This window comes from Trichosurus vulpecula, chromosome 4, assembly GCF_011100635.1.
Source record: "Trichosurus vulpecula isolate mTriVul1 chromosome 4, mTriVul1.pri, whole genome shotgun sequence".
Lineage (NCBI taxonomy): Eukaryota > Metazoa > Chordata > Mammalia > Diprotodontia > Phalangeridae > Trichosurus > Trichosurus vulpecula.
The window spans coordinates 234,123,800-234,195,888 of record NC_050576.1 but is presented as its reverse complement, the minus strand read 5'-3'; positions in this window follow the sequence as shown (position 1 = coordinate 234,195,888).

The following is a 72,089-nucleotide window of genomic DNA, read 5'->3' as shown; positions in this document are numbered from 1 at the left end:
TTCCTGACTACAAATCTCACACTCTATCTACCTTTGAGAAACCAGAGTCACCTCCCTCCCGGGAAGACACATATGAGGAGAATTTCTATGGAGGATGATCATATTAACATATTAATACGAAAATCACCTGGGACTTCAATGCTACTTTGATTTTATTTATTTCAGGAAAAGGAAAGCTTTTCCTTCTACTTTTAATGCTGTTTACGAACCAAGAAAATGAGAAGTCATTGGTTAACCAATGCCTGTTTCCATTGCTGGAACTCCTCACTGCCAGAGAAATGCAAGGCCTGAGGAACAAAGATGACTCAATTGACCAATCCTTTCCCTAGAGAAGACAATGCCAAGAACATGTGAATAACCGAAATGCATTCCCAGACAAATAAAGCCCACCTAGGGGTCCTGAGTCCATAGATTAATACAACTTTGGCTAGAGAGTATTGCTCAGTTAAGGAAAAAACCATTTGTTTCTTATTCTTTTTATTATAATATGATGGGATTATGTTACCAGAGACACTAGCTCCAATTCTCTTTAGTGCATTTAAAATTGAGATAACAACATTGTACCGATAAATGTTTCCCATTTACCTTGTTGGTTCTTCCTCAAAGAAAAAATGAAAAAAAATGAAATAAAATCATTTTTGAATAATTACAGTGATATAATAAGATGTAAAATTAGTAAAACAGAACTGTTTCTGTTCATGTAAAATGCCTCCAGGTACCTTCCAGCATTGCTAAAATCATATAGAGGAATAAGATTTGGGAAGAGAGAAGATGCCTTCCCCCAGTTTTTTGCAAAAATACAGGGTTGCTGGTCGTAGGACCGGGAAGCTCTTTGCAGATTTTTTTCATGTATTGAATGGCTTTTTTTTCTCTTTTCTTCTATTTTAAAAATTATATGGGATGGCTCTCTCAGAGAAGGGAAAGGGAAGGTTACAGAAATGTATTTTTTTGAAGGAGTAAGGGCTTTAAAAAAAACCTCCCACTTCTGCCATGAACAAACATGAGAACCAGTGAGTTAAATGCTTAGGGATTCCTAATGTTCCATGCTTGACTGCAACGGGATCATCGTTAGAGAAGGAAGGGGTAGTCAACATTTAAACAGAATTTTTAAAAGATACCTAGTTGAAAAAACTAGCTACCTTAAACATTTTATCATGACATGCGTAAGAGACAGCTCAATACATCCTTCTTGAATTGACTTGAATAACCACCATGCTCTTTGGGTTTGTTTTTCTTTCCCTTTTTAATAGTATCTCCCCCAATTACATGTCAAGACAATTTTTAATTCATTTTTACAAGATTTTGAGTTGCAAATTTTTCTCCTTCCCTCCCCTCCCCTCTTCTGAAAATGCTAGGCAATTTGATATAGGCTATATACATGTGCTATCATGTAAAACATATTTCCATATTGGTCACAGTTGTGAAAGAAGAAAGAGATCAAAATGAAAAAAACACAAAAAAAGAATAAAGTGAAAAAAGTATACTTCAATCTGCATTCAGAGTCCATCAGTTCTATTGGGATGTCCATAACATTTCCTTTTGTGAGTCCTTTGTACTTGAATTGGATCATTGTGTTGCTGAGAAGAGCTGAGTCATTCATAGTTGATAATCACGCAATGTCATTAATACTGCGTACAATGTTTTCCTGGTTCTACTGATTTCACTTTGCATCAGTTTGTACAAGTCTTTGCAGGTTTTTTTTTCTGAAACTGCCTGTTCATCATTTCTTATTGCACAATAGTATTCTATTACATTCATAAAGCACAGTTTGTTCAGCCACTCCCCAATTGATGGGCATCCCCTCAATTTCCAATATTTTGCCACCATGAAAAGGGCTGCTATAAATATTTTGCACATGTAGGTCTTTTTCCTTTTTTATGATCTCTTCAGCATGCAGACTTAGTAGTGGTATTGCTGGATCAAAGGGTATGCACAGTTTGGATGCCCTTTGGGCATAGTTCCAAATTGCTCTCCAGAATGGTTGGATATGTTAGTGTCCCAATTTTCCCAAATCCTCTCCAACATTTATAGATAGTTTTTCTTTTTTGTCAAAATAGCCAATCTGATAGGTGTGTTTTTTTTAATTTGCATTTCTCTAATCAAAAGTGATTTAGAGCATTTCTTCATGTTCCTATAGATAGCTCTCATTTCTTAATCTGAAAACTGCCTGTTCATATCCTTTGATCATTTATCATTTGGGGAATGGTTTGTATTCTTATAAATTTGACTCAAGTTTTCTATAAATTTGAGAAATTAGGCCTTTATCAAAGAGACATTTGCTGTAAAAATTGTTTCCCATCTTTCTGCTTTCCTTCTATTCTTGGTTACATTGGTTTTGTTTGTGCAAAAATTTTTAAATTTAATATAATCAAAATAATCTTTTTGACATTTTGCAATAAACTATCTCTTCTTTGGTCATGAACCTGTAACTCACTTAACTTCTTTAGGAATTTGGATGTTATACTAGATGGTGCATATATATATTTAGTATTGCTATTCAATGTCTATGGTACTTTTCAGTAAGATGTCATTTCCTTCCTTATCTCTTTTAATTAGATATGTTTTTGCTTTTGCTTTGTCTGCAATTGGGATTGCTACCATTCCTTTTTTTTTACTTCACCTGAAGCATAATAGATTCTTCTCCAGCTCCTTACCTTTGCTCTGTGTGTCTCTCTGCTTCAAGTGTGTTTCTTGTAAACAACAAATTGTAGAATTTTGGTTTTTGAGCCACTCTGCTATCCACTTCTGTTTTATGGGAGAGTTCATCCTATTCACATTCACAGTTATAATCACTAACTGTGTATTTCCCTCCTTCCTATTTTTCCTCCTGTTTGTCCTCTCTTTCCTTTCACTTGTTCCCTCCTCAATAATGTTTTGTCTACCACCTCCCTTTTGTCTACCACCTACCACTTTCCATCTACCACCTCCCCAATCTGTCCTCTCTTCTGTCAGGTCCCGCCTTTACTTAATCTCCTTCCCTCCCACTTTCCTGTCAAGTAAGATAGATTTCTACATTCAACTGATTGTGCATATTATTCCATCTTTGAGCCAATACTGATGAGAATAAGATTCAAGCAATACCCATCACCCACCTTCCCATCTTTCCCTGCACTGCAATAGGCTTTTCATGCCTCTTCATGTGGAATAATTTATCCTATACTACCCCTCCCTTCCTTCTGCACCCAGTGTACTCCTCTTTCCCATCCCTTAATTATTTTTATGTCATTCCCTCAAATTCACCTTGTACCTATACTCTCTGTCTGTGTATATTCTTTCTAGCTATAGTATTAGTAATACATACAATTTTTTAAGAATTACAAGTATCATTTTTCCATGTAGGGATGTCTTGATATCAGAGATCAAATTTTTGTTCAGTTCTGATCTTCTCCTTAGGAAAGCTTGAAATCTTTCTATTTCATTGAATGACCATTTTTTCCCTTGAAGTATTATGCTTAACTTCACCAGGTAAGTGATTCTTGGTTATAGTCCTAATTCTTTCTGCCTTCCAGAATATCATATTCCATGACCTCTGATTTTTTTATGTTGCAGCTGCTGAGTCCTGTGTAATCCTGATTGTGGCTCCTCAGCATCTGTATTGTTTCTTTCTGGACACTTGCAGTATTTTTTCCTTAACCTGATAGTTTTGTAATTTGGCTATAATATTTCTTTGGGGTTTTATTTTGGGATCTCTTTCCCTTGGTGATTGGTGGATTCTTTCAATGCTTATTTTGCCCTCTGGTTCCAGGATATCGGGGCAGTTTTCTTTAATAATTTCTTGAAAGATGCTGTCCAGGTCCTCCTTTTGATTATGGCTTTTGGGTAGTCCAGTGATGTTGGCATTGTCTCTCCTGGATCTATTTTCCAGGTCAGTTGTTTTTCCAATGAAGTAATTTACATTTTCTTCTATTTTTCATTCTTTTGAGTTTGTTTGATTGATTCTTGATGTCTCATAGAGTCGTCAGCTTCCACTTGCTCAATTCTAACTTTTAAGGTATTGTTTTCCTCAGTTGTCTTTTGTACTTTCTTTTGGCCAATTGTACTTTTTGAGGCATTTTCTTCAATGGATTTTTGTATCTCCTTTTCCATTTGGTCAATGCTACTTTTCAAGCAGTTGTTTTCTTTTTTCCAAGCTGTTGATTCTTTTTTCATAATTCTCTTGAATCATTCTCATTTCTTCTCCAAATTTTCTTCTACCTCTCTTATGTGATTTTTAAGTTCCTTTTTGATGTCTTCCATGAGTTCTTTCTGGTCTTGATACCATTCCCCATTTTCCTGTGGGGCTTTGCCCATGGGTGTTTTGATATTGTTGTCTTCTTCTGAGCTTGTGTCTTGATCTTCCATGTCACCATAATAACTTTCTATGGTCAGATTCTTTTTTTTGTTGTTTTTTGCTCATCTTTTTTGGCCTTTTTCCTTTTAAATTTGAGCTCTGCTCCCAGGGTGGAAGGGGCACTGTCTCAGGCTTCTTGTGCCAGCAGCTGCAAACTCTGGCTGCTTACCTGGTGCCACACTGATCTTGCCCTGAGGCCCATGAGAAACCCTCATGTCTGGTGCTACACTGAAGAAGTGGGGTGGGGGTACCTGGTGCTGCTGGAGGCCGGAGGGGTCTGGCAGCCTACCTCATGCTAAGCTGGGGTCCTAGTGCTGGTGTTTGGTGTGTGTGTGTTGAGGCCAATGAGGGGCTTTCTGCATTTCCCCAGGACTACACTGAAGTATGTGATAGTCTGGCAGCTAAAGGTTACCTATTTGCCTGGGGCTACACTGAAGCATTTGGCAGTCTATCCAGGGCAGCTGTCTATTTACCCAAAACTATGCTAAAACACGTTGTGCTTCTCAGAGCTGTAGTCTGCCCATTCCCCTGTCTATGCTGAAGCATGTGAGAGGTCCTGGGGTTGGCATTTGTCTGCTCCACTGCACCGGGGCTCAGGATTTCCTGCTGGTTTGCTGAGGCAGAGCTTGCTGATGTCTTGCTTGGATGCTCCCTGTCTTGGACTGCCTTTCCCTTTTACCCAAATGAGACAGACCTTTCTTGCCAATCTTCCAAGTTTCTTGGGCTAAAAGATTGTTTCACTCCATCTTTTTGTTGGTTCTGCTGTTCCAGGATTTGTCTGAGGGAGTGCAATTTTATGGTCAGTTGGAGGTGAATGTGGGAGAGTTACAGCATATTCCACCATCTTGGCTCCCACCAGGCTCTTTAAATCTATATTTAAATCTAAATATCTATTGAAAGAACTTGTTCATTAAACAATAAATGCAATAAGTACAACAATATAAATAGGGAGGCAATAAAATAAACCTAAAGTCTAGAGTCAGCTAGGTGGTGCATGAGAGAGAGTGCTGGGCCTGGAGTCAGGAAGACGTGAGTTCAAATCCAACCTCAGACACTTCCTAGGTACTATGCCCTGAAGAAGTCACTTAGCCTCCATCTACTTGAGTTTTCTCAACTATAAAAAATGGCATAATAATAGCAGCTACCCCAGGACTGTTGCAGGGATTAAATGAGATAATATTTGTAAAGTGCTTTGCACAGAGCCTTAATATGCTTAATATTCAGCATAATAAATGCTTAACAAATAGTTCCTTCCTTCCTAATTATAAATAACCAATTTTGACCTTAGAGAAAAAGTGAGGAAATACAATTTCCTCCTTTTACTAAAGATTTGGGGGACAATGATTGTGGGATATCTCATATGTTATCAGATTTATTTGATGGGCCCAGGTCAGTAGATTATCCCTGCTCGTTTTTTTTTTCATCTTTGTTATAATAGAAGGCTCACTGGTTAGGGTTAGAAGAGGGATATATTCAGAAAGGATTGTGATGTCAAAACAAAAACCATACTTTAAAAAAAAAACCATAATTCCCAAAGAATGATCTATGCATCTCCACAGGAAAAAAATGTTTTAAGTATTTCAGATTCATGTGGGAATGTTGCAAACAGCAACAAGCCACCCTTGGCTAATGCAAGGCAGTCTGTGGCACAGGGCGGATAAAGCCAGATGAGGGGCCTTCTTACCTAGTCCTCTATCAGATGACTCCTATTTTGACTAATTAGTCTTATAAAATAGATTCTAAATACTGTTGTTTCTATGTTGTTAAAGGGTTGTAAGTGCTAACATTATCCTCTGCAATCATTGCTTTCTAAATTCACCCCCTGGGATGAAGCCCCATTTGCCTCATCATGTTTACAATCCCAATTACATGAGCTTTCGCTTGAAGACTCAGTTTCCTCATGTCGCAATCAGTAGGTACAAAAGGAATCTTCTTCAATAGTTACAGAGCCCATTTCAAACCTAAGCACTAAAAGGCATTTGACTAAACAAATGAATAGTGAAGTCTGTTGGTAGTGCCCATGTACCTCAAACTACCCCTGCTTGCCAACCCGGTTGGAGTGTGTAACAACACAATCTTTCTCCTGTCAAGTCAAAGAAACCCTAGGTATGTCATTGGATCATAGGTTTGGAGCTGCAAATGATCTCAAAGGTCATTGAATCCAACCTTCTTATTTTACAGAGAGGGAAACTGATACTTAGGAATGTTCAAACACTTAGGGCAACACAGCAACTGAGTGTCTGAGGCAGGATTTGAAATCAGGTCTTCCTCCCTCCAAATCCAGCACTCCAGCCACTGTCCAATGCTCTCCCAAAGTACCAAGCATATTCAGGAAGGAATTGTGACCTTCTGTAACACCCAATAAAGGGCATCATTTGCTCATGAAATAACACAAATTCAGTTTCTTTGATTTTATTATTTAGTTTTCTCTTTGGGAGGTAGGGTATTGGTATTTGGTTCAGTCTATGTACATGTGTATATGTGTATGTATGTATGCATATGTTAGTATATAGGCATATAATACAAGGTATTGCAAAAGTCTTTATGTAACTTTAAAGCTATTGAAATGTAAAACTATCAGAGCTTAAAACTGTGCTAAGACTTTTGGAACACTCGATGTTACATGTATATATGGCAATGAGTTCCTTGTGAGAAGTAGGGTGGCATACTAGATAGAGAGCTGGTCTTGGAGTCAGCTAGACCTGGGTTCAAATCCTATTTCTCCCATATATTGACTCCCTGGGCTAACACTGTTTCCCCTAGCTAACTCCCTAAGACTGTAAGTTGCAGAGAGGGGGCAACCTGCATTAGCAAGAGGAGTTTCTCACTGAGTCATCAATGAAAAGATAGGTTGGATAAATAAATAAATACATGAATGAATGAATGAGTGAGTGAATAAATGAATGAGTGAATGAATGAATGAATAAATGAGTGAATGAATGAATGAGTGAATGAATTGTTTTGCTTATTGCCAATCTGATATATGAAAATAAGGATTTAGAGCTCAAAAGATATATAGATTATCCAGTCCAGTCTCTTTATTTTTCAGGTAAGGAAAGCAAAGCCTACAGACGTTAAATGATTGTCTCAAGGTCATGCAGATGGAAGATCGGTGAGCTGAGATTTGAATAAGTTCTTCTGACTCCAAATTCAATGTTCTTTCAACTGACAGTATTTACATGCATTTTCTCCCAGTGAGCAATGGCTAAGTTACTCAAGGATGCCCACTTTCAACCACCTATTTTTTTTTTACTTTTCCTTTTTATATTATACAAAAATTGAATCTGCTTGTCTCTCTGGCCATTTTTAAATGGTCTTCTTTTCAAGGTGCTATCTGGATGGGAGTCATGGAATACCAGTCTCAGAAGAACTAAGGTAGAGGGTCACCCAATGAGAAATGGAAAGGATCATGGTGGGCATGGGCAAGTGGTAAGAGAACAATGAACCACATGGAAGAGGTGGCATAAGCAAGATCATCTGCAAAGTATGAGTCCAGAAAGGAAAAAAAAAGATGCACGAGTCATTTAGAGAAAGTGAAATAAAATTGACTGAGAGCCCATATGCTCCCTTTATATCCATGTGATGGCCCTTGGCACAGTGAATAGGTTTCATGGAGGATTTATTGGAGGTTATGGCCAAGAGTCCTACAGGAGAAGCAGACATGGAGGTATTTAGCTTATTATTTCTCACCCGGCTGCACCACCTTGGGACTTCACCAACTGATTTCTCCCTGAGGCCACAGGAAACTCATTATTGGGATAACTTCATCATCCTGGATCCTTCATTGTCAGCCTCAGTACTCTACCTCATCACTACTCTCTGCTTATCTGATTGGAGAATGGGCCCATGAACTCTAAACCTCCATTTAATGAAGTAGTCCTGCTCAGACACCTCCTCATCTCTCATTTGGCTGCACCACCACGGGACTTCTCTGATTGCCTTCACCATGCCCCTCTTTTCAGCTTCTTTTTTGGGTTTTGTCTTCTCTTATTAGACTGTAAGCTCCTTGAGGGTACTATTTTTTTTCTAATTTGTGTCCCCAGTGCTTGGCACATAGCATGTGCTTAATAAATGTTTCCCAACTATTATTGACTATTAGATGCACTGTTGGAGGGAGTTCCCAATCAATAAGACTACAAGTCAATCAGTTAACCAGTCAACAAACATTTATTAGGGGTAGGCAAGGGAATTAATATTTATATGATGCCTACTATGTGACAGGCAGTGTGCTAAGCACTTCTCACCTGTATTATCTCTTTTGATCCTCATAACAGCTCTGTGAGGTAGGTGCTATTATTATCCCTATTTTCAATTGAGGAAACTGAAGCAAACAGAAGTTAGGTGACTTATTCAAAGTCACATGGCTGGTAAATGCCTGAGTCCAGATTTGAACTCTATTCTTCCTGACTCCAGGCCCAGTACCCTATCCATTGCACCACCAGCTGCTTATTATGTCATAAAATACCTATCATGTTCCAGGAATAATGTTAAGCATTGTGGAGACAAAAAGGGCAAGAAGATGGTCCCTACCCTCATAAAACTCACATTCTGAATGGGGAGGTAGCATGCAAACAAGTGCGTACGTAGAAGATATAAATAGGGTTAATTTGAGGAAATCTTAGAGGGAAAGTGCTAGCATTAGGCAGGGAAGGGCCTCTTGCGGAAGGTGGGATTTGAGCTGAGGCTAGGAGCAAGCTAAGGAATCCAGGAGGCAGAGAAGAGTGAGAACATTCCAGAAAACGAATACAGTAAGAAGAGTAGATGTGTTATGCTTTAAGGTTTACAAAATACTTTACAGATATTATTTTATGCTCATAAAAACCCTAAGAGAGAGGTACTATTATTATCTCTATTTTATATATGGGAAAACTGAAGCAGGCAGGCAGCCTAGGGTCACACCGCAAGTAAGTGTTTAAGGCTGGATTTGATCTCAGGTCTTCCTGGCTCTAGATCCAGCAGTCTATTTTCTGTGCCATCTAGCTGGCTCCAACCTTGTGGTGGGGACAGATTTGAGACATGGAGACCAACCAAAAGACTTGGGAAAGTACATGCATTAGATGATGAGGCCTGTACCATGAGAGTGACTATGTCAGAACAGAGAAGGGGAAATACATAAAAGATATCGTCCAAGTAGAATCAGCAGGTCTTGACAACAGATTGGATAAGTGGAGGGATTGTAAAGGAGAATGACACCAAGATGGTGAGCCTGGCGCCCTCAACAGAAATAGGAAAGTTTTGAAGAGGAAATAATTTGAGGAGAAAGATAATGAGTTCAGTTTGGGACATGTTTAACTTAAGATGTCTCTTGGACATAAAGTTTGCAACATCCAACTGGAGATGAACAGAGATTATAGTCGAATCCGTAGAAGCTGATAAGCCCACCAAGCAAAAATAGAGGGAGAAAAGTGCCCAGCACAGAGCCTTGGGTCTGGACATGGCCAGGATGAAGATCTAACAAGGCAAGCTCGGAAAGAGTGTTCAGAAACATAAATGGAGAAGCAGGAGGGAGTCATGTCACAGAAACAGAGAGAAGAGAATATCCAAGAGGGTGATCAACGTGGTCAGAGGTTGTAGAAAGGTCACAGAGGATAAGGAATGAGAAAAGGCCATTATATTTGGCAATTAAGAGATCATCAGTGACTTCAGAGAGTACAACTGGTGCCAAAATTTAAGTACGCACCAAAAGGATAGCTAATATGTTGACATTTAATATTAAGAGAACATGAAAAAACCACTCATCTTATGCTGGATCTCCAAAACCTAATTTTCTTTTACCTCTCCAGTCCTATCTCTTATAACGTCCCCAACTCCTCCCTACTATCTAACACATGGGCCATGCATGTTCCTGTCTTTATGCCTTTTCTTATACTACTCCTGTCCCTTGAAATACCCTCCCCATTTTTCCCAACTACCCAAACCCTATCCATTCTTCAAATCCCATTTTTAGCCTCGTATTCTCTATGAAGTCTTCCCCAGATTTCTAGCCGATGTTGATTACTCTCTTTCCTAAATGTGCTTTGTCACAAATCATCCTTACCAAATGTATTGGAGCTTGATTATACCTAGGTTAGAAGTTTATTACATACTATCCTGTCCTCTAATTGGAAAATAGCTCAATTTCATGGAGGAGCCAAAACAGAATATCATAGTTCATGATTGATGGTCAACAAACATTGTTGAGTAAGTGACACATGGACCATGGTCACGGTCACCCACAATGAAATTTCCAATTTAGTTTCCAACATCAAAACAAAGCATAGGAAAAATTGCTCAATATTCAGTCGATGCCAAGCATCTACTTACTACTTACACGACTCTGAGCAAGCCATTACAATTATCTGGGACTTGGTTTTCTTATCTGTAAAATAAGAAATTTGGACTAGATAAGCTCTAAGATCTTCTCTAGCCCTAAAACAAGGATGATCTATAAATCTAATGACTTCAACAGAATCTCAAGAGTTATGAGGCTTCCAAGGCCATCAAAAGCCGTAATAACATTATCTACTTGCTGAGTGATTAGTGGGGCCATTCTTGCATTATCATTCTCAGAAAATGTAAGAGAGAAGGCACAAAGTTTACATTTGTGTTTGGGAGAGAAGTAGAGAGAGAATGTTTGAAGTAAGGACCTAAGGATGACTTTTAGTCTTTAGGAAGCTAGCTTCCCATGGGGTTACAGAATTACTAAGCAGACTACACTGTACCATTTCATTTCAGAGACTAAGATTAATCACTAACAGCAAGAGTTAAGCCAATTCCCAGCATTTTCCTCAAGATGATTGGTGCTACCATACCCACTGATGAAATAAATCCCCCAGCAAACAGTGTGCACTCTGAGACCATTTTCCACCCTGGTGTGACAGCCAGCATCTTTGAACATCCTCATTAAAATCAATGGGTGCTCCGGCAGAATAAAAAGTGTGGAACCCACTGCGAAGGCTTTGAAACGGCAAATCCTCATTTAATCCAGCAGCTATTTTGCCAGCAAAGATTTATCCCTGTTGACAGAGCAATCCCAGAAATCTCTCCAGACCATTCAGCACCATACTTCAGACCAAGTCCTCAGCTTACGATGACTAAAAGCTATCGCTGTGGCCCTGATGAAGTCTCCGTACACTTTTCTGATGCTTCTTTTCTTGAAAATATCCCTCATCCTAACAATGTCATCCCCTGTTGGGGGATAAGCTGACAATTCTAAGTAGTAAGTACCTATGTTAGGGGAGATCCCCCAAAGCACAGAGCTATAGTGAGCAGTATAAACAAATGAGACCATGCTCAGACTCCTGAATTATTAAACTCCATGGAACCACGGAACATAAAATGTGGAGAAGAGACCATCTAGGCAAATCTTCTCAAAAAGTGGTTGTAGAGCTTCTGCTTAAAGAACCCAAGTAGGAGAGAATCCTCCACTTCCCAAAGTAGCTAAATCCACTAAGATATCTATGAAATAATAATAATAATAGCATTTATGCAGCAACTACTGTGTGCCAGACATTATGCTAAGCATTTTATAACTATTATCTCATTGGACCTTCACAACAACCCTGGGAGGAAGGTACTATAATTATCATCATTTTACAGGTGAGAAAATTGAGGTAAACCAAGGTTAAGTGACTTTCCCAGGTTCACACAGATAGTGAATGCCTGAGGTCACATTTGAATTCAGGTCTTCCTGACTCCAGGTCTACACCTTTATCTACCTCACCACCTTGCTGCAACAATCAACAAACATCCACATCCAGAGAAAGAACTGATGGAGTCTGAATGCACACCAAAGCATGCTATTTTCACTTTCTTTATTTTTGTCATTTTTTTCTTTTGCTCTGTTTTTTCTTTTACAACATGTTTATGGAAATACATTTTTACATGATTTCACATACATAACCTATATCAAATTGCTTACCATTTTAGGAAGGAGGGCAAGGAAAGATGGAGGGAGAAAAATTCAGAACTCAAATTTTTTTAAATGAATGTTAGAAAATGTCTTCATATGTAATTGGAAAAAATATTATTTTTAAAAATATCAACGAGCATTTATCATGTGTCTAACACATGCCTTAATGATATGTTGAATGCATACCAGGCACTGTGCCAGAGACACGAGTACAAAAGTAAGACAGCTCCCAATGTAAAGGGGCTTGGACTCTACTGGGGGAAGGCATGTTGTAAGTTTGTCCTTGTGTTGAACCTGAATCTACCCTCTAGCATCTTATCATAGGCTCATAGACTTTGAGCTGAAAAAGACTTTTGAAGGTCATCTCTTCTAAACCTCTCATTTTTGCAGATGAGGAAACTAAGTCCCAAGAGAGGTAGAATGGCTTGCCCAAAGTCCCAGAAGTAACAACCTGGCAGAGGCAGTATTTGAACTCGAGTCCCCTGACTACAATTCTAATTTCTTGCTTCTCCCATTATTGCTTTCTCTAGGATCAAGCAGAATGAAGTCTTCAAATACCTGCTGGAAGCTCTTCCGGGCCCCCTAATTCTTCTCTTCTCTAGGTTAATCCTGTCCATTTCCTCTAACCAAGCCTCTTGTGGAATCTTGTCTAGTCCTCTCACCATCCTGGTTGTCTTCTACTGGATGTGATATGACTTCTCCGGCTTGTTCTGAAAATGCAGCACATGGAAATGAACACAACACACAAAGGCAGAGACTAGCAGGAATATCACCTCCCAGATGGCAGAGGTGACAGTTTTACCCTAGGCCTGAGTGTCTGAGGTAGCCACAAGGGCTACAGTCAACTCGAATTGGGTTATTGAGAGGAAAAATCTTGTAAACCTTAAACTGCCCCATCGATGTGGATTATGATTATTGTGCAATGACTCCTCCTCCAATAAAATGTTGTGAGGGCTCAGCGTCCAGGGTAACTGTGGCCATAATCTTTTCACTTGATCACAGATCTGGAACTGGAAAGGACTTCAGAAGCCCTTTAGACTAGCCCTTTCATTTTATTTTCATTCTGAACTTTAATATTTAAAAAATTCCCACATACACAAAAGAACACAGAAAGTTATATATGAAACTATGAATCACTATTTCATATCCTTTTTAAAGTATATAATAGCTTTCACACTTCACTTTCAAAACTGTCCTATTTGTCTGTGCTTCTTTTGGAATTTCCATCTGTTGTCTCCTGTATTTTCTGTTATGCATTTTTTTGTGCATTCTGTTTTGTTCTATATTTTTAAAAATGCCCCAATGGTCTTTTGTTGTTGTATCACTACAGTTAGGCCCTGACTAGTACAAATAATGAATCTTGCATTTGTCTAAATTCATGAAATTCGAAATTTTAATGATGTAAAATGTGGTTATTGATTCTGCCCCAATGGAAACGTGCAGTTCAAATTTGAATGATGTGACCACTCCAGGGAATTTGTCATTCACACTAAGCAGGACCTACCTGTATTGCTAACCACTCTCATGCTTATCCTCAACCTACCCATCCCCATTAAAAATAATACAGTATGGGGAAACCTCGTAACACAAAAGCCTACTCAAGCAAAACAAATCAGCAATGCCCATGCCCATCCATGCCGATGTCATCTCTTCTCTGTCAAGAGGTGCATAACATACTTCAAAGTCCTTTGGAGACATGGCTGATCCCTGCATTGATCAGAGTTTTTAAATCATTCACAGTTCTTTTCTTGACAGTATCACTGTCCCTGTGTAAATTATTCTCCTTTTCATGTTCATTTCCCTCTATATCAGTTAATAATACCAGTGTGACTTGGGGCTGGTGAGCAGGCATCAGCATGCTTGACTGACATGATGTCCATCTTTGGATGCATCTGCTTTGGGAGAGCCATGATGTATAATGGAAGTTTCTTGGAGAGAGGTGAAGCATGTGTAGATTGGCTCCATTCTGTTAGCCGCATGATGAAGCCTTTTGATTGGCTACAGAATCAGAATTGGGGATTCATTCAAAAGGCCCCACTCATCCCAGCCAGTCCTTTTTTTTCTGGTCTGACTCCTTTCCTGCTGACTCTGTTTTGATGAGAAAAGAAAAAGAATGCAGGAATGTTATATCCCAGCTCCTTAGTGCTTAATCCTTTTCTTGGGTGTAAAAAAGCTCATTTGGAGCTTATTTGTTCTAACTAAGTCTGCTTGTCCTATTACTGGGTGAGTTTAGAATTCCAGAAGGCGTGTCCTTTCATGGGCAAGCATTTCCATTAGGGGAAATTCTGGGTGTCCTTTATTTACATCCCTGGTGATTAGCAGTGTGACTGGCACAAAGTAGGCACTCAGCAAATGCTTGTTGACTTGATGACCTATGGAAGAGACCCAGAGAAAATTTGCCTGAACCAAAAGGATTGTCTATAATATAAGAACCCCTAGATAAATTTGGGTATGTTCAATGTAGAAAAATTCATTTACAAAAATTTTCCCAGATCCCAATTATATGACCTCATGCACTGAGAAAATCATGTAATTATTTTTACCCAATAATTTGTTTCTCACCTGAGGGTGAAGGGGTAACTTCAGCTGACACCAACTGCCTAACTCTGTGGGGAGTCCCACATGCTTTTGGATTGCTGTCACAACTCAACTTTCCTTCTATTTTCCTTTCTTTTTTTAGTTATTCAGTAATTAAACTCACTCCATGGGTATGGGTCCAGATCAGAGGTGGAGTCCTTTAAAGAAAAAGAGAGAGGACAAAGCACCCTAGTCTCCCTAAGAACCCAGAGCTGGTATGAAAGCACTAAGCCAAGTTGGTTTGGTGGCTTCTCTGAGGGCGAGAGAGTAAGTGCCAGCCCACTGCAGGCCCTAAGTTCCTCTGGGGAAAGATCCACATGGTTGGGGAAATTCTGTAAAGACTTTTCCTTCTAAGAGAGAAAACTGATTTTCTTTGTATTTCTCTTTCTTTATTTCCTTTGGTTTGAGCACCAAGCCTGGCCCTAATTGAATACTAAGCAAGCAACATTCTTCAGTAAACCATAATCTCTTTCAACATTCGGCCCAATAATATTCCTTTAGATACACATACTACAATTTGTTCAGCCACTTCTCAGAGTCAGGTTCTTTGATTTTCTTTTTCTTTTTACTTTTAATCCACATTTCAGGATCAAGTAATTTGTTTTGCTTGTGAATATCCTCTCTCTAGTACCACCTATTCTCCCTCTTAACACCACTCCCTCTCCAGTTATTGAGTTTGATGTCTTTCTCTGCCAGATTCTGTGTGTGTATTTCAATCTTTCATCGTCTGTTTCAGACAAGTGAGGTTCATATGATGCCCACCCTCACCTTTCTTACATGTTTTTATCCTTGTCTTCTCTCTCACTATAATTATGAGAAATTTTCAGTTTCACCACCTTCTCCATCCTTGTTACACTGAGGCATTCCTTTTTAACCACTCTTTTCTTTCCCCTCTTAAAACTCTCAGGGAAAAAAACCCACTTTCAGGTCCCTCTTTAAAAAAATTAACTCCCTCAGCATTTTTTGAAGATCTCAAGGTTCTAAAACAAGACATCTTGCTTCTTCTCCATCTAATAGAATGTCAGCGCTGCGGTATACAGCACATCCTATGTTCTGCCTCTAATTGCTCAGATAAATTCATGTTTTCTCAGTTTTCTCTTGGCTTTTGCATTTACATTTCAAAGTTCCTACTCAGTTCTGATTCTTTAGTCAGAAATGCTCACAAGTCCTCAATTCTATTAAAACTCTAATTTTTGTTGTTTCCCTGTAAGAGTATACTAAGCTCTTCAGGTGGTGAGCCAAGAACATTTTGCCTTCTGGGGCCCCGTTTTCCAAGATTTCTAATTTTTTTAGAAGCTGCCAGATCTTATATGATCCTGACTGTGAATCCTCAATACTTAAACAGCTTCTCTATGGATACTTGGAAGTACTTTTGTCCTTTGATATCTAAACTTTTGGCTAGGACATTCTTTGGAATTTTCCTTTGGGGGTTTCTTTCAGGAGGAGATTGGTGGATTCTTTCTATTTTTATTTTCCTCTCTGGTTCAAATAGTTCTGAGTAGTTTTCATTTATGATTTCTTAAAATATGGTGTCTAGGCTTTTTCTTAGTCATGGTGTTCAGGGATTTCAATGATTGTTAGATTATTTCTCCTTGCTTTCTTTTCCAGAATAGTTATTTTTTATAGCCAATATCTTACATTTTCTTCTTTTTCAATCTTTTGCTGCCTATTGAAGTCATAGTTTTTGTCTGATCTGTTCTAGGTTTCAGGGAACCCATTATTTGGGTAGAGTTCACTGCTTTCTCTACTGAACTATTTATTTTCCTTCTAATCTTTCCTCCAGAGGTATGATTTCATTTCTTTTATCCTGTATCCTTTTTCTTTTAGATATTCACGTAGTTCTTGTGGAAACTGTAGTTTTTTTTCTTTGAGTGTCTCCTTAGAGTTTTTACAGAGTTAATCTCTCCTTCTTTGGGGGGATCTCTTGATCTACAATAATTTTTAAATGAGTAGATCCCTTCTTTGGTCTGTTCATCTCACCAGATTTAGTTTCCAAACTGGGGCTTTATGCCAGGGCCAAGCTATGGCACCTGCTGTGTTTTTGGGTTGGGTGGTGAAGCCTGCTTAGCCTCACCTTGGGTCACTAGGTTCCTGCATTGATCTCTACCTCCCAAAGTGAAGTTTGCTTAGATATTTGGGATTCAGAGCAATGGGTCTTCAGAGCCCTTTGTGGCATTTTAGGATGTATAGCTATAGGGATTTCAGAAGACCTAGGCCTCTTTTCTGTTATCCCAATCTGAGCACTACTGTAACTTCATGACCTTTACCCCCTGGGGCATCCAAGGTCCACTGGGGGTTTACATAGAGTCTTTCCGCTCTTGAGAAACTACAGGTGTTTCTCACTGGTCTCTGATCATACTGATAGGATGCCAGCTTTATTTTCCAGGGCTGGGAATGGCTTCGCTTTGGGCTCCTTTCATGGGATTCTGGCTGATTTTTTTTACCGATATGATTTCTCATTGAATTTCTTTATCATTATTTGGTCTGGTGAGAATTTTAGGTTTTTCCAGGAGTAGGTATGTGGGAACAAGCCTCTCTCCATTCAGGAGATCTCTTGGCTGGAAATCTCCAACGCTCCTTTTATTTTAAAGATGAGGAAAGTGAGAGGAGGTTAAGTGATTTACCCATGGTCAAAAAAGTGTAAACATTTGAAGCTGGATTTTAACTCAGGTCTCCAACTCCAAAACCAGTAATCTTTTCATGACACCATGATGCCTAACATTGTTACCAAGAGCATTTATCTCCCAGAAAAAAATACAAAAATTCCTTCATTTTAATATTCTATAATGAAAGGTACAAATTTTGTGTAAAATACCTATCGCTGACATCACCTAGCAATGATAGAGCACTGGACTTGGAGTCAAGAAGACCCAAGTTTGAATGCAGCCTCGGGCACTTATGAGTTATGTGACTGTGGGTGAGTCACTTAACCTCTGTCCTCAGTTTTAAAATTATAGTAATAATAGCAATTGCCTCGCAGAGTTGTTGTAAAGATCAAATTGGGAAACACAGGTCAAGTACTTTGCCAGCTTTGTCACTATCTAATTGTTAGCAACTATTCTTAACATTTTTACTTATGTGGTTTGTAATCTAGGGACCAGCCAATGCAAATCTAAAACTAGGCAAAGTTGTCTTCATTGCCTTCCTACCTCCCTTCCCAGAGACCTTTTCCATCTTTCTATCCAATACTCTTCTCAACTAGTTGTCTAATCCTATGGTGTCAACTGATATAAACACAGGGACCCTTGAATATGACGTAAAAAAATCAAAATGCTTTGAACAACAAAGTGATACCTAATCGTGTCATTTCAGATGCCTTAGCAGGCTTTAAGGGAAATATTGTCGATGAAATGAGTATATTATCCATTTAATAGCTAAAAATTATCCTTCAGAAAGTGCTTTAAGGTTTGCACAGCACTTTACATATGTTATTTAATCCTCACAACAACTTGTAAGGCAGGCTCTATTGTCATTCTAATTTTACAAATGAGGAAACTGAGGCATAGAAAAAGTAAAGTGATGTATCCAGGATCACACAGCTAATGAATATCTGAGAGAAAATTTGAACTCAGGTCTTTGTTTTCAAGTCTATCATTATATCCAACTGTTATGAGAGACAAATGAAGTAATGAACAGAAATTTTTCATAAATTTGAAAGCAACCATATGAATATAAGCTTCTGTTCAAAGAGTTGTGATAAGGAAGGCTCCTTGGCACCCCAGAATGACATTGCACAGATGCTTATTCATAAAATCTGTCCCAATACAACCACATTTATTCAAGTCCTCAGCCAACTGTACTAAGGAAGTCACCATTCTTAATTTAATTGATCTCCATGGAGATGGTCTAACCCCAAGGACAACGTAAGGTCCTTGTCAGTAGGGTCTCACATACATATGCTTGGTATCACTAGAGCTTATAACAATGCTTTGAACTAAGAAGGAACCTCATAAATATTTGTTTACTCGAATTTCTCTGTCTTGAATTAATTATCATTTGGTCTCTATGTCCTTTTATTTCTAAAGATCCTTTGAATACAGCATTCAGTATTAAATTCAAGCTTTAATCATTTCTCACCTAGACTATTACAATAGTTTCCTAGTTTGCCTCTCTGCTTCCAGCCTCTCCATTTTCTAATCCATTTCCTACATGGCTGCCAAAACAATCTTCCTAAGACTTTCTCTCTTTAAAATCATCAATGATTCCATATTGCCTCTGAGAGCTTTTAAATTCCTTAGTTTGGCATTCAAAACCCTCAACAGTCTTACTCCTCACTTATTTTCTCAACATTATTTTATATTACTCCTTTCCGGGAACTTCACATTCCAGCCAGGTTGAATTATTCGTTGTTTCCCAAACCTGACATTATTTCTCAGCCTCAATGAATCTCCTATGCCTAGAATGCAAACTGTGCTCATCTCTCCTTGCTAGAATCATTGGTCCCTTTAAGGTTCAGCTCAGGTACCATGCCCTTTACAAGGCCTTTCCTGATTCCCTGCCCTAGTTGTTTATACCAACTTCCATTCCAGTTTTTAATCTATTCATCCATCTAACAGTTGCTCTTCTCACAGTGAAAAGTAAGTTCCTTGAGGTCAGGAACCATTTTATTTTTTGCCATTGTACTCCCAGAACCTAGCCCCAGGAATAGTCTTTGTAATCCCCAGTACTTTGTATATTCAATTAAATTCAACTCACAACTTGAATTCCAACTATGTCTAAGACCCCAATGCCAGCCAATTGGAATTCAGTGACAAAGGTGGTATGGTCCTTACCCTCAGTGAGCTCATACTCCATTAAGGCTATACAACATGTACACAAATAAATATAAATCCTGCAAAATAACCTCAGAGGCATGAGGAGCATCAGAAGTGTCAAGTAGGAATTATGGTTCTCAGTGTTTTTTGTTTCTCTAACCCTTTTCCAAAAATAACAATATATGTATGTTGTGAACTCCCAGGGTAATTTATCACTAAGTGCTTACAATAACCCTTTCCCAAAAAAAGCTCCAAATTAAAATTTATATTACACAGTTATAAAATATGAAATTTAATTCTACCTGTGATTATGGACATTTTAAATATAAAATTGTATACTTTATGAAATTAAGCCCATGATGTTTCAAACATGCATATGCTTGTTGTTTCAGAGAAAAAATATATTTGCAACATAATTGTTGTAACATAATTATCTATGGTTTAAGAAGCCAGTAAAGAATTTTTAGCACAAAACTCCTTGGCCCATCATAGTGAACTCCTTAGACATTTGAGAACTATTTATTTGGAACCACTGATGTAAGAAATGGCACATAAACTGAGGCTAGAAAGAAAGTGATGGTTTCCAAGAAATGAAAGTGAGGGTTGAGAACATTCCAGGCTTGGAGAAAAGCCTATGTGGAGGTAGGAATTTGGGAGATGATGATGATGATGTTGATAATGGTGGTAGAGGTAGCAGTGGTGGTGGTAGTGGTGCTGGTGGTGGTAGTGATGGTGGTGGTAGTGGTGGTGCTAGTGGTGCTGATGGTGCTGGTGGTGGTGGTGGTGCTGGTGCTGGTGGTAGTGCTGGTGTTGGTGGTGGTGGTGGTAGTGGTGGTGGTAATAGCACAGTGTGGGCCTATTTCACTAAATGCAAAGTGCTACTGAAGGTAAATGTAAGCACAGTAAATGTTTGTGAATTTGGTTGAACCAAAGTAAATTTGTCATCAAAGTTCAATATCCTATTTGTAATCCAAAGTGATGTTTTCTCCACATTAGACTCTCAAAGTCACATTATTTATATCACCAGTGTTTAATGTTTGAAAGTAAGAAAATTATATCTCTGATAATGGCATAAACTTCCAAACTCATCCTGCCCCATTTTAATGAAGGAAAACCAACCGATGCCACAAAAAACAAAAAAAGACTATCCCCCCCCCAGATCAACACTTCCTTACAATCTAATTCTAATTCTAAGGAAGCTAATAAGGATTTGTATCTAATTAGAATTAGGAAACATGAAGAAGGAAAGGAAAAATACTTCATGACATTACCAGAGTGATGAAGCTGTGACTCCACATGATTTTGTCTCTATTTCCTCTCTAAAGGCCATTGCCATTCTACAACATACACACTCTGCCATGTCATAATCTTCCTCTGTTTCTACACAGCAGTTTTACAAGAGAAGGAATCCACAAATTCTGACAAGAGAAAATATATTTCTACCACTAGGTAATTCAGTGTTAACTACAAAGAACCTTTCTCTAAAGTGTATGTACCCCCTGATAAATTTGTATTCTCAGGAACATTAATGATCTCATTAGCTTCTCATGAATGCTTCATATTACTTCACATACTAATTTAGAGCAGATGCACAAATACATTTTTTTCCATGACACTGGTATAAACCAAACCACATATCTCTCTAACATTTAGTCTTTGGCCCCAGGATATATCCAGGGAGGCTCATGCAATTTCTAAAAGCCTGGCTCTTGCCAGTCTTGACCCTTCCCTTTTGGACCTAGGCTCAGCAAAGAAATCCTCTGCAGAAGTATCTGAGTGCAGCAGTAATCAATCAGAGCTTTACTAGTGCTTAGAGTTGATATATCTGGTGGCCACAGAGAGGAAAGCCAGGAAAAGGCATTCTTAGCTAAGCCCTGGAAATGGAGACTTCATACTTTTCTATTTACCTGCGCAGAATGTTTCTTATGATTTCATTTACGAGAAATCTCGGACCACAACAAAAAAAATCCTTTCATATTCCACATCATCAGAAAAACAGAAACAGGTCCATTCTTGGGTATGCATAACTTCCATCTAGAGGGAGAAATATCAGTTATTGCCTTTTTATCTCTAAATCTCAAATTATCTTAAGCTTAATAAATTATGCAAGTTCCTATTCTTGCAAACTCGATTCCTACATTAAAATATAATTTTAAAAACTCTTTCATGGTATCAATCAACCATACTAAGGTTCTCTGAGACTTGCCCTATGTCCTCCTTCTATACCTTCCAAAGCCCTGGGCACTATCATCTACTCTTATTGAACTTCCCAGCTACCTTGTATCTCGACTCATATTCACATGTGAACTCTTTGAGAGCAGAGACTGCCTCACTTTATTTGTATGGCCAGCAATTAACAGAGTGCTTGTCACATTGTAGGTATCTAATAAATGCTTATTGGTTGATAGGCCAGTTCCCTTTCTAGACTACCTCAAAGAAGAAGTGAGCCCAGAGCAGAGTTTGCACCACCCTAAGCATACCAGCTAGAGGGGCCTCAGGGACCAGGAGTCTGGGAAGGGGAGAGGAAAACCCTAAGAGTATCATTTAGGCTGGGAGCTTTTTCATCTTTTCTTGGGGCAGCTAGGTGGCACAATAGATAGAGCACTGGACCTGGAACCAGGACGACCTGAGTCCCATGAGTTAACATTTACACTTTTGAGAGGTTCAAATGTGTAGAAAATATTTTTCTAGGAAAATGAAATGTAGCTGTACTTTTAAGTCTGGGAAAGAGTGGGGACAAAAATGCCTGTACTTAACTTGGTACTTTGATGCTCCCTCTCCTGATGGAGGCTATAACCTTTCCCCACTCCATCATGTGCAGTTTCTTCCCATAAATCCTCTATGCACGAGCCACCCAGTAAACCCAAAACCTACTCTACCTCTGGGTCTCTTAGTATCTTTGAGGCAACCATGGAACAATACCCAGGTTGCCCATCTGTTAGCCCTCACTCCCCACAACAACTTCCTTGTATAATCTTACACATCCTTGATAATGACATTGACATCACTTCTAGCAGAGTCATCATTGGGAATAACCTGCCTCAGCAGAGGAAATTTTCTCTTCAGGAAGAAGAATTTCTTCTACCATAAAAATCACAAATTTAGTGCCTATGCCTATGCCATATTTTGTATATACTGTATATATTTTATAGATGTTGTCTTCTCCAATGGAACAAAAGGTCCTTCAGGGAAGAAACTATTTCTTTTTGTCACTGTACCACTGGCACCTAGCATAGAGTCTGGCATATACATATTCATATATGGATACACATGCATGTTCATTTATACATATTTACAGATACAGATATGGATAAAAGAAAGCAAATGAGTGAGCTCTTGGTTTCATATTGTGTATGTGATATACTTACATATGCCCATATAAGATATGTGTGTATATACATATACATATATACATAAAAAGGATACACACATAAGCCTTCTCTGAGCTTTCAGTCATTAACAACCTTACCCCCAAAAGATACATACATATCACTTTGTTTTTGCAACTAACTGTTCACTGACCTTATTATATAATATTATATATTATAATTTTCTATGTTTGGGTCTTAACTCTTTTACAAAAATGTAAACACTATGAGGATAAGGCCTCTGTCTTACTTAAACTTTTCTGTCTTCCCCAACATTTAGCTATCCTGAAAAAATAGGTATTTAATGAATAATAATATAGTATGATATAATAAATAATATATAATAATAAATGATAGGTTTGCTTACTTATTTGGATGGATTACTGATTGATTGATAAAGTGAGAGGCCTGACCAGAATTGGAATTAGAAAGACAAAGGTCCCCATCCCCCCTTTAACATTGACTAACTGCCTGATCATGGAGGGAGTCATGGAACATCTCTAAACTTCAATTTTCTCATTTGAAAATGGAGATGACGGTATCTATAGTGCCCGCTTCACAGGATGCTTGGAAGACTCAGATGAGATAATGTTTGTAACATGTTTAGTAAATGTTAAAGTATGACATAAATGTCTGCTTTTGTTATTGATGGGAAGTCAGCATTTTTTATTGCTATTGGTTTCTAATATGGAAAAACATATTTAGTTAGCTCACTATTTCACTGAGAATGCTTTTCCTGTAATTAACTTGTAAAATGTTAACAAAGACTAACAGAAGAATCTTATCAATAGGGAAGCTATCATAACACTATCAAACATGTTACCTTGTTTCAGGCTCCCCAGATTTCAACACTGAGTAGATTGTCAAGTAAATATCTCTGTTTCCACATCTGTGAAAGCATGCCCATTCACAGATGTACACAGAAGAAAGAGCTTTGGTTTTAGAGAGCCTGGGTCTGAATCTCTGCTGCATACTATGCAAGTTTGAGTAGGGTAACGTTTCTGTGGATCAGTTTTAAATGATTTAAATTTGAAATCTGTAAAATGAGGGCACTAGATTTGGCCTCTGGAGTACATTCCAGCTCTCAATCTATGACTCCTTATGTTTTCAGACTCTAATATATGCATGGAACATCTTCATAAAGAAATAGAGATTGAACCTGAAATGTCATTGGCTATGGGAAATATTTCTGTCAGTGCTGGGCTGCACCTTCTCTGAAAATAGTAGTCAAAGAGAGTCACATTGGGAGAGCTAAGACATATGCTTAGGGTTGCAGAGCCAGCATGTGTCAGAATCAGGATTTGAACTCAGGCCTTCGAGACTTCAAAGCCAGATCTCTAACCGCTAAACTACCCTGTTTCTCAGCTAAAGATATTATAGCAATGGGGAATCAATTATATTGGTCATGGTTGTTAATGTTTTCTCAGTTGCATATCTTTTTAATTTTAGTAAAAGCATCATCCATCATCTTTTATATTATTTTTAATTTTTTGTCTTGATAACCAATACAACTGTTTAATTTTTATTAATTTTTACAAATAGGATCTTAATTTTCCAATTACTTGTAAAGATAGTTTTCAGCATTCATTTTTATAAGATTTTGAGTTTTATATTTTTCTGCCTCCCTTCCTTCCCTCCCCCCTCCCCAAGACAGCAAGTTATCTGATATAGATTATACATGTGCAATCATGGAAGTAGTATCTCTAAAACCATCGGCAAGCATTATCTGTAATGGGGATAAGCTAGAAACCTTCCCAACAAGATGGGGGTGAAACAAGGATGCCCATTGTCACCACTATTATTCAATATTGTACTAGAAATTTTAGCTTTAGGAGTAAGAGAGGAAAAAGAAATTGAAGAATTGGAATAGGCAACAAAGAGAGAAAACTACCACTTTTGTAGATGATATGATGATGTACTTAGAAAATCCTAGAGAATCAGCTAAAAAAACTTCTTGAAGTAACAGCTAAGTCACAGAATATAAAGTAAACTCACATCAGTATTTTTCTATATTATCAACAAAGCTCAGCATCATGAAATTCACCTGGAAGAACAAAATGTCAAGAATATCCGGGGAATTAATGAAAAAATGTAAAGGAAGGTGGCCTATCTGTGTCAGATCTAAAACTATGTTTATAAAGCAGAAATTATCAAGGCTATTTGGTACTGGGTAAGAAATGGAGTGGTAGATCGGTGGAATAAATTAGGTACACAAGATACAGTAATCAACATCTATAGTAACCTACTGTGTTTTTTAAACCAAATTAACCAAAAGCTTATCTGTTTTATTGGGTTTTTTCATAAGCCCAGCTCTTAGTTTTATTGTTTTAATTTAATATTCTTACTTTCAATTTTGTTAATCTCTCCTTTGCACTTCAGAATTTCTAATTTGGTTTGTAATTGGTAATTTTTAATTTCTTCTTTTTCTAACTTTTTTAATGCATGCCCAATTCATTGATCTGCTCTTTTGCTATTTTATTCATGTAAATTTTTTTAGGGATATAAAATTTCCCCTAAGTACTATTTTGGCTGCATCCCACAAGTTTTGGTATGTTGTCTCATTGTTATCATTCCCTTCAATGAAATCATTGATTGTTTCTACGAGTTGTTGTTTGACCCACTTATTCTTTAGGATTAGATTATTAAGTTTCCAATTAATTTTTAATCTATCTTTCCATAGCCCTTTATTACAAGTAATTTTATTGCATCATGATCTGAAAAGGATGCATTTAATATTTCTGCCTTTCTGCATTTGATTGTGAGGTTTTTATGCCTTAATATACGGTCAATTTTTGTGTAGGTGCCATATACCACTTAAAAATGAAAATAATATGCTTCAATCTGCATTCAGACTCTATCATTCTTTCTCTGGATGTGGATAACATTTCCTGTCATGAATCTTTTGGAATTGTCTTGGATCCTTGTATGGCTGAGAAGAGCTAAGTCAATATAGTTGATCATCACACAGTGTTACTGCTACCGTGTACAATATTCTCCTTGTTCTTCTCACTTCACTCAGAATCAGTTTATGTAAATCTTTCCAAGTTTTTCTGAAATCTACCTGCTCATCATTTCTTATAGTACTGTATCCACTCCACCACCTGGCTGCCCTCTCTTAAGATACAGTCTATTTATTCATTTGTTTGTTTGTTTCTCTATCCATCTCTGTATTCTGCTATTCAAAGAGGATCCAGAACCTTCAACACACTTCCTAAAGAAAATCTTCAGTGCATACAGGCATAAGGCATCTGGTAGCTTCAATGCCTCTTTGAATATTTCTTTTATTTATTTATTCTCAATCATATTTTCAAGCTAAGTTATCAATGACTATTTCTGTATTGAAGTCACCTAGTATCCAAGTATATGCCAACTTATATCACATGATTTTGTCAACTTCTTCTTAGAATTTGCACTTCGTTATGTACAATTTATCAAGAGAATATAAGCTCCTTGAAGGTAGATGCTGTTTTCACTTTTGTTTGTGCTTCCACAGCACCTAAAAAGAGCCAGGCTCATGGTACACACTTAAGAAAGACTTGAATTGAATTGGATTATATGGATGTTGGGATGTAAACTAAAGTTATTTTCATACCTTGTTATCTTATATTCATGATAAATATTATAAGACAAGATGACCAAGTATCTCATAAAATTATGCTATTTGTTCCCTTTGGACATAAACAGCTAACCACATTTCAAGTCTTTTATAATCTCACCTAATGGGAGAGACTCATTGCAACTTATTTAGGCCCTCTGGTAACAGTTACAGTAAGCATGTTAGCATGGTTCTATTCCTCAAAGTTTATGGTAACTAGTTGATCATTGGACAAAACTCACACAGTGAATACCAGATGGGGATAAAATCTGGATGTGTGATTACACTGGTTTAGGGAGCTCCCTGAAGAAGAATAACCCTCTAATCCTCTGCCAATGCAGGTTGGCACCATCTCTGCCAGTTATAGACAGAATCTAGAGCACTGAGATTACATGATTTGCCCAGAACTGTGCAATCAGTATGTGTCAGAGCTGAGACTTGAACCCTTGTTTTCTTGGCTCTGAAACCAATTTCCATTCACTACACTGTGTGCCTCTCAACACGCTCAATACTAACAGATAATCATATTTCTAGGTGGCCTAAGGACCAGAATTGCCTCTGGTCCCTTTGGCTCTCTCTGGCACTGAAGCCATCATTGCAAATGCAGAAGGGTGCCAATAAGATTGAGAGCCTTTTGTAATTTTTGGCCATCTCATGTATCACCACAGCCAAAAGTTCATTACCTATTGGTCAAAGTTATAGTGACAATTTTCTTTTTTTTTAAATTTTTAAATTTATTCTTTAATTTATGAAATAAAACAAGCATTTCCATGATATAGTATAATAAAAAAGATAATTGTACATGAAACTGCAAATCTATTATGTCCAACTTGCTATTCCTTTTAAATATATAATAAAGTTACCAGGTAAATTTCTTTTTTTGTTGTTTATTTTTCTTCCCTCCCACCCCTTCCCTAGAAATGGCTACCATTAGACAGACATATGTATATGTGCATAAAGTCATCCTATACATACTTCTATTTGTCAGTTATTTTAAGACAATTGTCTTTTAAACTAAATTGATCAAAGAAAAGCAAGTCTTCTCCAGGGCCCCAACTAGAGATCTTTCTGGTTAACTAGATCTGGTCAGAAACTGTTCTTCAATTTTTGACATAGCCTTCAATACCCCCAGGTAACCTCTCTAAACCACAATGAAGCACCAAAGGAGAATTTTCATGGAACGCAAATATGTGGAAAATATAATTCTAAGAAAACCTAGATTCATGAGTACTTTGAAGTTTGAGACATATTGAGAACAAAAACTACCAGTGAAGAAAAAAATGTATTTTAAGGGCTTTTAGATATCAGAATGAGATTGTCAAAGAATTCAGAGTGCATTTATATAATAGCTCCTTAATATTTTCATTGCCGGGGCCTTCTTTAAAGTAAGAAAAAATACATTAAATACTTCTCCAGGTTCCAAAGTTTAGGCAATAAATCATTATATAAGAAGCGTTTTGTAGATGAATTCATGGATGCAATGTCATTGAACTATTATATAGAAATGCTCTTTCATTCCCAATATCTATATCCAGCTGGATATTTACCAATTTCTGCAAAGATAGAAAAATCCAAAATAATAAGACTACATGTAAAGAAAGTCTTTCCCCAAGTAAATATTACTTATTATTATGGATAATAATAACATATTCATAAAGTGACTTAGTGTTATCCATTATCCCTATTGGTCTCATAATAACCTAGGGAAGCAGGGGAGTTGAGAATTAATATCTCCATTTCAATGATAAGAAAACAGCCTTAGAGAATTTAAGGTACTTTGTAATAAATAGTGGAGTCATTTTCCCTATAGCATAATACCTGCTAAAGCCATCCCTTGTAAAGCTACCTTCCATCTCCTTAATGTGTGTCTTGTATTTAATGACTTATATACGTGTTGTCTTCCTCATTCAAACATAAGGCAGCAATTGTTTTTGCCTTTCTTTGTATCACCAGTGCTTAGCACAGTGCCTGACCCCTAGAATGTAACAAATTATTGTTGATGACTTGATTAATGGATTGATTGGGGCAGCTAGGTGGACAGAGCACCAGCCCTGGAGCCAGGAAGACCTGAGTTCAAATCCAGCCTCAGACACTTACTAGCTATGTGACCCTGGACAAGTCTCAACTCTGATTGCCTCAAAAAATAAAAATAAAATGGATTGACCAATGCTTCAATAATTAATACATCATTGTCTCATTGTTTCAATAACACATTTGACAATTTTGTTATCAATTTCAACATATAAAATAGCAATCATATAGGAAGTATTATTTAACCTTTCAGCCATAGTGATGACTCATTGCTATGTTCTCCATCCTTTCTCCTATATTCTCTGATCTTATTTCGATGTGGAACATCTACATACTTCCACCTTTTCGACAGTCTTCCATCTACAATGGCACCCAAATAAACTGAATTCTGAAGCCAAAGTCTTCTCATTATTAAATAAGAGTAAAATATGAAGTCCTTAGAGAGTAATTTCAGGATCCTATAATATGCATCAAGATCTAAGAATGAGGGGGCGGAGCCAAGATGGCGGCTGGTAAGCTCGGACTAGAGTGAGCTCTGTATCCGAGTCCCTCCAAAAACCTATAAAAATGGCTCTGAACCAATTCTAGAACGGCAGAACCCACAGAACAGCAGAGGGAAGCAGGGCTCCAGCCCAGGACAGCCTGGATGGTCTCTGGGTGAGGTCTATTCCACACGGAGCTGGGAGCTGGGAACGGAGTGGAGCAGAGCCCAGCCTGAGCGGCGTGGACGATCCAGACCAGAAGCCGGGCGGAGGGGGCCCTAGTGCCCTGAATATGTGAGCTGCAGCAGTTACCAGACCCCTCGACCCACAAACACCAAAGACTGCGGAGAAGGTTAGTGGGAAAAGCTGCAGGAGTGGAAGGAGTTCGCAGTTGGGCTTCCAGCCCCGGGGGCAGTGGAGGTGGGGCAGCTACAGCTGTTGTTACTTCCGGCTCCAGGCCCACCTGGTGGGAGGAATTAAGTGGCGGATCAGAGCAGGAGTGCAACAGCCTGCTGAAGATCTAAGCCCAGTCTGGACTGGGGGTCCTTGGGGAAGGAGTGCGGCTCTGACAGAGCTGGCACCTCCCCCCCAAACGTAGAACATAGAAGCAGTCATACCCCACTGAAAAACTCAAGGGTGAAGTTAGTTGGTTGGGAATATGGCCAGGCAGCGAAAACGCGCCCAGATTCAGTCTCAGACTTTGGATTCTTTCTTTGGTGACAAAGAAGACCAAAACATACAGTCTAAAGAAGACAACAAAGTCATAGAGCCTACAACCAAAGCCTCCAAGAAAAACATGAACTGGCCCCAGGCCATAGAAGAACTCAAAAAGGATTTGGAAAAGCAAGTTAGAGAAGTAGAGGAAAAATTGGGAAGAGAAATGAGAACGATGCGAGAAAACCATGAAAAACAAGTCAATGACTTGCTAAAGGAGACCCAAAAAAATACTGAAAAATACACTGAAGAAAACAACACCTTAAAAAACAGACTAACTCAAATGCTAAAAGAGCTCCAAAAAGCCAATGAGGAGAAGAATGCCTTGAAAGGCAGAATTAGCCAAATGGAAAAGGAGGTCCAAAAGACCACTGAAGAAAATACTACTTTAAAAATTAGATTGGAGCAAGTGGAAGCTAGTGACTTTATGAGAAATCAGGATATTATAAAACAGAACCAGAGGAATGAAAAAATGGAAGACAATGTGAAATATCTCCTTGGGAAAACCACTGACCAGGAAAATAGATCCAGGAGAGATAATTTAAAAATTATTGGACTACCTGAAAGCCATGATCAAAAAAAGAGCCTAGATACCATCTTTCAGGAAATTATCAAGGAGAACTGCCCTGATATTCTAGAGCCACAGGGCAAAATAGAAATTGAAAGAATCCATCGATCGCCTCCTCAAATAGATCCCAAAAAGAAATCTCCTAGGAATATTGTTGCCAAATTCCAGAGCTCCCAGATCAAGGAGAAAATACTGCAAGCAGCCAGAAAGAAACAATTTGAGTATTGTGGAAACCCAATCAGAATAACCCAAGATCTGGCAGCTTCTACATTAAGAGATCGAAGGGCTTGGAATGCGATATTCCGGAGGTCAATGGAGCTAGGATTAAAACCTAGAATCACCTACCCAGCAAAACTGAGTATCATGTTCCAAGGCAAAATATGGAGTTTCAATAAAATAGAGGACTTTCAAGCTTTCTCAGTGAAAAGACCAGAACTGAATAGAAAATTTGACTTTCAAACACAAGAATCAAGAGAAGCATGAAAAGGTAATCAAGAAACGGAAATTGCAAGGGACTTACTAAAGTTGAACTGTTTTGTTTACATTCCTACATGGAAAGATGATGAGTATGATTCATGAGACCTCAGTATTAGGGTAGTTGAAGGGAATATGCATATATATATATATATGTATGTGTATATATATATATGTTTATGTATATATATAAGTGAATGTGTATGTATGTATATATCTATGTGTATATGTATGTATGTGTATATATATATGTCTTTTATATATATATATATATATGTAAAAGAGAGAGAGCAGACACAGGGTGAGTTGAAGATGAAGGGAAGATATCTAAAAGAAATAAAATGAAATTAAGGGATGAGAGAGTAACATACTGAGAGAGGGAGATAGGGAGAGATAGAATGGGGTGGATTATCTCGCATAAAGGTGGCAAGAGGAAGCAGTTCTATGGGAGGAAGGGAGAGGGCAGGTGAGGGGGGAATGAGTGAACCTTGCTCTCATCAGATTCGGCCTGAGGGGGAATACCATACATACTCAGTTGGGTATCTTACCCCACAGGAAAGAAGAGGGAGGAAGATTAAAAAAAAAAATAAAAGGCGGGGGGATGATGGAGTGGAGGGCAGATGGGGGTGGAGGTAATCAAAACAAACACTTTGGAAAGGGGACAGGGTCAAGGGAGAAAATTCAATAAAGCGGGATGGGTTGCGAAGGAGCAAAATGTAGTTAGCCTTTCACAACATGAGTATTGTGGAAGGGTTATACATAATAATACATGTGTGGCCTAGGTTGAATTGCTCAACGTCTTAGGGAGGGTGGGTGGGAAGGGAAGAGGGAAGAGAATTTGGAACTCAAAGTTTTAAAATCAGATGTTCAAAAACAAAAAAAGTTTTTGTATGCAACTAAAAAATAAGATACACAGGCAATGGGGTGTAGAAATTTATCTTGCCCTACAAGAAAGGAAGGGAAAAGGGGATGAGAGGGGAGGGGGGGTGATAGAGGGGAGGGCTGACTGGGGAACAGGGCAACCAGAATATAAGCCATCTTGGAGTGGGGGGGACGGTAGAAATGGGGAGAAAATTTGTAATTCAAAATGTTGTGAAAATCAATGCTGAAAACCAAATACGTTAAATAAATAAATTGCATTTAAAAAAAAAAAAAGATCCAAGAATGAGAAAATATCTACATTATTCCACTGCTCAAGAAGAATGTGAACGCCTGGAAGTCAGGGGCTGTTTTTCATTTTGTCTTTGCTGGAGTGTGCCTTGCTGTGCTTAACAAAAGTTTCTTGGATTGGACTGAACTATATTGATTTGTCTTGGGTCTGATCATCTTGGATTAGATTGGAAGAGCATCTATCTCACAAAAACCTATTCCTCCACCTAAAGAAATCCTATGCAGATTTTATGTCAGTCCCAAATTTGTCAACCTTGTCAAGACTTTCTACTGCTGAGGCAATTATGGAAATTGATTTGGCATATAAGATTTCATTCCCTACTCCTTTATGAGGCAGACTAAGGAGTCCAGCTGGGGCCAATCAAGACAAATAATGCTGTGCCCAAGCTAGTGAAGAAAATCAATTTCTTCAGCTGTTTTGGTCCTATTTCAATAAAGTCTTAGTATAACCTGGGAAGAAAATTGTTAAAATTGCTTTGGCTTTAGCAATCACTGCTAAAGGTCTTTTCTTTATTTTGTGTTTTCAAAAGAAAAAATATTATAACTTTTGAAAAATGATTTAATTGATGCTTAAAAATAAACCATCTGCATATCTTTGGCAGTTGCCACTTTCGTTGATTTTGGCTTGGTTCATTTCATTACTATTATTTTGTGTCATTTTAAGGAGCTAATATTCAGTAAGATAATACCTTTGAACATGTAAAGCATGGCTAAAATTCCTCTGATATTTTCTGGATATCGATTCCTTAATTGTATTAGTCTCCCCTGGACAGAATTCTAACAAGCTAAAGAACCAGCTCGTGATTTACAACTTGTTGGATCTGGTCCTGATGGTTTACCATGACATTTGACCTAGTTTGAACACCTTCCTCCTGATGCCAGCTTGAGGATGAGTGAGCGAGTCGGAGGAGACAGCAAGTGCCCAGAGGTCAATTACAACCTGAGTTTATCTGTCCCAATGTCAATGTTTCCAAAGGTCCTTGAAAGAGTTGTCATTATTGGTAATTCACCAGCTCCTAGAAACTCCAGCCCTTCTGACATATCTCTCATTCACCAACACAGCTTCAATCCTGTCATCTAGGCAGTCAGTGATATAGAAAAGGGCCCAGCAAAGATCCACTCAGCCCTCTATTTCAACAAAGAAGCAGGGCACAAAGTCTAGCAAGAAAGAGTTTTCTTAGTAATTTGTATTTTGGGAATGAGTTATCTGTTGCTCATTCTTATTGGAACAAAGGTTAAAGTATATCCTGAGGATGTTGTATAGGAAAGTTGATACTAAAGATGGAGCCATAGAGATTATAAGGAGAGTCAGAAGAAGGACTTACTGAACCTTTGTCACAATACTTGACCAAGGCTTTTCTAAACTGAACCATCACCCCTCCCCACATGTGCATACAACTTTTTTCTAAGACCCATTGGGTTGTTCTTGGTGAACATGGGAAGGAAAGATCCCAATAGGGCAAGGAATGGTGGTGTGGTGGCAACTTCATTCACCACTGCCTCGGTTTATTCTGATGTTGAGGCTTACCAAAATCAAAGTATTAAAAACAATTGTTTACAAGATGACCCTTCAGAAAGAAGTAAGTGGATTCCTTATTATGAAAGCAATCCTCTTGCTGGATACATTGACTTCCTTGACACTTGTGATTCTCCTCCTTCCTATCTGAACATTACTTCTCACTCTTCTTTGATGAATTTTCACCTTCTCCCACCCACTAAGCGCCTAACACTCTATCGATGGCTTTCTTTCTCTAAATTCTCACCCTTGGAAATCTCATCAGCTCCCATAAGATTAAGTTACCTCTAGAGACAACTCCCAGCTCTATTATCTCTCCTGAAATCCATTCCTACATAACATCACCTAACTCAACTTGCCTAAAATGGAACTCCTATCTCCTCCCAAACCAGTTCTCCTCCAAATACCCCTGCTTCTTTTGAAGCTGTCACCACCCATCCTGTCACCCAAGCTAAAAGCATGGAAGGCCTCCTTGTCTCTTCCCTCATCCTCGATCCCCCTAGTTGCCAAGTCTTGGTGATTCTCCAATTGTTCATATTCTCTACCTCTTGAAATTATTTCATATAACTCTGTATACATTTTAGATTTGCTTATCTGTATATACATTGCAGCCCTTCTTCTTTAGTAGAATAGAAGTTTCTTGAGGGCAGGGGCTGTTTTCATTTTGTCAGTCTTTATATCTCTAAGACTCAGTGCTTGTATGCCATAACCTAAGTACTTAATAAATATTTGTGGAATTGGAGTAACTGGAATTCTGTGATAAAATCCAAGCCAAGTAGGTAGCATACAAGAGGTTATCAACAGTAATGTCACCAAACATCCGAGTAAATTGAAACAGAAGGGAACTATAGTCCATTCTGATTTTACCAAACAACAAAACAAAACAAAAACAAAAACAAAACTGGATGATTTGAATGCTAGCCCAGATGTATATGCTATTGGGAGCCATCATTTGCTGTGAAGAAATTTCTTATTAGCTTGGAAAATCTGTGGTTTAAACCCCATATTGTTAATATGTATGTCTTTAACACCTTCTATAGACTAATGTTCACATTCTCCCACAAGAGAGAAATGCTGTAGCATCATTCAAAAAGTTTACATTTTCTCCTATCAGCATCTCACTGTCTTTCTTAGCTTTCCTTAATCCTATGCTAAAGAAAAAAATATTCATATACTAGAGAACACAATGGTTTCTGGGAGGCAGGGACATAATTAGGGTGGGACAATTCTGGCTTTTCCCGAGGGTGCAAAAATTTAGAGAGTGCTAATAGCATTTGAAGGGCAGTTAGTAGCACAGTGGATAGAGTGCTGAGCCTAGAGTCAGGAAGACTTATCTCCCTGAGTTCAAATCTGGCCTCAGACACTTACTGGCTGTGTGACCCTGGGCAAATCATTTAACACTATTTACCTCAGTTTCTTTATCTGTCAAATGAGGTGGAGAAGGAAATGGCAAAGCACTCCAGTATCTTTGCCAAGAAAACCCCAAATGGGGTCACAAAGGGTCAGATATGACTGAAATAATTGAATACCACAACAAATAGCATTTGTCCTGCTTTAGGAGACAGAAACAAGCAAGTTCTATACAAATTTCAATTTCATAAGAATAGTTAGTGGAAAGCTTCCAGGCAACATGCTTCCTCCCCCTCCACACCTACCCAAATACCACCAGAGGCCAGATGAATTCCTGGCCAAGCCTCACCTTATTCCATCCCCCTGTGGCAGCAGCCTTACATTTTCCAGGGTATTTGCTTCCCTGGAGGGGTGAAGTGGGATCTCTCCACACAGAGCCTTCAATCCTGAGGTCAGAGGTCTTTCAAAATCTTTAAAAGATGATTTCTAATTCTGGTTACAGGCATCAGAATTTCTAGTTGTGGTTCCACCTGGCAGTAGAAAAGTCTGGTTTTAGTCCTTCCTGCCACTGACTTAACCTATGATTCTAGGCAAGTCACTTCAACTCTGAGACTCAAGGTCCTCAGACACTGGAAAGGGCACTGGCTATTGACACAAAGGATCCTGGGTTGAAATCCTGCCTCTGACCTTTACTAAGTCACTCAGTTTCTCTAAATCCATTGTCTCACTTTTCAATTGAGGATGGATGTCTTACTCAATGGCCACTAAGGACCCTCCCGGCACTAAGTCTATGATACTGTGAATTCTTATGGTCCCTTTGCTACTCACTCATTTCAGGCCTAGCTTTTCCCTTGCTCTAGAAATTTTAAGATGGGGAACTGTTGGGGGAGGGTGGAATCAGCATAGCTCTCTATAATGGTAGAAAGCAAAGGACCAAATGTTCAGTGCTTCTCACAAAAGTACGAAGTGGAATGTGGGAAACCCACAGGTTTCCACCAGACCCAATCACACAGGTCAGCTTTAAAGACTGTCCTAGGATAATCACAACCTAATTTGAAAATGAAAGTTTAAATTTAAAAGGACTTTCAAAAACAATCTCTGTAGACCAGTTTTCTAATGGTTTGGGGTTCTGCAGACGAGATGAGAGTATAAGCACGAGGTGGGCATTACAGAATTCATCTTGCATGACTTCATATTTGTGATGGCTTTTATATTTCTTGACTTGTTAATGGGTGAGGGAGGGAAAGAATTCGGAACAGAAAATAAAATAAAATTTAATTTTTTAAAGCCTTAAGCATTAGGCTATTTTAGAACTGGAATCAGCATTTGAATAGAGCTGACCTCACAGGAAAATAAAACAAGCCTTTCAACAGTTGTATCTGCTTTCCTCTGCTGTCCTTCCAGAAGATCATGAAAAGGCTCAGCCCACTCAACCAAGCCCAGTTTGGAGCTCTAAGCTGGAAGCTATGAGTTTACCCAATGGCATGGTAACCACTTTCATTTTCTGGGTCTCCATTTCTTCATTTGTTAAATAAGGAGGCCACAAAAATGCTCTCAAACTTCCATTCAAGCTTTGATTTTCTGATTCTGTGATTCAGATAGCCTATAAGTTAGGCTCCCTGGAATATAATAAAACATGCAGAAAGTGGCTGGCATCACAGGATCATAGATTTAGGGCAGATGTTCTTAACTGGGTGTCCATGGATCCCTAAAGGGTTCGTGGAGATATTACAGGGGATCCATTCATTTGGATGGAAAGAAAATTTGATATCTACCTTCACTGCCCACTAATTTAAATTTAGCATTTTCTTCAATTGTTTAAAGGCATTATTCTGAGAAGGGGTCCAGTCATAGGCTTCTCCAGTCTGTCAAAAGTAGTCATGATGCATACACACAAAAAAAGTTAAGAACCTCTCATTTGGAGCCGGAAAGGACCTTAGAGGTCATCCAGTCTAACACACTCATTTTACATACAGATGAGAAAACCAGAGCCCAGAGAACTACAGTGACTCACCCAAGGTAATATTGGTGGTTGATGCTGTGTTTCTCAATGTGAGCATTATTATGAGAGGTTTCACGATAGCTATGCTTTCCCTAAACATAAAAAACAAAAAATGCACACATGTGGGAGTGGAAGATGGGTGGCAGAAATCATTGTAGGAAGGTGGGCCAACTTCCTCAATGTTGTTGTTGTTTGTCCTCCATTTTCATTTTCTTGTTATATTTATGATTTTATTTATTTTAATTTATGAAATAAGACAAGCATTTCCATAACATAGTAGAATAATAAAAAGATGATTGCACATGAAGCTACACATCTACTATGTACAACTTGCTATTCCTTTTAAATAGATAACAAATTTATTGTGTAAATTTCTCTTTTTTTCTTCCCTTCCCTTGCTCTAGAGATGGCTATCATTAGACATACACACACACACATGCACACATATGTGTATATATATATGTAGTCATTCCACACAAACTTCTATTTATCAGTTATTTTTCTGGATGCAGATAGTGTCTTCCTTCATATGTCCTTTGTAAGTAATTTGGGAATTTATAATAGTCAAAATGACTTAGTCACTCAAAGTTGTCCTTGAAACAATATTGCTGTTACTGTATACAACAGTCTCTTGGTTCTGCTCATTTCACTCTTTGTTATTTCATGCAAGTCTATCCAAGTTTTTTCTGAAATCAATGTTTTCATCATTTCTTATATCCTAGTAGTATTCCATCACAATCATATACATCTACTTGCTTAGCCATTCCCCAATGACAGGCACCCCCACAATTTCCAGTTCTTTGCCATCACAAAAAGAGCCGCTATAAATATTTTAGAACATATATGTTCTTTTCCTCTTTCCCTAATCATCTTTGGAAACAGACCTAGTAGTAGTATTACTGGATCAAAAGGTATAGGCAATTTGATAACACTTTAGGCATAATTCCAGACTGCTCTCCAAAACGGTTGGATCAGTTCACAGTTCCACAAACAGTGAATTAGTGTCCCCATTGTTCCACATTCCCTCCAACATTTGTCACTTTCCCCTTCAATCATAGGTACAAAGTTAGGTACAAAGAGGACCAATAAGACATCATGGGTTGATGTCTTGACTTGTAACTGAGTTGGATTTAAGTGAGGCAGAGTCGCACAATGTCATCCACCTCACTCTCTCTTCCAGAGTCATTGAAGTTCAGCAGCAAGACAAAAGTCAAGATGACCAACGATTGCCCAGGATGCAATGGATGATCTTGGCAACTTTGATATCTGACCAAGTATTAATAGCTCCATAGCACCTGCTTCAGCTGCCCTCATGACCAGATAGAACAAATTGTTCTCATCTGTGCAGTCTGCCAGAGGAAGTCTTCACATGCTTGGGATATAACCCTTCCTAACCAATGGGTTTAAGGCATATCAGTTACCCTCAACTTGGTTTAGCCCATCCGCCAAGTTGATTTTACTGGCATGTGGCCACCACACATCCTACAGTTTCTCAGAGTCACAGGCGAGAATTGGCTGAAAGGCAGGTGAGCAACCTTGAAAAGAGCTCAGCAAGCCCTCACACCTGAGGTGCTAGTCCACCTTGAATACCCCATACACCAAATATGACCCACAACAACTGCTAACTAACTGCATTGGGAGTGGAAGCACTGCCCTCACAGCCTCAGATCCACATTCCTGTTTCCAGTCTAGCCCTCATCCAGGGAAGCAAGACCTGTGGAGAAGGACCAGCCATCCCCACCAGCTGTCATCCAAGTACCATATATAAGGCAGATAAGCCAGCTGAGCTGATACTTTGATTAAAAAAACACATGGCAAGCAGGTTCCTGGCAAGTCAACCCCATCACCACCACCCTGACCACCATCTACCCTCAGACCCTGATCTAGAGAGACCAGGGCTATAAACCAAGAGCTTTGGGAATAGTAATGCTTCCAGTCTGGTGCCCTCAAGGATGGGAAGCATCCTTATGAAAATGTAGCCTTGCAATTAATGCCTTCTGCCAGCCACTGGAGTCCCAAGAAAGAAAATTCTTGTTATCAAAATTTTGGCCACTGTCCAATGGTTCTGCATCAGAACTTGATACAATTTTATCCGTGGAAATGACCCTTAAAAAAGAGGCATTTCCTTCTGCTTTGTCTCTTCACCCTAAGGACTGGGGGGCTTTTCCACTTGACTTGCAGTTAAAATCTTCCATATGTGTTGCCACTGCCATTAGAATGTGAACCCCTTAAAAGTAGGCACTGTCTTGAATTTCTACTTGTAGTCTTTCTTATTGACACAGTGCTTAATAAATGTTTCATTCATTGACTAATAATACATTTCTATTCTGCTTTAGTTTGTAGTGCTTTCTTCTCTGACTATAGTACAAATATGTTCATCCCCATTCTACAGGTAAAGAAACCGAAGCTCTGAGAGTTTAAGTTAATAATCAAGATTACAGCTAAAGACAGTGCATTCCAAGCCTCTGAGGGGATGAAAATGCAAAGAGAGGAAAGGGCATGTTGAGTTTGCAGACCCTTTGGCTGCAAGGAAGAGTGTAAGCAGAGGAATGGAATGATCCAACTGGTACCTTCATAAGATTATGCTGATAGTTAAATGAAGGATAGATGAGAGAGAGACAGAGAGAGAGAGACAGAGAGAGAGAGAGAGAGAGAGAGAGAGAGAGAGAGAGAGAGAGAGGGAGAGAGAGAGAGAGAGAGAGAGAGAGAGAGAGAGAGAGAGCTGATAGTTAAATGAAGGATAGATAAGAGAGATAGATTAAAGCAGGGAAAATAGCTTGGAATGCATTATAGTTGTCCAGGTAGAAGATGAAGGGGGCTTGAAGCAGAGAAGGTATCCTGGGACTTCCAAGAAGATGCCTGTGAGAGATGGCAGGGAGAGAAATACAACAGGACTTTACAATAGATTGGACTGGAGGAGGAGGCAGGAGTCAAAGGCAACTCTGAAACTTTGAGCTTGGGTTTTGACTAGGGTATTGGTGAAGGAATTTGGGGAGATAAAGGAAAAGTCTTGACCCTTATAAAAGATCTAAGACAAGCTAACTCCCAAGTAAAGGAACTGTCAAAAAATTGCATTCCACAACAAAAATTTGCTAACTCAGCCTTCCACTTCAGATCAAAGAAATCTATTGACTTGGAGACTTTTTTACCCTCCAAGTCTTTCCATAACCACTTGGGCACAGCAGTGAAGTCATTGGCACAGGACTTTGAGGTTTGCAAAGTGTTTTTCACACATTATATCATTTGTTGCTCACAACAATACTACTAATGGTATTAATAAGCCCATGTTACCAGTGAGAAACTGAGGTTCAAAGAGATTAATCCACTTGCCTAGAATCACACAGGGTATAAGATGAGCATCCATCCCTGGTTGTCCTGACTGCAAGCCCGGCCTCAATTCATTATTCCACATTGCCTGTCCATAGTGGGCACCCGCAGCCTGATGCAGAGCAGCCCCCACAGCCCTGGTTTCCATTTTACTTTAGGTTCTCCTCTGCTCACCAGATAGTAATTTCATGGCTATTCACTTGTACATGGAGTGATACTGAGCTGAAACCCCCAAGTCCCAAATCAAAGCCTTATTGTGTCCCTCGCATATGAGCACCACTAAAAAAATCAAAATAATAATAACTAATATTTCTAGGGAAATTTCACATCCATGCATGGCCACATTGGAGCCGCACAATCATTCTGTGAGGTTGATGCTATCCCCATTTTACAGATCAGGAAAGTAAGACTCAGCATAGGTAAGCACCTTGCCAATAGTCACACATATAGCATCCAAGAATTGGAAGCCAGACTTGCTGCTTCGAAGTCAAACCCCACATCCGCTATCTCACACGTTGTTGTTGTTGTTTCAGTTGTGTCCAACTCTTTGTGACCCCATTTAGACTTTCCTGGGAGTGGTTTGCCATTTCCTTCTCCAGCTCATTTTACAGATAAGGAAACTGAGGCAAACAGTGTTAAATGACTTGCTCAAGGTCACTAGACAGCTAGTAAGGTCTGAGGCCAGATTTGACCTCAGGAAGAGGAGCCCTGAGGAGTCTTTCTAATTCCCAGGCCAGCACTCTACCCACTGCTCTGCCTAGATGGACAAGTGAGTAATTCAGGGGAAAGTCTTCAGTTCCACGAGGTGGATCAAAATGTCCCTTCTCTTCTTTTCTCTTCTCTTTTCTTTTCCTTTCCTTTCCTTTCTGTTTTTTAAGAGGGAGGAATCGAAGTCTTTTTTTTTTTTTGAATCAAAATCTTAGGAACATGGAATATCTTTCTCTTTCAGAATTTAAGTTCCTTGCGGACAAGGTCTGTCCTGCCTTTTGTATTTGTACATTCAGCACTTAGCCCAGTGCCTTGGCACTTAGTAAGTGCCATTCATTAGTCCACCTACCCATTCATTCATCGCAGATTTAGGGCTGACCGAGACCTTAGGGAATCACTAGTCCAAACCATTCATTTTACAAATGGGGAAACTGAGGCCCACAGAGACAAGTCACTCGTCAGAGGTGTCACGGATAGTGAAGGGCAGCAGCAGCCGCCTTTGAGCCTAAAGTCATCCGCAGCCCAAGCCAGCAAGCACTCTTCTCGCCCACCCATTGTAAGGCTTCCTCTCCGTGTGCGGCTCACATGGGTTTACTCCCAGCCGCCTTCATTCAGTCTGTCCAGGATGGAACGTTCCCTGGAGAACTCTCGTTGTGCAGCTGGGGCTTGGGGATCTTAGGACTGGAATGGACCCAAATCGGCAGCAATCTCCGCACCAGCCTTGCTTCTTAGCGTCCGTAGACCAACACTGCCACCTGCCGTCGGCAGGACGCATTTCAGTGAAATACTTTAGCCTGGCTTTGTTCCTCAAATCTTAAGTGGGGTTGCAATCACTCACCACTTATCGAAATGAATCTTAAGGCATGCGTTAACTTTTAAAGGATTTACAAGGTACATCATACCAGGGATTGTCTTCAGGAAGGGCTCTGACCAGGAGTGAGTGATATACAGTATTCCAGAGAATCTATTAATCAGGAGAGTTGGTGTGGGGGGTGGGCTGGGGGGGTTTGGGCTCTGCCAGGGCAGCTGTTCATTTAGAGACAAGGAACCAGAGTCTTTCACGTTGTGCCATAGCAGGCTTTTCCAGGGTGCGATCTGCAGGTGCCTTAGTGTCTTAGCAGGGCCCCCAAATGATGCAGGTTCTTATCTTGATGCTGTGGACTAACGCCAGGGCTCTTGGCCGTAAGTCTGAAGTGGTCTGTGATTTTAATCAAAGTGGGATGTCAGAGCGTCACGAGGTTATATCTTTATTTATGCCTTAGAGAAGCGTGGCTGTAGGAAATGGGCTGAAGTTCACTTCAAGCTTCACTTATGGGCTGGTTGAGATAATATTCTCGCTGCATTTTTTTTTTTCTTTTTAAACAAGAATGCAACTTCAGGCATTCCTCCCTGGTGGGGGGGAAACATTCTGCTTTTGGTAGGCTCCAAAGGAATGTTTTGTTTGTATTTCTACCTGTAAATAAAAGATTCAAAAATTTGGGTATGAAAGAAAGGGGGGGCAGTGGAGCTGGAGGAATGGGAAGAGAGTCTCTGTACGATTGAGGGTTTTTTTTTCTTTTCTTTCTTTTTTCCTGCAGCAGTCAGATATTATGCAAGAGCTCCCCTCAAAGTCTATTTCCAGAATTGCATGCCTGCTTTTCCCAACACACTACCTTTGTTGACTAAGAGTTGACTCATTTGCTCATAGATGCCAAGTATACAAAGGATTGATTGGGGCTGCAGCTGAATATTGGCCTATTTTTGTCATCCCCTCAGGCAGAGATTGCTTCAAAACCATTTGGGGAGGAAAAACACTGAATTATTATGTAACAGAAAGGATACTCAGCTGGGTGTTAGAATCAATTAACTGATCAACAAACATTTATTAAGCACCTACCGAGTGCCAACCACTGCACTCTCAGTTCAAGGAGCACAAAGATGAAAATGAGACAGACCTTGCCCTCAAAAAACTTATATTTCTTCAGAAAAACAATATGTACATCTAAAAGGACATATAAATTATGCACATATTGCACATATGCCTAGTATACATCAAACATTATGAGGTCTGCCATCAACTTCATATATGTTGTTGGACCACCTACATACCTGCTCTGGGCTGTGGCTTCCTTATTTGTGATATGAAGGGGGCTGTACCTAGTGACCACAAAGGTCCCGTCAGTGTTTTTTGTTGTTCAGTCATTTGAATTGTATCCAACTCTTTGTGACCCCATTTGGGGTTTTCTTGGCAATGATACCAAAGTGGTTTGCCATTTCCTTCTCCAGCTCATTTTACAGATGAGGAAACTGAGGCAAACAGGGTTAAGTGACTTGCCCAGGGCCACAGAGCTACTAAGTGACTGAGGCCAGATTTGAGCTCAGGTCTTCCTCACTCCAGGCCTGGCATTCTATCCATTGTACCAGCCAGCTCTGCCCCATCAGTGTTAAGATTCTATATTTCAATGTTTTGTAGGTAATGTATTTAAGGGATAATTATAATAAATTGTATCACCAGATATTTCTGAATCCTGGCCCATCTGGTTAAGAAATGCCACACTCAGATTTTGAGAAGCAAAACAAAAGTCAGAGAGATAGAAAAATGGAAAATAAAAGAAAGAAGAAAGGAAGAGAATATCCAGACAGCATGGTCCAGTAGAAGGAACACTCTATTTGAAGTGAATTGGGGTTCAATTTTCAGGTGTGTGGCTTACTACCTGGAAGATGATGAGCAAATCATTCAACCTCCTGGAATTTCATTTTCCTCTTGTTTACAATGAAGTGGGATGGCATCAAAGGTCCCTGCCAGCTCTATATCTAGGATCTCTGGTTGGAAATTCAGGAAAATTTAAATTCTATCTTCATTCTCCTTTGCCTTGGCTGTGATAAACAAGTGTTTAAAAATTCCAAGATGTAGTGAAAAATATGGGGAGATAATGTATGTGTCCAGGGAGAGTTTTATGAATAGGTTGCCTACCTACTGAAAGGAGTCAGGGCTAGTCCCCAGTTCTTTCCTTTCCTTTCTAATCAGTCACCACATTATGGGGGGAAGGAAGGAGGAGGAGAAGCTCTGGGAGAGTGGGAAGCAGGCTGGCTTTGGAGGCAGAGGACCCAGGCTTAAATCCTGTCTCTGCTTCCTTAGCACTTGGGTAAACAGATACAATTACCTAACCTCTCTGGGCCTAAAATCTTTCATCCATAAAATTAAATGGGATGGGGAAGAGAGTGGACCAGATGTCACTGCTAAATGTCATTTCTAAGTTCATGATATCATGACCTTAAAAAGGATTTGATGCCTTAAAAAGGATCTGAGAAAGGATAGAATACCTTGGCTAGGCATCTAGAGCTAAGGAGAGAAAGTGACAGAAGAGCAGAAGGAGAAATAGGTTCCTGACACAGGAACGCAGCAAAGGCTATCTTGAGGTGTGGGGACCATGCCTAACCCAAGCATTTGGAACCAGGACAGATCAGAATACAATTTCCCCCCAATTTTTTAACCAGTGAAATTGAATGGGAAAAAGGTATTAAATAATCCTAGGGTAGTGAAAAGAGTTATATAAAGGCAGGCAGGACAGCTGTCCTGAATTGGGACAAAGCAGTCCCACCCACTTTACCTTGCCTATAGGCTCACTACATGCAAGAGAACCTCAGGTCTACTTTAACACCAGTTGGAGTGGTTACTTCCTCCCTCCCCAATATCCTTCCCTTAACTCCATGAGCCTGTAGAGCTTACCTCCCCCAAATCCAGTAAAGGAGATAATCTTCCTGATTCATAATACCCTGGGGATATCTCTGGATAGGAATGTTTCAAAGACAAATTTTGCCTAGGGCCAACCCTAACAAGAACCAAGAGTTCTGAAATACTGTGAATCTTGCTGAGATGACATCTGTGAATGGGAGGGGGGCAGCTTGGGAAGGCATACACACCAGGCATAAGAACTGAAAAGCAACACCAACAAAAATACAACCTTTCCAAAAAGTATCCCCTGATATAAGATAGTAATTCTTCCTTTCCCAAACTATAGAAAAAAAAATTGTAAAAAAAGAAAAGGGAGGCAGTCAGGGACAAAAAAGAAAAGAAGAGAGCAAGATCTACTCTTAGGACCATGGACAGAGGAAAGAGAACAGAAGAGGGGAAACTTTGTTCTCTGTGAGTTCCTGGGCCTTAGAGGTGGGAGGCCATGTAAGATCATATTCACATCCTTAGGCCTACCTTGGGCCTTTATCTATTTTTAGAAGCTACCACATGATATGACTAAGAGACCAAAGACCAAGCTGCCAAGGGCTACTTCTGCAGGGTAGCAGAAAAGCTCACCTTCACGGGATCCACTCTTCCCCATACCCCATCTGCCCAGCAAAGAAGTTTCTCATCCCTTACACATATTGGAGGTGTTTCTTTCAATAGCATAGTCATCAGCATTCTGGATGACTGTCTTAGGGATTTTGAGGTGATATTCACATCCTTAAGTTGTCACATTTTTTACATGAATTCCTAGGCTTTTGTTGTGCCCTTGGGTATAGCTACTTAAAATAGATGAAATAGTTACTGGGATTTATTACACAACCTCGATGCACTCCATTGGTTCTGGGGAATGGGTGTAATGGCACATTATTAACTCTAGTACAGCCTCCTCAGAATTCAATGACCACAGGATCTTGGGAATCCTCCAAAGGAGTTTAGAGCTTCAAGGTCCCAAGGCTCCCTCACTGATATCAAATGCATTTCTGAGTCCAATGCATACAAGGTTAGAATGCAGAGCTGCAGGTATCCATCCATAGCCATACCCTGTGTCTGCCCCACAGCAAAGATCATAGATGCCAGTCCAAGTTACAGCCTAAACTATACCATGATTCCTGAAGCTACTGTCATGGTTGGGAAGAACTAACCTCTGTTAATGAGACTGAAGATAGAGCACCAGGCCTGAAGTCAGGAAGACCTATTTTCCTGAGTTCAAATCTGGTCTCAGATACTTACTAGCTATGTGACTCTGGACAAGTCACTTAACCCTGTTTGCCTCAGTTTCCTCATCTGTAAAACGGGCTGGAGAAGGAAATCACAAACCACTCCAGTACTTTTGCCAAGAAAACCCCAAGTGGGGTCATGAAGAGTTGAACATGACTGAACAATGACAACAGCAATATTTATCCAGAGCTTTCCAATTGCAGCGTGCTTTCATGTCCTCTGAAGAGCAGGAATAATAATGCTTTGGCTACTATCTTCCTGGAGTTGTTTCCAAAAAAGGGATTTTGTAAACCCCGAGTACCACATACAAGTCAGTTATAGTAACGCTCACAATTATTATATGGACTGTCTCAGGCTCTAGCTTAATCTTGACCTCAGCCTAGAATCTTGCCTAGGAACTGAAGATTATGAGCTGCCACAGGAGTTTCTGCAATCAGCTCTTTAAACTTTTCTCCCCCAAAACCACATTAGGGGAGAGGACTAGAAAGAAAGGCCTCAGGGGAAGAAAGAATGGAAAGAGAAGGATGATGTCTTTGAACTGATTCCACTACTGGACCTCTGTATGTAACCAGAAGGGCACTGGCCACAGACTTGGGTTCTAACCCTGCTTCCACCCCTTGGTGGTATGTGTGACCTTGGCCAAGTTACTGAGCTTCAGAAAAATAGGGACCAATATACCTGCCCTGAGTAACCCACAGCACTATTGGGAGAAACGAATGTTCTGCCATTCACAAAAAAAAATTATTAAATACCTACTGTTTATAAGACTCTGTGCTGGGTACCAGGGATATAAAACTGAAAATTAACATGCCTGCCTCAAGGATTTTACAATCTAATGGAGAGGAAGTGAGGGTTTATAATCTAATATATACAAATTGCTTGTGCTACAAAGTAGGATTTTGAGCTGGATGTTAGTAATCACTAAATCTAACCCCCTCATTTCATTGATGAGGAAATTTAAATAAAGATAGAGGAGAAAGGACTAGAACCAGGTTATGCATATGCCAATAGCAGAACCAAGATTTGAACCTTAGACTTCTTCCATTACATCAAATAATAAATTATAATAGTAAAGGGCAGATCCATACCAGGTGCTATTTTTTAAATAATGAATTAGAGATTATTAGCAGGCATAGAGACAGGGGGAATTCAAGTGAAAGATTTAATTTTACCTTCACAATCTCTTGTATTCCTCCACCCCCCCCATTTCCTTCCCTTATATCATCCTTGATTATTAAAATAGCCTCCAAACTACCTCCCTGCCTCCAGTGTTTCAACCCTCTACCCCAACCTTTAAACAGCCACCCAAATAATACTCTTAAAGGCACAGATCTAATCCCATTCGTCCCATGCTCAGAAATCTTCAGTGGTTCACTCTCTATTGCTTCCAAGATCTTTAGTTGGCATAAAGGCCCTCCATCTCCTGAGGCACTCCATCACCTGTCTTTCCAGTCACATCACATCCTACTCCTCTCCACAGCCACTTTCCTGCCATCCAAACTGGAGTAGTCATCGTTTGCCTGCCCTTTCCAACCTCTAATGATGTACAAATTGTGCCCCAGAGCCTGGAACACCACCCTCCCCCCCCCACCCCATTTCCTCTCTTCCCCCTCCCACCTGTTCCTTCAAGGCTCATCTCAAGTGCTGTCACCTCTCCCCCAACTCCCCTTCCCTTGTTCTGCCATCCCCCTTTCTACCAGTGCAGATTTTCTCCCAGGTCTCCCTGTTCAGTCTCATTCTGCTCTAATTGGGCACCTCTGATGTACTGATCCTGTTGTAACTTGCATTTTACTTTTATTTTCATTTAATCCCTACTAGAGTGTGAACTCTTTGAGGGAAAGGATTATGTCTACTTTTATCCTCGTTTCCCCAGAACCTAGCTGTAATACATCAGCAAGCGTTTGTTAATGATCTTCTACGTGCTGGCCGTTGTGCTGGTTACTGAGGGTACAAGAACAGAGAAAAAAGAATTCCTACCCTCAGGGAGGTTATGTTCTATCAAAGGAGATGACATCTACATAAATAAGTTTATTACAAATACATGTAAACTAAATACAAGGTAAATGTAGCTAAAGATGGGCTTGATTGGACTAGAAGTCAAGAGACCTGGATTCTAAGTCCTGGATTTGCCACTTACTAGCTATGTGTGACCTTAAGTAAGTCACTTACCTTCTAGGTTTAAGAGAGTAAAATAAGAGTGTTGGACCAAATGGTCTCCATGGTCCTTTCCCACCCTGACATTCTCTGATTCTGTCTCTTCCCCCTGCAGTATGACTTGACTTTAGTCTTTCTAGACAGAACGGCTCTCTGTGAGCCTCAATCAGGGACAAAGAGGCTCTTTCCAAGCAGAAACATCTGGCACATGGTGGGCATGAGTGCTGCAAACAGCACTGAGGCCTGCCCACTGGGGCTCCAGACATGCAGCACCTGCAGCCCATGTACGGATACAATGAAAGCCTGGGTCTTGCTAACCCGCCCCCACCTTCAGACAGTGATGACTGTTATCAGCTTCATCTTCAAATATAGTGGATGATAGCAGCAATTTGAGCCCTTTAAAAAATCTTCCTGCTATGACTAGTTCTACTGAAAAACAAGCCACTGAGTGTAACTCCTGAGGTTCCCCCATAATCATCATAATAACACACTTCTCTAGCACTTTATGGTTTATAAAAGGTCTTTTCCTCAAAAGGACCCTGTAAGCAGTGGGCAAAGTACTGCTCTTCAAATCAGAAGAACTGAATTCAAATTCTGTTTCTACTTTTTGGTACCTGTGTGACCTTGGTAAGGTCATTTAACCTCTTTGGGCCTCAGTTTCCTCATCTTTAAAATGAGCAGATAACCTCTAAGACCTTTTCCATTTTCACTCATAGCTAACATTTATACAGTTCTATATTACAATTATCTATGTAATAGCTTACTACTGCACTAAGACTTCTGGGACATCCTGTAGAGTGCTTTAAGATTAGCAAAACATAAGATGATTTCACATGAAACTGCAAATCTATTATGCACAACTTACTATTCCTTAGAAATATATGATAACGTTATCATGTAAAAAAAGATTAATAGAACACTTACAAATATTGTGTCATTGGGTCCTTACAAACACCCTTGAAGATAGATGCTATTATCATCCTGATTTTACATGTGAGGAAACTCACTCTAAGTGATTCATCCAGGATGACATCCCGACAATAGGCATCTGAGGCAGAACCCAAACTCAAGTCTATCATGACTCTGAGTCCAACATAGTAGCCGTGACTCTACCTAGCTGCCTCTGACCCTACAAAGGAGATGTATAGGTGTTATTGACTGTATTTGAGAGGCTAGAGAACAAGCCAAAGGTTAGATGGTTTGTCCAGGGCCGTACTGCTGGGATTCAAACCTGGGTCCTCAGACTCCAAGACTGGCACTCTCCCCAATGCACCATGTTGGATCTTTAGAAGCCACCTTCCCAACCATCAGAGCTGCCCAGTAGGGGAATGGACTACCACTGGAATGAAGGACTGCTGGAAAGAAGGGTTACTCTGCGCTGGAGTGAGATGGCCACTTAAAACCGATATTCTACAGTGGGCTTGTAGGCGTTACACTAGATGGCTGCTGGATTCTCTTCCAACTCTGAAATTCTCTGATTCTGTGAAAAAAATAGTTTACACTTGTATCCTGAGAGACAGTGGCGCTGCTCTGGATTCAGAGGTCCTGAGTTCAAACCTTGCTTCTATCACTTTCTACCTATGTGACCTTGGGCAAGTCACAACTTCCCAGGGCCTCCTTTCTTTCATCTGTAAAATGGGGAGATTGAATCAGAGGTCCCTTCTACCTCTAGGTCTATGGTCTTGATTTATACTTCACAAAGAGCTTCCATCATAATAGTCTTGTAAGGCTAATGGTACAAACATAATTACTGTCGTTTAACAAATGAGGAAACTGAGTCTCAAAGAAGCAAAGCAATACGATCATGATCAAATAGTTAATATGCAGTAAAGTCATACCCAAATCTTTTGACTCTTCCCATGTTGCCTCTATAGTTTTGTACTCAGGCTGGGGTATGGCACATAACTCATTTGAGAAGTGTTCTAAATTTTCTACTTGGAAAAATTTGACAATTGTCCTCAGGAAATTTTTTTAATTATTGACCAGTTTTGACATGGTCTGGAGTGCAACTGGAAGGCATCGTTGGGAAGGGGATTTAATCCCCTCTGGGAGATGCAATCCTGCCAAGTTTTGCTCACCAAGACCTCCAAGCCAACAGGCTGTCACTGGCCCCAAAGGGAGGGCAAGTTGCTCTAGCAGCAGACTGGGTGGCTGAAAGAATACAATGTCAAGCGACAGGCTGTGAATCAAAGCTTACCTGAGCCTTTGTTCTTCCTCTCAGGTCACTAGGGAGTCCTTGTTCTTAGTTCCTGGGTTGAATATATGAAATGTTGGCTGAGAGAGGCTCCACTGTGGGACCTACATGCCCATGCACCCACGGGCACAGCACTGGTGCCCCCTCAACAGCAAAAAGTATGTCCCTGCCCGACTGTCATGTAAGCATGGGAACTAAAAAGCCCCAACCACAGCTAAAGATGAAAAACTTCATTTGAGTGTGCTGCCTGTACAATCCCTGAGTGAATTAGTCTATTGTGGCCAGGAGCTGGCATATGTGGGCAAAGGACAGCTCACACTAATGAAAAGGAATAAAGCAGCCCTTGTGTTTGTCCATTTTTAGCAATCTCCTGTTAGAAGAGATCAAACAGGAAGATTGCAAAGTGCTTCACCACTCGCTTCCTTTTCTCCCCACACTCCTCTGGTCCACTAGGGCTTTGGGTTCTGAGAAGGGAGAACTGGAAACAGATAAAATCGTTGCTGGCTTTACATAAGCATCGCTTCCACTCTGCTCTTTGGGGCTGTGATTGACAAAGTTCTTCTTTCACCTGATCTTGATTTGCCCTTTAGATGAGAGGACCACCTAATTAAGTGGGAAAAGACCGAACTAGCCCTCCTCATTAATCCCTCTCCCTCTTAGCTAAAACATATGGAGACCTCCCTGAAACCTCTGAGGGCTGCAAAGATGAGCATCTACTGGATCTAGAAAAGTACCAAGCTGTGGAAAAAGGAAAGGAAATGGCAAAGGAAGAAGAAGAAAAGGATGAGGAGGGAAAGTAAAAAAGGGGGGTAGAGAAGGAAGAGAAGAGAAGAAGAAAAGGAAGGGTAGGGAAAGGACAAAAGGAAAGAAGGGGAGGGAAGAGAAGAGAAGAAGAAGAAGAAAAGGAAGGGGAGGGAAAGGAAAAAGGAGGGAAGGGGAGGGAAGGGAAGGAGGAAAAGTTGGGAAGAGAAAGACAAAAGGTTGGGAGAGGAAAGAGGAAAGATTGGGAGGGGAGAAAGGGAAGGGGAGTGGAGAAAAGAGCAAGGAAAAGGGAGGACAGAAAAGAGGAAAGAAAGGAGCAGGAAAGGAGAAGGGAGGTGAAAAAGAAGGGGAGGGAAGAAGGAATAGAAGGGGAAGGAAAGAAGGGAGTAGAGGGAATGAAGGAAGAGAGGGGAGGGAAATGGGAAGAGGGAAGAGAAAGGGGAATTAGGAATAGAAAGGAAAAAGGAATGGAAGAGGAAAACATTCCATTTCAGATACCCTTTTCTTTGTCTCCTTTCTTAAGGTTCCCAGCCTTTGGTTTACACCCTGAATATTGTATTCTGTCATAGAATTTTTTATGTTCCACTTGACCTCTGCCCAACAGACTCAGGAAAAGGGCAGGATTGTTGAAGTGGAAGTGGAAAAGTTAGCGTGGGGTCACACACAGTTTAGGTTGGACTAGAATGGGATAGCTCTTATAATGAATTTGAGCTTTATAAGGAAAAGACTGGTTGACCCTGAAGTCTAGAGGCCAAGCCTTATAGGAAGGCACTAAAAAAAATTCTGATTTGTAGGACCTTGGGATTGGAGGAAGATACCCCTGTCAGTCTCAAAGACAGAAGCCTCCAGAATGGGGTAACAACCATCAAAGCAGTGTTCAGTGTCTTGAACATCAGGGATCTGCCTGTCCTCCTGGATAGAGCAGAGAGGAAGGCATGTATCTTCCTAGCAGAGAAGTATAGGACAGTGACAATGACAACCTGGAATTGTTTCTATTTAGGTAAGAACCCATTTGGTGTACTATGTAATATTTGTCTTCAAAATAAAATTTAGTTCCTAATCTGACATTCTTCTGCACATTCCCCCTTTTAGGTCTCCGTTTAGCTAAGTGTAACATATACTGCTTGATCTAGCCCTCTAGAGTCAATCTTTATCTTTCAGCTTGTTAGCCCTTCATTTCCCTTAGGCAGATAATCAGATACCTGTCAATCCCCTGGGCTGGAAATCATTCAGGAGAAAAGCTGCAAACAGAAGCATCCTGCTCTCTGGAGAGATGCCTCAGTACAAGGGTTAAAGAATGCCGCCCCTCTCCCCACCAAGTGTCCTATAATTCTCTAGTCTCTACTCCAGCACAAGTATTTTAGTGTTGAATGACATTTGTGAGGGATTAAATTACAGAGTAGGCATTCCCCCCGACACCAGAAACCCAAAGCCTTTATTATAACAGGAGGGATTTGTTTTGGCTTGGATTTTAAAAGCCCTCCCCTTTGGAAGGTAGGTGGAAAACTATAGAGATTTAGCTTTCTTCAGCAGAATAACTTCTAGCAAATGTATTTGCTGAATATGTCCACCTATTTCTACAGATCAATATATAGTTACAGATACAGAGGTCATATAGATAAAGAAATTATATAAAAATAGATTATCTAGACAGCAATGAATATGGTGGGAGAAATGCTTACTCCTGCATAAGAGGACCTGGTTCAAATCCCACCACTGACACTCAAAACCAATATGTCCTTGAGCAGCTTCCTCAGTTTCCTCATCCGTAAAATGAGAGGTTGAACAAAATTGCCTCCCTCAAAGGGCTCTTCCAACTCCAGGTGTGTAATCCTGTGATTGGAAAACCTCTGGGGTCCCTGCCAGCTCTCTTTGTATGCTTCTATATGGGCATAGATTATATCTCTCCCAAATTAGATGGTCAGCTCCCTGGGGGCAGGGCCTGTTTCTTTTTTTGTCTATGTTTCCAGCATCTGGTACATGGTGCTTAGTCAATGCTTATCGATGACTTATGAGTGTTTCTAGTAAGGGGCTGTATATTTCCATTTCTTTTACTTGGGCAGTTTAATTCCCTTTCAAATAAATATTAGGAACAAATGGATTAGAAAAATAGAAGATAAGTTCAATGCTAAATTCCTTGGGTAAATGAGTGGGGGGGGGGAAATAAACATTTTCAAGATTCACCAACCCTAGTTTTTCTCCCCTATAGTTTTATTAAGGAATCAAAGCAGGCCAGGCAAACTAGGAGGCATGTCGCTAATCAGCCTTGACATGCAGGATACTATTACATCTCCTTTGTGGGGGGTGGTGGGTGGCAGGAGAGAGATGAACCAGCCAGCCCTGCCTTGGCCTTTGTTAAGTCTCCTAACCAAGGGGCCAAATGTGCCACCTAAACTTAACCATTTATCAGAATGAGTGCTGCAAAGGAGGCAGCTGCAAAAATGTCTTCAGCTAAGTTGGGAATGTGAGTCAGAGAATTCTGTTGGGAGCTAGCTGTTAACACTGCCAAGAGATCTCTTGTCCTCATTATTTGGATAAAAACTGGAGGAAAGACTGAGGAAAAGAGAGCCTAGGTCTCAGTTGTGCTTTCTCTGCACCCTGTCCTCTGCACATGCCTTTAAAAGTCAATCTGGTAGTGTTTCTTCTCTCAGGGCATTAGTTTTGTTTTCCGAAAGAATTGGGTTCCAGGCTCTTCTCTGAGAACAAGATGCTCAAGTAACATCATTTGGAACAATGTTCTTTCACTAAACTTTTTTTCAAAATGCAAGAAATTTAACGAGAGTATAATTTATGGGGTTCAGAAAGCCCCGATTTTAATAATTAAGACAATTTCCCACAGACTATAAGGTGACTTAGAATCATAGACCCCTCAAATTGTAAGGAACCTCAGTGTAGTCCATCTGCAACTGGAAGCTTAAATCTCTGTAATCTCCTCCAAGGGATAATGTTGTAATAAATAAGGTACAGGACCTGGAGTCAGGAGGAACTGGGTTTACATCCTGCCCCAGACACTTATTAGCTGTGTGACTCTGAGTAAGTTACTTAACCTCTCTGTATCTGTTTTCCTCATCTGAAAAATGAGGAGCCTGGACTTGATGGCTTCTGGGGTCCCTTTCACAGGAAATCTGTGATTTCCTATAATCTATGATTCTACAAGGAGCCATGTAGCCTCTGTGGGAAGGCCTCCTGGGGTAGGGAACTCCAAAACTCATGAGGCTGGCTGCCTATTTCTTTGGGGAGTAGCTCTGACTTTTAGAAAGTTCTTCCTTATAATGAACAAGAATCAACCTTGAATTCATTTCCAGTCGTTGAACCTAGATTCGTCTCCACTGTGGCCCAATTAGGTTTAGATTAAAACAGAGCAAGGTTATCCCATCTTTATTAGCCGGCCAAAGTCAGACTTGAGGAAGCATGAGTTTTCACCTACAAAGGATCTTTAAGGTCAGCTAGCCCAACCTCATTATTTACAGATAAGAAAATCAGGCACCAAGATGTTTGAGACTTGTTCAAGGTCACACAGGCAATGGTAAATAACGGATCTGGATACTAACCCCGGCTTTTTAGCTTCAAATGCCTTGGATTTCTTCCACCACACTTGGTTGCTTCTCAATTGAATTGTAACCACTTCTCGTAGAATGGAAAAAAATAAAAACAGACATCAGTGTACGATTCAGAACCTAGTACACCTTAGCACTTAATAAATGTTTGTTGAATTGAATTAAATTAAATTAAACTAAATTGTATCTCTAAGCTTTGTCCATCATCTACTGTAAGACATCTATACCCCAAATCACTGTTTGATTTCCCAGATTATTTTGTTTCGTCAGAGAGAAGATGAATTAATACCCCTTAAGAAAAATAAGAAAGATAAGGTGGTTTGATGAATAGGACAACCTTGGAGTCAAAAACATCTGGTTTCAGTCTTACCTCTGATAGTTGCTATTTCTGTGAGTATTGGTCATAACCTCTCAGAGTTCTGAAACAGTTCTCTAAAACTATAAATTACATATGAGTTGTTGTTCCATATTGGTAGAAGGAGCTTTCACACTGGGAGTCTCTTACACTAATGAAATCACATGTCTGGACCAAGAAAAGAAAATAAATACCCCTTGTGCCTTACCAAGAATTAAGTTGCAAAACTACCACAGTTGAGAATGTCTACCACCCACTCACTATCTGCGAAGAAGCAGCAAAGCCAAAGGAGAAACACCCAGTCTACTGCATTTTTTTCCTCCTCTCTATTGAAATTCTAACGGAAGAGCAAAGAACTTATTGCAAACCGCCAACAGCAGACAGATTACACACAATTCAGCCCTAAGAGTCTGTCTAATCAATGTGCAGGCCCGTATTTTTCACATTTTATGGGACAGCAGGGAAAAAGGCTGAGAAGAGCCAATTTGCAGCTGTGTTTTTAATTATGCCTTCTATGTGAAAGGAACTGGTTTGGGGTTTTTTGTTGGGTTTTTTTTTCCACCAAGAGGCTGCAGCTGCATTTCTAAGCCAGGAAGGCCTAGTGTTTACAGCACATAATTGGATGCCATAAAGGTCCCAGATCCCAAGGTGGGCCAAGCAGCCGTCACTCCGTGGGGCCTGGGTCAAGCCATTTGACTCTGTGCCTCAGTCAACCCAGCTGTCAAAGTGCATTCAAGCAGCAGGCGTTGACTGAAGAGCAGATGCTGCATATGGGGAGAACTGTCCTGGTTAATTACAAACACCACCACCCCCAAGTCATTGTCACTGAAAAAAAAAACAAGTGGAAGAGTTCAAAAGTTCCTCTTTGCCTCTAGTTTCTACTGCCTGGGACTGTGAAAAGCATCTCCTAGACCGTTTGCTTTTAGCCAAATAGGAAAATAGATATGGACTGTAACATCTTCTGATAATAGGAATAAAAACAACAGCCAGCATTTTTCATGATAATTCAAGGCTTGCAAAGTGCTTTTCACTTGGTTCTGACAACAGTCATGGGAGGTAGCTACTATTATTATCTCTAATTGACATATAAGGAAAATTGAGGCTGGGAGATTAAGTGATCTGCTTAAGGTCACACAGTTAGTACATGTCTGAGATCAGATTTGAAATCAGATCTACCTATCTGGAAACACCTCAAGAATTAATGCAGAAGTCTTCATCGTCATCCTCATCCACCTCCTCCTCAGAGTAAGGAGGGTTGATCAGGGAAGCTCTTTTGGTGAGGTTATAGACAACAGGCTTTTGGTTGGCATCTTAGGAGTACCACCTCCCCCATGGAGGATGGTCACTGGAGCCTTGTTCAAAGAACCCACAGAACTCTTGGTGATTGGCTGACTGGGACGCGAGAGGATGGCCTCTTGTTGGAGGGATCATCACCAACTGGTCTATAAAAGAGAGCTCTCAAATGAGCTCATTCTCTTGGATTTCCTTTTTACCTCAGAAGACAGACAGTAGCTTGATTCTGTAGCAGAAAGAAGCCTGTCTCTTCCACCCAGAGACTGCAATGGCTGCCTTGGGTCAGATTCACATGGACTTGTCTGTGTTTGCCTGTAACCTGAGAAAGGATATCCTGATAATGGATTTCCTGCTAAGAGATACTGGCAATCAGGTCACTGAGAGATTCTGTGTGGAAGTATATGACAGAAACAAACAGCTCTACATATCCCCTCAGTCTGAGAGGGAAGTATGCCCATTATAAGCATTCAAGGTAGCTCATGCAACCAAGAATAGGATAGACTTCACAGAAAATGCAAAAGATACAAAGTACTCACAGGAGCCTATGAAGAGATAAATAAACATATAAAACACTCAAGTGGCCTATATACTTCCATCAAAAAGAGAACTGAGCTTGGGGTTGCTATTGGCATTCTACCCATTGCCTAGCCCTACCATAGTCCCCCATAATCCCTCCCAGATTCATAATGTTGCCTCCCAGAAAGAAAAACTCCCTTGAGTCTACTAAGAAACTTATCCCTTTTCCTATCAAATCTGTGCTACCCAAATAACTCATAGACTTTACTCTCCAAGTAGGATATAGTTTGGGAGCTATATGGGCAATCCTCTTCTATCTCCAAGGAGAATTCTAAATCAGGAAATCCCCTTCTCTCTCCAGAACAGCCAATCCCCAAATTACTGAATTGGGGAGCTCTCAAACTTGGGGTTGCCGGTGAGACAATCCCAAAGCTTTCCCTTTTCTCTTGGACCAAAGGGTATGCTCAGGTTTATTTCTGCCATGTGCTTCTGCAGAAAAGCTCTCAGCCCTAGTAGCTACCATCTCTTGTATGAGAAATCCTAGTGTCAGGATCTTTCTTCTCAGGCCACATGCCAGTACTTATAAATCCCATGCTTTTCTGCCCCAAAGTTACCATTTCAGTTCCAGGGAGGGTGGATGGAATAAAGGTTGGGGAGAAATAGGTGGCCAGGGCCACTCTGCTGAACACTCATCTGTCTCCCATAGATTAGAAGGAAGTCCAAGGGAGAGAACCAGTCCATCACTTGCTTTTATAGACCTTGGAGAAGAGTTACTCCTCTGACAAGAATCTGTCCTCTTGAATTCTAGTAGGGCCATTGGCAAGAGTCCCCCGCATCCTCTTGAGCTAGGTTCTAAGGTGTGCCCATATCTCTCAGATGCCTCCAAACAAAGGAAAATGAGATCTCATCAAGTTGGTAGAGACACTCATCAAATTGACATGAGGCTCCCTGTTTGATCACCATTATATAAATACCACCATCGTCAACTCTGGAGAAACCCTAAGGATCATTGAGTGCTGGGTCAGCCCCAAAGGCAGGAAGACCTGGATCCAAGTCCTGTCTCTGACATATGTGATTGATGTGACATGGGCAAATCACTTAACTTCTCAGTGTCCCCAAGGAATTCTCTAAGACCACAGTCAAGAAGAGACTTTCCTATCAGTGTTGGTGGAGAAATTTCCAACACCTAAAGCTCCTTGGTCTAAGAAATCACACTATATAAAGCAACACCAACAACAATAATAATCATAATCATAAGATCTGAGAGGTGACAAGATGTAGTAGTAGAGGGTTGACCACCTAGGTAGAAAGACCTAGGTTCAAGTCCCACCTTGACCATAAGCAGGCTGTGTGACCCTAGGTGATTAATATCTCAGTGTCCCAGGCAACCCTCCAGTTCTATTAGGTACAAAACAGGTGCCAGTTTGCATTGGTAGAGAAATTTCCTTCACTAGGAATAACCTATGCCAATGTAATTACAGGTTCAGTATAAAACATATCCAACACATATTAGGTACTTTAAGGTTTGCAACGTAGCTTTCTTTCTTACTTATATTCTCTCACTTGAACCCCATAACAAACAGCCCTGACCTCATGTGTATATAGAATCTCAGGGCTGACTAGTTTCATTTGAGAGGCTTCTCAGCGGAAGCTTGGTCCCCAGGCCAATTTTTATTCAATCGCATTTCTGTTCAATCACAGCTAGTCATGAAGACTGTGGAAAATGAGCAAAGAGATGTGAATCAATCAACATATATTCAACATACAACTGAGCTAGATATATCCCTGGTAGGCAATAGGGGCATGGACAAGGTGAGCTGGAGCATGGGATCTGTGGGACACAGGAAGAACGCTGCTCTGTCAACTCCAGGAATTTATTCCTAGGGGTATAACCACATCTTAGCAGAGGAGCTGGGGAGGTCCCTTACGCATGCTAGCCTACACAGCAGGATGGTTAAAATAAACTGGAGACAAGAAAAGACAAGGTGGTTCTCCATATCATTCCAGTGTCTACATCTCTGTTTTAAAAAAAGGATCAAAGCACCTGGGCAGCTAAGTGGCACAATGGATGGAGTGCCAGCCATGCAGTCAGAAGGACCTGAGGTCAAATCCAGTCTCAAACTCTAAACCAGCTGTGTGGTGCTGGGCAAGTCACTTAACCCTGTTTGCCTCAGTTTCCTCATCTGTAAAGAATATTAAAAAAGAAAAAGAAAAGAAAAACCACTCCAGTATCTTTGCCCAGTAAAACTTGAAAAGGGGTCACAAAAAGTCAGATATAACTAAATGACAACATAGTATCTGCTCACCAAGATGTATTAGGAAGTCAATGTACAAACACAAAAATGTAGAAGATTAACAAGTGATCCAAGAATTAGGATGACCATCCTTTGAGAACCAGTCGAAACCACCCTAATCAGAAGAGGAGCATTGTGTACCTGATAAAGGACTGGACATGAAGTCAGCAGGGTTCAAATCCTGCCTCAGACATTTGTTAAATGTGTGGCCTTGAGTAAGTTACTCGACCTCTCTTGGACTCAGTTTCCTCATCTGTAAAATGAGGTGGTTGGACTCATTGACATCTAAGGTCCTCTCCTGCTCTAAATCTATGATATGGACACCACAAAAGTTCATAGATTTCATCATCTTTCAGCAGTGGAAGCCTTGGAGATGTGCCTTCACCTTGCTGCTAGGGTAGCAATGACTCTGAGCCTCCTCATTTTCCCCACATCACTCAGCATCCCCATCACTACCCAAATGACTTTCCTTAACTGAATAGGAAAACTGCCTGAGAAAATGCTGACCCACGGCCTCCCTCTCTCCCCTGCCGGGAAAGAACCGAACACAGGCTTAGAACGAGCCCAAAAGCTGCGTCAAGGTATTTTGGTTTAGATGGAGAGAAGAGAAAGGTAATTTAATGCAGCTGCAGAGAATTTGGCCCCGCAACTTCCTGGAGGATGGGATAACTAATCTTTAGAGCCATGCTCCTCTAACAACTGCTGTGCATTCAAAGCATCCTTCTTTGGAGCTGAACAAAATGTCTGCTTAATGCTTATTCCAAAGCCCCATTAATTTCTGAAAGAAAGGGAGACACCTAATTGAGAAAAAACAACCATTTTAGCACCTTCACTTTCAGGCCTGGGTAAACATGAGAATAATTCCTATAGAGAACAGCAGGAAAAGCATGGCCCTCTCTCTCCCTGGATCCCCAAAGAAATATTCTAAAACGCATTTGATAACTACATAATAACAATAACTGACATTAATACAGCATTGTAAGGTTTGAAAAGCGTTCCCCATATATTGTGGCACTTAATATACAATGTATAGACTCATAGGCCCATTTCTACATGACCGAGTATAAGCTGGGCTGATTTCTCACCAGAGAAATAATTAATAATAATAATAAAATAGCTAGCACTTACGTCATGCTTTAAAGTTTCCAAAGTGCTGAACACATGTTATTTCATTTGATCCTCTCAAACACTTGTGCTATTATCATTCCCACTTTACAGATGTGAAAACTGAGGTTTAGACTGTTTAAATGATTGCCCAGAGTCACATAGCTGGCAAGTGTCTAAGCTAAGATTTGAACTCAGGTCTTCCTGACCCCAAGTCCACTGTTTTTACTCACTGGGCTACCTAGGTGTCTGTCATTCCCCTTCCAGATATACTGGTCCCTGGAAAGGTATCATAGCCTTGGAGCTAGAAAGGACCACAGAGACCACCTAGTTCAAAACTTTTGTTTTACATGGTTTAGAGCATTCGTTGTTATTCAGTCATTTTAGTTCTGACTCTTTTCTGACCCTAGTTGGGATTTTCTTGGCAAAGATACTGGAGTGGTTTGCCATTTCCTTCTCCAACTCACTTTACAGATGAGGAAACTGAGGCAAACAGGATTAAGTGACTTGCCCAGGGTCACACAGCTAGTGAGTGTCTGAGGCCAGATTTGAACTCACAAAGATGGGTCTTCTTGACTCCAAGCCTGGAACTCCATCCTGACGCTCTAAGTAAGGAAGAAATTGCCTACTCGGTGCAGGACTGAGGTTTGGGGAAGAGTTGACAAGGCTGGTGACTGGAGAGAGATTCTCAGACATGGCTCACCCCTTTATAATCACCAGGTTCCATGATGCCGCACCAGGAAGGACATTCATCATCTGCTCTGTCACAGAGTGCATATTCACTTTCCATCTTTTAATTTTGAGACAGATATGACAAAATCATAATAGCAAATAGCTACCATTTATAATGTGGTTGTTCAGTCATTTCCAACTCTTTGGGACCCCATTTGGGGTTTTCTTGGCAAAGGGATTGGAGCCGTTTGCCGTTTCCTTCTCCAGCTCATTTTACAGATGAGGAAACTGAGGCAAACAGGATTAAGTGACTTGCCCAGGGTCACACAACTAGTAAGTGTTTGAAGGTGGATTTGAATTCAGGTCCTCCTGACTCCACGGGTGGTGCTCTAGCTACTGGGCTACCCAGCTGCCCTAGAAGATTTAGAGGACAGAGAACTAAATTTGGAGTATAGGAGAGCTTAGCATCAATCCCACCTTGGGTGCTTACTAACTAACTGTGTGACTCAGAACAACCTCAGTTTCCTTACCTATAAATTGGGAATAGCAGTAGCACCCACCTCCCAGGGATATTGTGCGGATGAAAAGAGATCCCACCTCCTGGAAAGCTTATTTTTGCCATATGAATACCAGCTATTATGATTGTGATTGCTGTTCATAAGGAGCTGAGGCCAGTGGAGATTAAAGGGTTTGCCCAAGAATACACAGACAGTATGTCTCAGTAGTAAGGTTTGAAGCCAGGCCTTCTGATTCTGGACTCAGTGTTATTTCAATAGGCTATTTCAAATCCCTCAAAGGAACCCTCAACAAGAATGGAAACTGGAATTATTCCACAAGATAAACTCTTTAAGAGAGTTTACTATTCTACAAGATAAACTCTTTAAGGAAAGATACCACCACCCCCCAGGACTGAAAATAGGACCTGGAACACAGTAGGTGCTTAATCAGTGCTTCTTGGTTAATTGATTAATCATATTAATAGTATTATAGTAATTAATAGTAGCTATTTGCATACCAGAAAAGTCTCATTTAGCCAGTCTCCAGAAGGTATGTTTGCTTATTTATTATAGGTTCCTTGCGAGTAAGCATCGCTTCATTCTTCGTATTTGTCCCAGCACTAAGTACAATGCCTGGCACATAGTGGTTTCTTAATGTTTATTGATTTATGGAGCCAATTTTTTTGAGCTAAATAAATATCCAAGACAATGCAAGGTATATGGACAAGTCTGTGACCTTCTAACTATGACTCGGTGACTCCCAGGGTCTGTGGGTCAGGGGTTGGGAACCCCCGTCCTAATACAGCCTGAGTTTCCCAAAGCAAATTCAGTCTGGCTTTCCAAGTCTTTCTGGAATCTACATTTCAAATGGCCCCGATTTCATCATCAAAACCAATCATATGAAATGAATGACTCTCCTCCATCTACAACACCCACATTATATCTTGAAAGAGTATGAAAATAATGAAGAAAGCATTTCCTTCCATTAATTCACAAAAGATCTCAGGCGAAAGATGAGGTCATGAATGATGTTTGAGATAGAAAAGACCTAACAAGCTACTGAGCTCTGCCTTTGTGTCCAAGCACATTAAATCCCAGAAGAGATTTCATTCAGTTCTTTCTATGAGGCAAAATGGAGGTCACAATGCAGGCAATACCCGACTCTTTAGCCCCCCAGCACTGGATATTCTGGGCAAAGCAAGTCCACTTTGTTTTCCTTTCACATAAGAGAACAGGATTTTGCACATCTATAGTACTTTCTCCATTTTCAGAAGGTTTCCATGCATACTGTTTATCCTGCTCCACAAAATTGGAGATCCCTGGCCCAGGGACGAGAAAACCTGGATTCTCATGCCGTCTCTACTACTGAGTCGCTTTGGAACCTTGGAAAATCCCTTGAAACATTCTGGCCTCAGTTTCTGTAGCTATAAAGTAGAGTTGATAATATCACAGAGAGTGGTTTTTGGTTCAAGCATGATCATCATTGTGATAGTGTCTGGAAAACTACCATCAGGAAGACACAGGAAGTCTGACACATGCTAACTGTATGGCCAAAAGAAAGTCACTCGGCTTCCCAGGTAGTGCAGCACATACAGCACTGGACTTGGAGTCAGTAAGACTTGAGTTCAAATCCCGCCTCAAATACTAGCTGTATTACCCTGGTCAGGTCACTAAACCTTTCTGCCTGAGTTACCTCATCTGTAAAACGGGGATAATAATCACATCTATGTCCCAGGGCCCAAATGAGATATTTATAAGGTGCTTTGTAAGCCTTAAAGTGTTATATGAATGCTAGCTATTATCTAAGATGATAAGTTACAAATGAATTGCCAATCTGCATCTGTAGAGGTCTAGAAATACTTCAATACTATGACAAAGTCAGTGATCTCACTGCTATGGGTGGGTCCTCCTTACAACAACACAGATTGGAATCCATTCATGCTTGCCCGTCTTATGTGTCTCTTGTCTAGGCCCTCCCAAAAAAATTTGCTTTATGGGATCCTGGCCTTTCTCCAGATTGCCTGCCTTGAATAGTCATCAGTGGGCCACTTGGGCTATCCATCAGTTGTACCTTGCTCTCTTTAGGCAACCAGATCATCTTTTTTTTCTAGCCATTCATTTCTCTGATGGCATCCTTCACACTATTTCTTGTGCAAAATGGAAGAGTCACAATATACAAGCCCCCTCGTGCTTGTAGATGATAACAGATCTTGAGCTGGGTGACCTGAAAGAAGAGCTGAGGAAGGAAGGAGTATATTATGCTGGCAACCGTCCTAACTGAAGTCAGAAGACCTAGCTTCAGATCTTGTCTCTGACGCTTCCTCCACATGTGTCTTGGTCAAGTTACTTCATCTCCTTGGGTCAATTTCCTCAAATGGAAAATGATTGGGTCAGACTAGGTAAGCTCTGAAGTGTCTTCCAGCTCTATGGGACCTGAGTTTTTCCTCCTTATCAGAATGGAAACTGAGAGCAGAGACTGTCTTCACTTTTGTATTCATATCCTCAATGTTTAGCACATTGCTTGGCATTTAGTAAATACTTAATAAACGTTTTTGTCCCTTCCTTCACTCATTCGCATCCCTTTCTTACAAGAGAGAAAATGGAGAGAGAAGTGTTAAATGATTTCCCTGTGGTCACACGGATCTAGGACATGTCTCCTGGTTTCTGGTTCAGAGTTTACCCCATTTTGCTTTAGGAAAGCCTGTCATCTGTATTTCTTTCATATCTCTTAAAAGCTCAGCTGGAGGATTGTATCAAGAGGTGTAGTCTTCATCTGTGGCATTCACTCACCAATCACATTTCCTGTGGGAGCCATCAGAATTGAATTCTCTACCCACCAGAACATCATCCCCTCCCCATAGCCACGAGAAGTGGGAATAAAGATCAGAGAATTGAAAATGGCACCTCATGTCACTGTTCTATAATTCATGACCTCTAGGAGAAAGAAAGTGGATGAAGGAATAAATAAAAGCAGACGGGGAGATAATGTAATGCACATTGTGAATAAGTGGGCAAAAATTTATTTCTTACAGTATTAAATGAAAACCTAGGCTGGCATGTGATAAAGAGGCCCAACTGCTTTCTCATTTATCCCTCCTGCTGCAAGGAATAAATATAACCTCAGGATCGTACGAATCTTTCAGTGCAGGCTCACAAAGAGAGAAGGAAAAGACCAGGGCTCAGAGGTGGAGCATGAGGGAGAACTCAGAAAAAAAACAAGAAAAGTGGACAATGCTTAGGAAAGTTGAATTCTTAAATGTGTTGTTCTTTCCTTTGGAAGTTGACACTAAAGGTCCTGGTTACTAAAGATTTCATCGCAAGAAAAGCTGGAAGACAAAGATAGACAGAATTTCAAAAGCTCAGACCATTTTCAAACCTTCATTTTAAAAAACAAAAACCTTCTAGTACTTGGTTCAAATGCTTAAGGTTTTCACTTCAATTTCAAACAAGAGCTAGAGAATTCAGTGATTTGAGTTGTCACTGGTATTTTTATGGACAAGAGTGAAGGAGAAATACTATACATAAACCCCCAAAGTACAGCAAGGACTCACCATGAATGTGCCCAATAAAAGTTATGGATTATCAGGAGCTACTGTATTAGTGGCCAACATTTGACCTATTTTCTTTGGTCTTGGTTTTCCCCTTATGTAACTTTCTGAGAAGGGGTTAAGGAGTGTGGAAGGATAAGCCCTGGCTTTGGAGTCAAAGGACCTGAGTTCAAATTCTAGCTCTTCCACTTGTTAGAGGTGTGACCTTAGACTAGTCACTTAACTTGCCTGGGCCTCAGTTTTCTCATCTGTGAAAAAAGGCATTTCAACAAGGTGACCCCTAAGATGTCTTCCATTTCTAAATCAATGATCGTATGAAGTAATTCAATCCAATAGGGCATTTTGCCAAGATATCCATCAATGGAAATTCACCAAGCATTGATCACCAAGGACTGAAAAAGAAAGCACCACGTAAAAGATTAGAAAAACCATTGTACTCTCTGCTGGATGAAACATTCCTCTAAAATGGAGATACTTAATCTCTTTTGGGTCATGGACTCCTGCAGCAGTCTGGTGAATCCTATGAACCCCTTCTCAGAACCAGTTTTTAAATGGATAAAACAGAATACATAGGATTACTAAGGAAACCAATTATACTGTGTCAAAGACCAGTACATCAAAGATCCATATTGCATCTGCTTGCAACACAGAGATTCCAAGGAAAGAGGCACACAAAGCCAGGGCAATGAGCTCATGCTTTATTAGATTTACTTACAGGAGATCCCTGTAGTTAGAACCTGGTGATGGACAGCAAGCAGGCAGTGTATAAGTCGGAGCAGGAGTTTTCTCCTTAAGCTGTTTATGTGTTCTAAACTGCTTAAGGAGGAAGTGAGTTGAATCAAAGTTAGTAGGATCTGTAAATAGTCAACCAAGATGCTGCTAGCTCTACCTCATTCTTAACCTAGTGAGACTACGTATAAGTTTCTTGTTCCTAAATTCAACCGAGCTTTGTTTAACCCATATATTGAAATGCAGTTATCAAAAATATTTTTAAAAACAAATTTAGAGACCAAAGCTTAAGAAGTCCTGATCTAAAATAAGTGTTTTTAATTAGCATTCTTTAAAATATAGAAAAGCAGATGAAAAGATGTTATCATTAAACGATGAATGTTTGATTTGTTCCCTTCTCTATCATAAAATAGATGTATAACTTTTCAAGATAATTTTAAGACCATTTAAAAGTGATAGACCCATAAGGAACCTTTAAAGTTCTCCTCATCAATAAATACATCCACTTTCTGCACCTCATTGAGCTGAGGTCATATAGCATATTAATATGCTGTGGTATTTTTAGTTTGGTAATAACAATTCCAAACATTTATGGATAAAAACTGAGAACTAATGATCAGATGGTGGCAGGGTTAGATGAATTCAGGACTGGCTAAATGACTGCACCAAAAAATTCATCGCTAATGGGTCAACGTCAACATGGTCAAGATAGGTCTCCAGGAGAGTTCTATAGGGACCTATCTTTGACCTGCTACTATTTAACATTTTTATCAATGACTTAGCTAAATACATATATGGAGTGGTTATCATATTTGTAGATAATGCCAAGCTAAGAAGAACAGGAAGCCCACTGATGACAGCCATTTCAAAAAGTGTTGACAGGCTGGAGTTTGGAGGCACAGGGCTAAGCTCTAGGCATATGACAGAAAAATCAAAACGGTTCCTGCCTCATAGAAGCTTATATTCGAATCATCTAGTATGAGGTTCACCACAACCTTGCAAAGTTATAGGTATTATATGATTGCCTTACAAATAAGGAAACTGGGGCAAAGGAAGGCAACGGAACTTTCCCAAGGTCACACAGCTAGAAAGCACTAGAGATGCTATTCAAACCCAAGGCCTATTGACTTAAGTCCAACACTCTACTCATTACTCCTTTTTCTCTTTCATAGACAATTAGAGCTAGAAGGAACCTTGGAGATAATCTAATCCACCCACATTCCTCCCCGCCTTGTTTTAAAGATGAAGATTTGAGGACCAGAGGGGTCACAGAGGTAATTAATAGAGTGGCAGAGTCAGGACTGGCACCCAAATGCCCTATCTTCCAGTCCAGTGATTCTCCCATTACATCAGCCTAGGTTTCTTTGGGCCAACACTTACCCAGAAGGACAGCACACACTTGAACATAACGACAAAATAAAAAGTGGAGAAGATAATTAGTCTTCAATAATAATAATAATGTTAAGCTGGGCTTCATTGGTTTTTAACTTTTCCCAGTATAACCTTTTCCTCAATAGGGCTAAGAGGACTAAAGCATAGCTTATCTTCAATAATACATCTTCAAATGAATGTTCGCATTTATTGATTTACTTGAAAGCATATTTTTAACGATTAAATAATGTGGATTTCCCAGGTGTCTCTGATGTAGCAACTCCCTCCATCAATCCATCAGCAACTTAGTATCTAAAGTCCAAGGGAGTTGTCAAGGCCCAAAGAATTCTAGTGAATTGCATGGAGTTACATCACTGATAGGCAGCAAGAGGAGAATTTGGATACAGGCCTTCCTGGCTCTAAACCTCTAGCCACAAGGCCTCCATACTAACAAGTGCTGGTAATCTTGGTTTGTTGTTCCATTGTGAGTTTACATCAGCAGAGACCTGTTTACGGGTTTCTGAAATGTAGCTAAACAGAAGAGATCAAGCCTAATGAAGAAACTAGCCATTTCATTTTTATAGATAATGCAATTCTATTATTTTAACATTTTATAGTTAAACATTTAAATGAAATAAGCTTGGAGTTTAAGCATGCCACAGTCAGTTCCACCAGCAGACATTTTTATTGACTAGGTCGGTGCCCTTTCAATAGCAAATTGATGGGCAATCATGGCAGACAATATTATTAGGCCAGTTTGCATATTTATGAAGACCCTGTAGCTTAATAAACTGTTACAGGGCAATGAAAGTTTATGGCGATCACTAGAAATGTCAAAATGGTGCTCCAAAGACACTATAAAATTCAGTGCTACTCATTTAAATCTCAACCCATCTAAAATAAAAAAAAAATGGTACTTGTTTTATTGGTCCTGTCCTACTCATAACAAAATCCAATTTTCTTATGTACTATACTGTTTACCTAATACTTGGGTCCCCAGATTGGCAGCCCGTTATAGGTCAGGATGGGCGCAATAAATATAAGGAACTTGGGTTTCATTTAATGAAAGTGGATCTGGGCTCTTTTAGGCTGCAAATATAGAGGTTTGATGGATGATAGATAATAAGACAGAGTGGGAAAAAAGGGAGTGAAAGCTAAAAAAGTAAATAACGCATCACACCAGTAAAACTCTTAGATTATACTAGCCCTTAAACAAAAATACTCAACTACTAGATGTAATTGAGTCTTCTTTCATTCTTTTCTCCTTCTTTCTATCTTTCTTTTCCTTTCTTTCCTTCCTTCTGTCTTCCCTTTTCTTTGCTTATTTCTATTTCTTCATCTGTTCTTTTCTTTGCCTCTTTCTTTAGTTCTTTCCTTCCTTTCTTTGTCAATATTCCTTCTTTCTTCTTTCCTTTCTTTCTATAATGAAACTATTCACACTTAAGAATAGAACTTAGAAGTAGGCTACCAAACCAGTCTTTCTGAGGTATAGTTCTAACCATGTCACTCCAATTCTCCAAAGCCTTCAGTTTCTCCCAATTGCCTCTAGGATCAACTGTAAACTCTTCAGCCTGCCTTTTAAAACCCTCCATAGTCTGGTTCCAACCTACTCTTCACTCTTTTTTCAGAATACTCTTTATTTCTGGGCTCTATATTCCAGCAAAATATTATCAGCTATTACTGGAACTAAATATTATCTCTCCTAATTCCAAACTATCATACCCCATGCCCAGAATGCACTCCTTTCTCAATTGCACCTCTCAGAATCCTTATTCTTTTTCAGGGTTCAGCTCAGCTGTCACTTCCTCTAGGAACCTCATCAGACTCACCTCCTTGCTAATGTTCTCTTTCTCCTCAAATTACCTTATATTTACTTATTCATATACATGCTATATGCCTGCCCCCTGTATCCAGGCACAGAAATGTGTTTTTGGCAAAGGCATCTGGGGGCCTCCTAATTATTTCATAAATGGAGACGTGATCCTTAGGAAAGTCCTAGTGGACATCTTATATCACTTTAACCATTTATTCCCATTGGGTAAATTGTTAAAGGCAACTATTTTCCCCCAAAAGTGGCCTCTGTGTGTTGACACTGCCGATGAGTTCCACACTCACTAATGACACTCACAACGTAGCAAACCAATCTCCATTTTTAGAGCTTCAAATGCAGGGATAAGCCACTAGAGTAGGATAGCAGGAAAAAATAACCTCATTCAGGATGAAAGTATACCTTGGAGAGATTAAATTAGTAGGGAGTGATATTACGACTTCCATTTTATTGACCAATTAAATAATAGAAATGAAATCAACTGTAGACATAGACACCAATATCAAAGCTAGTGGGAGGACTAAACGTTACCTTCCACTCTTATGTGTTCTACCCTAGACCACACTCCCTCCCCAAATTAGCTTCCTAATAGGATGGTGGCATAAGCCAATTTTATCCTGGTTAGTTCCTGGTCATCCCTACTTTATGTATTTAAATAAATAAATGTCACTTTCCCTCTTCCTCCCTAAAGTAAATGGTATGAAGAGGGTAATATGGTACATCAAATAAAATAAGTTAAATGTAACGGGAAAGGGTGAAGGGTGGAGGAGATTCCATTTACATATTAGTATTTTTCAGTATTCATGTAAAGCTTTACAAAGAACTTTCCCAAGCAACTAGTTTGTAAAGTGCCTAGCATGCCCTGGGCACATGGAGGGCACCTCCTAAATGCTTGTTGACTAATAATAATCATGGTCTAGAACTATAATTTCAATTATCTGGGGAACTTGTGCTATGAAAGCTCCCTCCACTGACACAGACTAGCAATTATCTGTAACTTGAAATCTTGCAAACTTCAGTGGAGACCAGGGAGAACACGGTAACAATAAGCAACATTTACACAAGAATTTTAAGTTCTCAAAGCACATTGCATACTTCTACTCATTTGGGACTCAACAACCCTGTGAGGTAGGCAGAACAAGTTTTTTATTGTCATTTTACAAATGAGGAAATTGAGATACACACACATTGAGTGACTTATCCAAGGACTTTCAGCTGATAATGACAGCAGAGGCCCAAAACTGTAGGTTGGCCACCTGCAGGACTAAAGCTTACAGTCCATTTCTCTTTCCACTCTCAAATCCCACCTCAAATATTGCTTTGTTGTACACACTCCCTCTGTCAACCCAGATTGCATCCTCTCTACGACTTAGTACATGGTCCTCTCTGAGAGTTGCTGTGGCCAAAAAACTTTTCACCCTCTGGCCAGCCAGCTTAGCTAGGCTGATCCTTTAATAACAAGCATACAGTTCATCACCCAACCTGGGTTCAAAGGCCCTCCAGTTTATGGACTTGCTTAGCCTTCCCCTGGAGAGCCTTCAAGGCTGCATGTCACCAGACAGCATCCTAGTAGGATTTTAATATGGGAATACAAAAGAGATATGAATTTGTCAGCATGAGAAATCCCAGTTTGGAAATTTCTTCCACCAACACAGGTTGCAACCTATCTCTAACTTGGTAGATAAGTCCTAAGTAGTTGTGAAAGGTCAAGTAAATTGTCAAGGACTGCAGAACTATCAAACTTCTGAGAATGTGTTTGAAACTAGGCCTTCCGAACCCCAAACTGGGCACTCCATCCTCTCTTCCATTTTTCCTCATCACAACTCTAATGGATACTTCAAAATACGTGGAAATTAGCCAATGGGTCTGGACAGGTAGATTTCACTGGCATAGCAAAGTCTCTTATGAATCAACTCTGTCAGTAAAGACCAATACTTTCTCTGTAATTTCTAGTCTTAGAAAATTGCCTGGGACACTGAGTGGTCAAGCAGCTACTTGAACCCAAGTCCTCCTGGCTCTGTAGCCAGCTCTCTAGTCCAAGAGTGGGGAACTTGAGGACCTAGAGGGCCACATGTGGCCTTGAGAGCCGCAGGTTCCCCACCCTTGCTCTAATCATCATGCTGCCTTACTTCAGCTTTCATTTTACAAAATAATCATCTAAATTTTATCCTATTATTTTTCATTTAAAAGTTTTAAATTATAACAAAAATTCTTAGCCAACATCAATTACTCATTTTCTCCACCTTAAGTTTAAAGCTCTATGTGCTATTTTTACTGAAAAGGTGCCTATAATTTTATCCTATTATTTTTCATTTAAAAGTTTTAAATTATAACAAAAATTCTTAGCCAACATCAATTACTCATTTTCTCCACCTTAAGTTTAAAGTTCTATGTGCTTTTTTTACTGAAAAGGCGCCTATAATGTAATCTTGTGTTAATATGTACTTTTTTCAAAGTAGGAAATCTTTACCCTGACATCTTTTTAATGACTTTAATTGATTCCAATACTAATTACGCATTATTTCTATTCTCTGATGGAGCACAATTCTTAATGTTTTCCCTTTTGTGACAGCAAATCATTTGCATGATTTTTTTCTGGATGTTTAGTTCCCATGTTTATATACTACATAGAGGAAGGTGTGGCAACCCACTAACTAAGTGATTATCAGATTTCTGGGCATATATCCAGAGGAACCATACAACTCAGGATTAGTGTGCTCCACTGGGCCTCCTAATTCCTGTTCTAGGTCCACTTAGACCGTATGATTTGGACTCATCCATAGAACTCAGTAATGGAGATCATTTTTAGTAACATTAACTTCCATACAAAAAAAAATGCTTCTGCCTGTTTATAACCATTGGCATTGGGTATTAGAAACTTAGCCATCCATCTAAAAATGATCTGGATGTTTCAGTCGAGGGGTGGTGGGGATTGATCTGAGGGAGTATAAGGGGCCTAGACGTTCAATAAGACAACAGTGTGATCTGTTAACCCAAAAAGGAAATGCCTTTTGGGACTGCATTGAATGGCACAGCTTCTGGAAATGAAACATGATAACTCCACTCTACCCTGCTCAGATCACTTCTAGAGTATTTGATGTTCCATGCTGGGTATATCACTTTAGGAAGGTCACTGATAATTGAGGTTGCTTCTAGAGGAGGGAGGGGATGGGTGTGTAAAAAGAATGATGGGGGAGCTCCTCATTTATACCTATTAGAATCATTTAAAGGAACTGGGAGTGTTTAGCTTGGAAAAGACTCAAGAGAACAAGATGGCTGTCTTCAGAGTTGTCATGTGGAGGAGGGGTTAGCCTTGTTCTCTTTGGCTCCAAAGGAAAGAATCAGTAGCAATAGATAGAAGTTGTAAAGAAGGGGATTTAGGCTTGATATCACAAGGAGAGCTATCCCAAAGGGACATG